Raw genomic sequence first — 72,089 nt, 5'->3', positions numbered from 1 at the left:
ACTATAAATGCATTACTTAAAAAGTGTGAGGTAAATGTATTGTTTGTCTAGTACATGTATCTCGGATCCGTTAAATTACCCTTAAAACAAAAACAAAAAAACATTACCCCTCCCTTTTGCCAAATACTCCTTGGAGAAGAAATACCATTTGAAACAAACAGAAAAAATAGGAATATAGTGATCCCTAATATATCATTCCTTCTTCTCCTTTAATCTCTGTACGGATGTTATGCATTGGCTTTATGAGAATTAAGATATATATTCTTCGCCTGTAAGCACGCCGGTTCAGCCTACGTGTTTCTAATGCTTAATCGAGACATATTTATTATTTTTAAACTACTGCAAATCATCAAAATGGCTTTCATAAAGAAGCAACGACTTAACTTAAAAAAAAAGGGGGGGGGGGTATTTTGTTAATTTATCTGCGCTAGAAATTTTGCCGCGCAAACGTTTTATTCCGTTTTTTTTTTCGATGATTGTAATCAATTTTTTTTTTTTTTTCAACATTTAACACTATAATGTACTGAAACGTATTAGGGACATAGAAAAAATAAAATTGGCAGTGAACTTTTTTTTCAAAGTCGAAATTTTCACATTTCAAATCTTAAAATTTTGACTTTAACTCGAAATTTTAACTTTTCTTATCTTGAAATTTTGACTTTCTAAATTCTTGAAATTTTGACTTTCTAAATTCTTGAAATTTCGACTTTTAAAAAAGTTGAAATTTTGAATTTTTTAGAATTCGAAATTTTGACTTTATAAAAAGATAATGTATGGGGAAACTCTTAATTTAGAATAGTTTTGTATCATCTGTAGGACTTTTTTTTATCCATTTGGGGTTCGGAATATTTCCATCGATCCCCCCCTCCCCCCCCCCCATTTTAAATCAGATGGTCGTTCCCTTACTGCTAGAAAAGTTGTCCGAAAACTTTGCGTTCGGTTCTACGTAATGAACATTTAAATGACATAGAGTTTACAAGTGTGAACAAATCTTATGTACAGGTAATTAAACAAGGTGTATAGATTTGAACAAACTTAAAATTAATGTTAAACCAGTGTCCATTACATTAAACTAATTGTAAACATGTTTACTGTACACGGCGTTTGGTGTGAACACGGCCTTATACACGTACATTCACATGTTTAAATCAATTTAAGTAGTATGCAATCTATAAATAAAGAATTGACATATAATGTTTCTTTATGTTTATGCTCACACGATAGAATCTTCTAAAAGTATTTGATGATTCATAAATAGGCAATCAAATTCAGATCTCACGATATTAAATTAACTTCGTTAATAAAAATGTACAGAAACACAAGACCAATCGTATTTAGAAATTGCTACTTCACAGGTTAATATTTATATCACGATTTCATTTTTTTCAAAGATATTAGCTTTCACAGTATTTGAATGTATTATTATCCTTGTCAAAGATATGTTTTCATCAAAAAATGTAATTGAAATAAACAGCTGTTTTGCAAAAAAAAAAATATAACATGGATGTATAATTACTTATAATGAATGATAGAAGTTATAATGCGTAGTTTATATTAATGAAGGGAGATAGATTTTTAAATGCATCTAAGAGTGACCTTTGACCTCACGTTTTAATGTATTTCTACTCTGTTGTTTATTTCTACATTGTATATGTAACTTAGTACCGCATAATCAGCCATAAAAGGCACCAAAAATGGCACTTTTTATGCAAATTTTGTTCGTAATTTGCATATCAACAGTTTTTTTATGAATCAAAAAAAAATCTTTTGACGAACCAGATTCCGTTCAGAATGTTAACTAGTCTAATTACCATAAAAAAGTATTTAGATTGAATGTTTAAAGCTGTCTTGAGTAATTGGAAATGGTAATTGAAAATAACAAAATCATATGTTATTCAGACTTAAATGGGCTTGTGTATATGACAAGTGAATATATATGTAAATTATTCCACAACAGAGATTTTATATTGTATGTTTATGACTGGGGAAAAGACACGCAGCATCATTACTTGCATAGAAAGAAGTAATTTGTTGTTGTTTGATTTGAAAAAAAATAATATTAAAAATCGTCAATTCGTTAGTTATTAAACAGATATATCATGTTAAGGAGGGGTATTTGCGCAAAATACCAGTCGAGAGAATGTAAAATTTCACGAGCCGTAAGGCGAGGGAAATTCATTCTCAAGACTGGTATTTTTCGCAAATACCCCTCAAGAACATGCTATATCTGTTTAATTACACCGAATGTTAACGTTAAAAACGCATAGATGATCGTGACGCTACAAGCGTCCAGTCGGATAGAGTATTTTTTTGGCAAATACCACGGTAGAGAGGGTAAAAAAGGCATATCCTTTTAACAAATAACCCGGCGACGTTAAAAAATGAACGATATTCATTTGATAACAGAAAATTGGTGAAAAATAAACCGGCTACCAACCAATCAAACCTAGGATTCTTACATGAGGTGTAATTATTTCCTCAAGTCAACGATTAATAGTCTTAGAAAGACAAACATAACAGATAAATTACATATAACAACTTGAACTGTCTGAGAGTTGCAAAGAATTTTTTTTTTTAATTGTAAATCAACAAGTTTTAAATTGTAACTCAATTGTGCACTAGGCAAAAAAGACACATTTAGGATTGGCTGTACAACCGTTTTAAAGCTTTTTAGAAGTATGCATAATTGAGGATTGGCCTGATTTTATCAAAGTCCGTAATTCGAACGTTAATTTAATCTCTAGGACACTTATTACCGATGTTTCGTGTATGCCATTATAACTCTAAAGGTGCCTTTAATGAATCCGGAACCTGTTGTTTTTTCTATAGTGTTCTGTATGCCAGGGTATTTTCAGGTTTTCTACCATTTGTGGTAATCAATTGTTTTTCGTTGGTATCGTTTCTATGTGTTTTGTTATGTTGATCTTAAACCAAAAAAAAAAAAAACTGAAAAAAATCAATGGTATTTTTAAACGCGAAGTACATGTACGTAAATGAAAATCTTGTATAATGCACAGACACTATGTAAAAATAATACCATTTTGGAAAATATTTTCCTTTTTAATAGACACATTCTTCAATTTAATATAAATTTTATTCTTGTTTAACTGTACATGTATGTAATCGGATAACGATTTACGCATTTAATCTTTTGTGACTTATTTAAGAACGATCTAAGTGACTGGACGTTAATCATCCAACAATCAATCAATCTCTGACAGTTCAATATTCTGACAGTTTAAAGAGAGATTAGAACTGACTTGTTTTAACGATAGTTTATACAACCAAAAGCTCGAGATAAGTATAGTTTTTTCTCTTCCTTTCTTTTGCGAGGCAATTCTTTATCGTGTTTATGCATTGGTTTTTATATAGATATAGGAAGATGTGGTACGAGTTAAAAGTAAACCAGTATAGGTCAAGGTACGGCCTTCAACACAAAGCCTTGACTCACACCAAACAGCAAGCTATAAAAGGTCCCAAATATTACTAGTGAAAAAACATTAAACGGGAAAGGCAACGGTCTAATCTATATAAAAACGAGAAACGAGAAATATGTATGAACTACATAAACAGACGACAATGAATGCGGTGCATTACGTTTGCGCGCATTACCATTACATTTGCGCGTAAAAATCATTACGTTTGTGCATTACGTTTGCGCGCATTACCATTACATTTGCGCGTAAAAATCATTACGTTTGCGCGCAGCTTTTGCTTACATTTGCGCGCATTTTTTGACAGGTAAACTCAGGTAAAATACAGGTCATAATACTTTATTATTTATAAATTTGTTCAATTATTTAAAAGTATCAGTACCCCTTCCGTTAGTCTAAGTCTCTTCTTAGGCAGGGAAAAAAGGAGATAAAGCCGCATATTTTTCTCCATTTTCAGATACAATTCAACAAGTCAAAGGTGAAGGCAAAAGTTTAAGAAATCTGTGACATAGCCCATTTATCATAACTTGAACTTAAGATATAAAGCGGTTTTAAATTGATTTTAGAATTCAATATGAACAATATATAATTTGAATTAACAAACTATTTTCAAAATTAATAATTGATAGTCATATCTATTTTGAAAATACCATTAAAGTATAGTCATTTATAATTTAATATATATGAATTATTATTTTTACCTGAGATTACCTGTAAAATGAATGCGCGCAAATGTAATCAAAAGCTGCGCGCAAACGTAAAATATTTTAATCCCCAAATGCGCGCAAACGTAGTGCGCCCAATGAATGTACATCAGATGCATTGTTGTATATATTCCCATGCTATTTCATCTGTCTACATGTAGTTTATTGGAAATGAGTTTCATATATCTAACAGCTTGTATATCAAACGTTGAGACATTTTATGAAAATGATGCGACTGTTATAGAAGTAAGAAGCTTAGTAAGCTATAAAACCAGGCTTAATCCACCAATTTCTACATAAGAAAATTTCTATGTGACGTATAAAGTTTTCTGACGTCAGACACACAAATCAATGAATGTGTTTGTAGATAGATGTTTTTGTGTTCTATTAAATTGTTCCTTTTAAAATTGTTATACGATGATGACTGATGTACCTATATTTTGACTATTTTAGTTAGTTTGTCTGTTTAGTTAACGCATCAATGTAAATATAACGGAATTTGATGTGACCGTCATCAAAGTAAGAGGGTTAGCGCTATAAAACCAGGTTTAATCCACCATTTTCTACATTTGAAAATTCCTGTACCAAGTCAGGAATATGACAGTTCTTGTCCATTCGTTTTTTATGCGTTTTGTTATTTGATTTTGCCATGTGATTATGGACTTCCGAATTGATTTTCCTCTAAGTTCAGTATTTTTGTGATTTTACTTTTTTCTGTACGAAGTCAGGAGTATGACAGTCGTTGTCCATTCTTTTGACGTATTTGAGCTTTTGATTTGCTAAAAGACTTTTCGTTTAGAATATTTATCGGAGTTCGGAATTTTTGTTATGTTATTTTTTACTTGTTCAACATAAAGTCGATATTTTGATATATGAGATAACACCTTATATTTCATAAGGCTGGTGGTCAGCCATTCATTTTCTACTAAGGGTTTTTTCGACGCCTTTTTTCATCCTATGTTTGGATTAAGGTAATTTTTGTTATCTTTTCGACTTGAACTTTTGTTCATATGAGTACGGGGCTAACAGTTCATCTCTGGTTTGTTGTGGGTTCGTGTTCATTCTTTAGCTATTTCTGTATGGTAATACAAACAAGATAAGGCCGTTAGATTTCTCGTTTAAATTGTTTCACATTGCCATTTTGGGCCCGGTTATAGCTGACTATGCGGTATGGGCTTTGCTCATTGTTGAAGGCCGTACTGTGACTTACCACTGTTAATTACTGTGTCATTTTGGTCTCTTGTGGAGAGTTGTATAATTGGCAATCATACCACATCTTCTTTTTTTTAAAGAACTATTGTCTGTCTTGTTGTAGTCGTGTTAACTTTGCGTTTGAATTAGAAACAAACACGTTGTATATGCATATGGTTCTTTTTTGCATAAGAGTAGTAAATATAAAAAACACTTCAACATCTTTTTCATCATGGTATTGTCTCTTGTTTCTGTTATTGACTTTTGACGAAGAATGAGAAGTCAGTGCACTAGTCCTGATTTAATTATTAATTATTTGTTATTTAGAGACGGATCGAGAAATATATTTTCCTGTTTTTCAACAATATTGCATGTCAGATCTAAACAATGTCTATTTCGTTTAAGCCCTGATATTGATTTACATTTCCTAACCTGTCGTAAAATTAATTCTTACTGCATATCTATCTCCGAATGTGTCAATTTTGAAACAAATTCTATGATAAAGCATGAACTGTATGTCTGGGTACATATCAGTTTCCACGTCAACAGTAAAGACTTCCGTTTAATTTTCACAAAAACAATAACAGTACTGTTTTCTAAGTTTTTCAATGAATAATTACAAGAATAATATCCATGCTGTCTTAAATCTCATAGAGTGCAAATAGGCTGCATGTTAAAAACAGCGGGTTTATGAATTTACTTTAAATATCTTCAAATTTTAGTTTGATTTATGAATGTTAAGCAAGAAAATACACATGTAATGTTTTCTTTCCTTTCTTTCGTTATCAAAATGTCTTTTTACAAGCAGTTGTAAATGAATAGATTTAGCATCTACCATTTGAAAATAGTCAAAACATGTTACTTTCATTTTCAGCCATCAAAAACAGGAGACGATGGCAGGGGAACTAAGTATTTGCTTCCATTTCATTATTTGGAAAAAAAGAAAATTGTTGAAAGCAATAAATAAATAAAAAAAGGAAAGCAATTCATTGGAATTCGGTATTTTTGTTATTTTACTGGTTGACAGAAATGTAAACGTGAAGGTCCTATACATACGGGTCATATTATCACATTCCTTGATTAGCAACTGTAAGTTAAGCAAAAAGTCTCTAAAAATTATGCTCAAATGTCAATGTTCGATACATACAGGTCTTAATATTATAGTCTATGATTAGCAACTGTAAGTTAATCAAAACGTATTCCAAAGATAATATGCACAAACGTCAATGACCAAGACATACGGGTCTTAATATTACATTCTATGATTAGCTACCATTATACCATACCTAATCTAGAGGATAAAATGTTTTGCGTGTAGCTTAAAATAATTAATATAATATTTTAGTTTCTCTTAGGAGTTGATGTAAATGCTGGTAGGTAATTATGTAGGATTTATCTGTTTGTTTTTAATGTGGCATCCGAGAGTTGTGCAGATTATAAAACTAGCAAGGACAAGTTTTTCATGTTTGTTTCGTGACAAAAGGTCGCTAATCTGAGAAAACTTTAAGGTTTAATGTTCATTGCCTGCCAGTATTAGTACATTGGGACCGTATTTGTAGTTTCATAGCCCTGACTGAGTATATACAAAATGCGCAAATAAAGCTAGCAATCTGGTTCAATGGAGAAGGATTGATGCACATGCATATCGAAACATAAGAAAGATATCATAGGTGTAATATAAAAGAACTTCAATATTTGCTTGTATGCTGAGAGCAACTAGAGGATCTTCAGTGTTGACCTGTAGAACAAATAAAAACAAACCTCACTAATGCTGAACAAGTACACTCAGCCTCTCTTTCAGAATTTGAGTGATATCATTATTATTGAGTGAAATAGTAGGGAAAACGGTACTATTTCATTTTCCCAGCATTAAGTTGGCCTTTTGTGTACCCGGCAAAGACAGGTGAAGGAAGTCTACTTAGAAGGGCTGTGATTGGATGTAAGGGTACAATACATTTTTTATTTATCTATGAATAACTGCAGTGTGTAAATTTACAATATAAATTTTAAAACCTATTGAAATATTTTCTAGAGAATTATTCGAAGAGGCTTCCAAAATTTCATAAATTTGGTGTAAAATGACGGTGGCCATGGATAACATAAACAAGCTCCGTTGGAAATTGGTCATGATACTATTTGGCTTCAATTTTTAAAATAAAGTAATAAAGTACTACCACCAAACATAACTGCTGTATCCAGGTTTTTATTATAAAAACTGGTAAATTTAGAAAATGTTAGTATTGTCGCCTATGGCAGAATTAAAATAGTGCCGTTTTCCCTACTAAGGATGACCCCTCAAGTTATTCCGAGTAAATACTTAGATGTTCCTCTTAATATCATACTATTTACTAAATAGACAAAAATTAAATAATAATTTGATTGATTGGTGATCAACGTAACTGGTTTTTTTTTCAGTATTATTGTGTTAGTTCGTTAGTTCAAAGAAAATATGTTCCAGTAACATAAACAAATGTTAAGTTGTTCCATGCTCAGCTGCTTTTTTTTTTTTTTTTTTTTTTTTTTGTGTGTGTAAGGTCCTGCGTTGTCTTGGTCTTTAGGAAACGCTTAAATTTATAGTTGCTTACATCAATAACTAAAGGCTGTTCGTTTTCTCGTTTGAACTGTTTTGTTTTGTCATTTCGAAGTGTTTTACTGCTGACTATATGGTGTATTTTTCTCAATGTAGAATTTATTACAGTAACCTATAATTGAATGTATCTTATTCATTTGAACTCTGGTAAACATTGTCTCGCTTGAAATCAAATCATATCTCCTTATTTTATACTGAATCTGTTTCAGCAGAAGTCTAAAAATAGATGCACCATTAAACTTTTACAAAATGACCTTGCCGTGTGTTATTGATGACACTTTACAGTTACAGCAGATTCCATTGAGTGTGAAGCCGAAGGTAATATCTTTGGTTAGCTTGCTTGTTAGCTGAACCGTGAAGTCATTGTTAGGTTAGGTAAATTACCCTACTTTAAGAATAGACTAGTCCGACAGAAAACCAATCGATCTGTCTGTTGGACTATGCTACTTTGAAAGGAGGGTAGTATACCTTACCTTATAAAGACTTCACGGTTCAGCTAACAAGCAAGCTAACCAAAGATATTACCTTTGGCTACACACTCAATGGAATCCGCTGTAAGAGTTGAACATGCATTACTTGTTATTTAGAGCTGCTGGGAAGTTGATTGTCGTAATATTATCTGATAAGTACATTTGAACAATTAAGCATTAAATCATCTATTGTCTTGAGAGTTTTAAGAGATATTTGTTTTGGGTCGATAGACACATTAATGGGACAAAGTGTCCTTTGACGACGATATGTTTTACAACTAAAACATTAATTGGACAAACAATCTTATGTCAAGAGTACAAAAAATCAGGATGTTAATGAAAACAAAATCTCCTGTGTAATTAATTATGGATTAGTCCATTAAAACTTAACAGTATCTATTCTTTAGGATTTGTAGAGAGAAGACAAGAGATACCAACGGGACAATAAAACAATCATAAGTCAGAAAAACCGACAGCATTACGGCCAGAAAGACAAAAAAATGACAAAAAACAGAACGGTCAATAGAATACTACCCAGAAATGGGTCACTAAAGAACAAGAACTCTAACAAACACGTGGCGTGATTTGGTTTGCTCTGGATAGTTAGAAGGGTCGTGGGATGTCAGTTTATTGATCTTTATTCTTGAGATCCCTATAATTTAGGATGTACTTTCTATTTGATATTTGCTGAAAAGTGAATGCAAATTGTAAATAAAAATCTTTCACTTCAGTGATGCTTTTTTTTTTTTTTTGTCAAATAAGCCCACACTGATACTTATATTTTATATAAATAAAGTATTATAACAGTTGCATATTACATATACAAATAAGAAGTTGTATTATGATTGTCAATAAGACAACCATACATTGTTAAATTGTTATTTGGATGGAGTTGTCTCATTTACACTTATACCACATCTTCCTATATCTATTGTAGGTCACCGTTCTGCCTTCAGCAATGAGTAAAATTCAAAACGTAAAGTATGCTAAAGAAACATGCCCTTCAATGAGAAATGATTCAAACGAAAAATACAACGGTGGTTTAGTGAGGGCCCTCATGGGGTTTTTGATTATGTGATTACTTGGCCGTTTTTTTAATGATTATTTGATTATTAAGCCAAATATTTCATGATTATTTGATTACCTAGGACTGTATTTTTAGTTTATGATTATTTGATTACTAAAGATAAGCAAATATTTAATGATTATGTGATTATATTGGCAAAAAAATGCTGATTATGTGATTACTAGGACCCCCCCCCCCCCATGAGGGGCCTCTTTAGTTACAAAAAAATGATCACTGAAATGCAGAATCCTGACATGAGACAAGCAGATACAGAATGTATATTTTCTGAAACTTTTAACATTGATATCGTGTTGCATTTGCTCATAAACAAGAAATTTCATCAAAAACAGTGTGTACCATCAGTAACAAAAAAAAAAATTAAAGTTAAAAGTAGGTCGTTAGTTTTTCGTTTGAAATATTTTACATTTGGCATTTCGCAGCCTTTTTATAGCTTAGTATGCTGTATGGGTAGCATTACTCATTCTTAAAAGGCCTTACGGTGATCTATACGTAGTTGTTAATTTCCATGTTCTTTTGTGGAGGGTTGTCTCATTGGCAATCGTACATTTTTTTTATTTTCATATACACAAATCATGTCAGAGGCGAAGAATTGCTGAATAAGCGTTTTTGTTTTTTTTAAGTTCACAGACGGTTACGATTTTAGCATTGTCTTAGTACCATCTGATAGTTTCTTCTGGGTAAATTCAGATTTTTACTTTTCCATTATATTCCGGTATGATTTATTTCTCCTGTACGTGATACAATTTCTTTAAATGATTTACATTTTGTTAAGTTTAAAGAAGATGTACAGCACCAGCAAAGTCTCTGAAAATATCATTCGCATCAGAGAGAAAATAAAACTAGTTATTATATAAATAACAATAAGTTTGTTTTGAAACAAATTGTATTTCTGTATTTTATTGAAAAAAAAGTGTTATGTACTTTTGTTTTTTAAAAATTCTTTATAACTGCTTGCATCAAATATGATTAATAAATTGTAAATAACATAGCAGGTTCAGTGGCACATATTTCATACAATTTTATACAAGAAAAGCTGCAAAGAGGGCTAACGGAGATTAAGGATAAAAAAATAAAGACTGTTGGATAAGATAAGAAATTTTGGTCTTCAACAGCTTTTTTATGGAACCCTCAGATATTTTGAATCGCGCGAATAGCATGGCAAAGTTTCTACACTGAGTTTGGAAGCGAACAATATTTTTTGAGGAAAAATTCTTTTTAAAGGCTTACATCTAATATGATTAATAAATTGTAAATAGCATAGCGGGTTCAGTGGCACATATTTCATAAAGTTTTATACAAGAGAAGCTGCAGAGAGGGCTAACTGAGATTACGGATGGGAAATGTAGACTGTTGGTTTGGATAAGAAATTTTGGTCTGCAACAGTGTTTCTATGGAACCTTCAAATATTTTGAATCGCGCGAAGAGCTTGGCAAAGTTTCTACACGGAGTTTGGAAGCGAACAATTTACTTTGAGGAAAAATAAAGGAAATATCGTAAATGCATGCACTCCAATATGTTACTTCACAACTAATCCTTGCAGTGAATGTTTTGTATCTAACTAGTATAACCCTAAACATATAGAAAGTCTAAACTACAAACAACAAAAAATATAATTTATGATTCTTTTCACATTTAATAATATGGCTTTCACTTCACTACGACCAAAACATCTGTCGATGTTTTCGATTTTATCTATTTACATCTGTTTTATCCATTATGCAGGGGCGGATCAATCCATTTTTGAAAATGGTCCAAACATAGGATATGGGGGTCCAACGATATGTCCACATTCGAATGCATTGATCATTCCAAAATCGATCACAACACTTTAAGGGGATTCCAACCCCCGCATTTGGATCCGCCACTGATATAGTATTACATGTATGTATTATACATTAATATAATCTGTTGATTACATGTACTTATGCACTTGAATATTTCAACTAATCCGTAAAATTACAACACTGTCTGTAACTTACGAAAATTCTAATCTACCGAAAAGCGTACGATTTTGTATTAAATGTACATCTAATTGCTTTTATCTCACCCTATTATTTGAAAATCTGTCGATGTTTACCACATTATTTTCTTCTATCTTTGAAGTAAATGGCACTGTTTATAAACTTATTGAGTCGTGAAATGATAACGAGGTTTTAATCATCCAACCACCCCCATAACGTATTGGGTTCTGGATGCGGCGTTCTCTATTTCTTTAATTGTTAAATTCTCTATTCTTAATTTATTTTGCCCATTTTTCTCTATTTCTTTATATTTCAGCACCCCATTATTCTCTTTTCTTTATATATTCTTTACATTCCAGCACCCCATGTTCCTTCATTTGATTTATATTTTATATATAGCACCCAAGTATTCTCTTATCTTTTTATTTTGGTTTATTTTCTCTCTATTCTCTACTATTTCAACACTTTTTGCCATTATTCTCTATGCTGTAAACCCCATTTACACCCTCACTTATGCAGGCATGAAGAACTTAATGACTGTACCAAGCAAGCTGATTGACATTCGGTGCTTAGTAGAATACGTTTATATGATTGCTTTTTATCAAATGAAGATAAATGTTCTGCAGTACAAATTGTGAATGTTTACATTGCTGTCATTGCAAAACGGTAATGCGTTAATAACCAAACACCATTGATATTTGATTAAGAAATCAGGAAAACGCTAACCAGGAGGTTGTGCAAACAGAGGAAATGCTATAACAAACACTTAGTGAAACCATGATTTCCTAAATAATGTGATTTCATCTTTGAAATTCAAGCTGCTGTATAATTTGTTTACTTCAATGTTATATCAACAAATAGTTCCTTATGATAGAAATTACATGAACGCAGGTGTATAATATAATGTTATATAATTATAAGTACATTATCTGGAAATATCATGTGGTTAACGTATTAAAACAGAAAATAAAAAAGTTAAGCTGCTGTTTTATAACCCGACAACGCGTTGGTACAATTGCACGTGCTGTAACATTTGCAAACACAAATCGTTTAATTCAATCTTGTCTAATTGCGTGTTAATGTTAGAGATAAGGAATATTCTTACGTTGTTATGCACATTACTTGTACCTGTGTAGCAATATCAGAATGAAGGTTACTTATAGTCGGAAATGAATAGATGTTTTTACTTAAATGTCTGTTCCACAAGAAGAACAGGAACTGACTGTTTATCCCTTTCGAATTAGCCGAGTCCTTCCTAGTATTTTTTGCGGAATTTGTGTTGCTCGTCCGGCTAGTCTGTGCACATTTTTGAGTTTGCATGACTTCAAATCTGTTTGAATGTTCTCCTTTTTTCATTGATGTTTTGTTTTCTATTACTCCCTTTTTGTCTGACGTGATTTCTCTAATTTTTACTCTAAAACACAGTCATTTCTTTTGGGGAATATCTAAATTATTCAACTTCACAATCAAAGACAAATACAAAATGAAGAAAACCGTCAATGATTTGAGGATTGTTACATCTTCGAATTTAAATTGCATGCTTAATGTTCTTTCTTGTCGTTATTGTATATTAGTGTGTTGTTGAGTATGTGTGTGTGTGTGTGTGTGTGTGTGTGTATAGGGGGGGGGGGGGATTGTTAGGGGTGAAAATAAATATATAATGATAACAATATCTGAAAATAGTTGATTTTGTTCACTATATGGATGAAAATGACGATGTTAGTCTAAACAAAATTGAAAATTATAATTTCAAGCACAAAACACAATCATGGATAGCAACAGGTGACCATTATTAAGACATCGGAACAATTTAATTTAAAAATTTTATTTACATGTCATGAAGTGTTTCTGCATACAGTTAAGATGACAGACTTAACAATACACATTACAGCTTCTGGCCGTCTTATGTCTACTTCATTTGTGCATATGACGTAGGCCATCGAAAAACAATTGGTACTACGCTTATTTATTAATTTTCAATAACATTTTTGAAAAATCTTGCATTGGTGGAAATGAGTACAAAACTAATTAAGATATATATATCCATCTATATAACCCCCAGATTTGTTTGTGCCATAGTTATCGTGGTCCGACAAAAAAGCCGATGACGAAGAGACGTTCATATGTCAGATATGAATTTATGCGTAAAATCCGATGTCTCGTGTTTAGATAATTTGATAAAATGTTTGCCACTGAGACTCAACGTTACAATTACATATATCGATCTAAACTTTAAAGATTTGCATCTTAAAAACCAATTTTGTGGTGAAGCTTCAAATCGAGTTAACAGTGAGGATGTCTTCAAGTGAAATTCGTCAGATTACACATCAATGTTGCACACGTGCACCAGCTGGTGACAACGATATCAGGTTAAATGAAGGAAGTTCTTCGATATAAAGATATAACATGCGACGAGATGAAACAAAATAAATGTTATAAATGTTCTGAGAACATTGGATAAACACAGGTGTGTTGTCTGAGTTGTAATACGTTCACCTGTCGATAATATCAGGAATAATGACGGAAGAGGATAAGATATTAAGTTGCACTGATAGGAAATGTTTAAAAAGCAACAATATCCAAGGAACAGTAGCTTTAAGACAAATTTAATCTGTTTGCCAATGGAATCGGTAAACGGAAGTACATGGGAAAAACCCATTTAGCAGATTATCTATTAACTCAGACAGACATTATCGGGAGTAATCAAACATAAGAAGGACTAATAACCTAAGGGCCAGGATGGGGTCCTCATTTCTGTATTCTTTGATTTTCTAGACAATTTTTCTCTATTCTTTATACTATTTACCCATAATTCTCTTGTCTTTATATTTTAGTGCTCAATATTCACTTTTCTTATTTTTTCCCTATTTTTCTCTTTTCTTAGTATTTCTATGCCCCATTTATAAGCATTATGTTTTCTGGTCTGTGTGTCCGTTCGTCTGTTCGTCCGTCCGTTTGTCTGTCCAGATTCAGATTGAAGTTTTTGGTCAAGGTAGTTTTTGGAGAAGTTGAAGTCGTATCAACTTGAAACTTAGTACACATGTTACTTATGATATGACGTTTTTAATTTGAATGCCAAATTAGAGTTTTGATCCCAATTGCACAGTTCACTGAACATAGAAAACGATAGTGCGATTTGGGTATCCGTGTCATATGAATACATACTTGTTTTATCATTGTTCTCTATTTTGTAAAGCCCCATCTACACCCTCATAATCTCCAATATATAATAAAACATTACAAACAAGTCGTAAAAGGATTTTAAATAACTAAACCATATCGCTATTAATGGGTATGGTTTTCGTAGTTGATTGGCTGAATACTGATTTCCATTTACCTGAAAAGGTTGAATTTTAATAGAAAAAAAAAACAAAGTACCAACATCAAATAGAATATAAATTAGTTGTCTTTATTATGATCCATTATCAGGCAAAAAATGAACTTAAATGAATTACATTATTTTAGGTCCCCATGGTAATATATGTCATCACGTTTTTTATGTCTCAAACATCCTTGGCTTTCAAATGTTTGGGTTCTCACGTTCCTATAAAAAGTCTAAATTTAGAAAAGCACTTCAGATGCAATAAAATTCCATTTACGACTTAGTTTTTTTATGGTTAAATCATGTCCATAGATTTATCAAACAAGAAGATGGTTGTCTGTAGGTTATAGATAATATATGGCTTTAAATTGGCGGACCCAAAAGGATGCCATTAGGGCCAATCAAGTGATCGTGACCCCCCTTTTTTTCGCGGTATTCCGAAGTTAGACCATCCTTTTATATCTTTCAAAACGATATATCTCAATTTTCGATATTTAAATATGCTAATGACTCGTTTATGAAATTACAAATTTAAGTGTCCTGAGAGGGAAAATATTGCATCACCTGATGAAGTAGTAGAATCTACAATAAATTATAATTATACCAAATAGTGTTATGTATTGTATTTATAATACAATTGAAGAATCTTTGAAAATATTGTAAGTTTAAAAGTAGGGGCCGTCTGACAATTGGAGTGGGATGAGAAGGCCTCACTATGTCCATCAGATATTATATATATATATATATATATATATGGTGAAGTTGAAATCGTTCCTTCGTAAATTTTACGGACGCCATCACGAGTTGGTTGACCGTTATGGAATAACCGTTTCACAAATGATATCGGATATGTTCCTTACGTCGTAACTACAATCCCCTTCCCTTTTATGAATGTGACCTACCGAATTAGACTATTTACCGGATTTGTTATCACATAAGCAACATGACGGGTGCCACATGTGGAGCAGGATCTGCATACCCTTCTGGAGCACCTGAGATCACCCCTAGTTTTTGGTGGGGTTCGTGTTGTTTATTCTTTAGTTTTCTATGTTATGTCATGTGTGCTGTTTTTTTGTTTTGTCTTTTTCATTTTTAGCCATGGCGTTGTCAGTTTGTTTTAAATTTATGAGTTTGACTGTCCCTTTGGTATCTTTCGTCCCTCTTTTATAAAGAACAACAATTAAAGCGCGTTTCCTTTGCTTTTCTTTGTGTGTGAATATACTGAATTATTATCATAGATTGATAACCTGCATATGTATTTTCTTTGGTTTTTCTATTTTATATGAACTAGATTGTACTAATGTGTAAGTGAAAACCTCGATATTGGTAAGACGTAATTTCTCTAATCCTCAGCCGATCTTAAAGCTTCTCAGTCACACGGTCACGTTTCAAGTGCCACGTTTTACTTCTGTTTGAAAGCGTAGCGAAACGGGAATATACGTAACGAAGCGTATCGAAACGTAGTGATCCTTTCTTCAAAACGGGATATGCCCCGTAAGATTAAAAATTCATCAACGAACGTACTAAAAATTGAATTGAAGAAGAAACCTAGAAAATACGTATCAAAGTTTAGCGGAATGTACTACAATGTACGTATCGGAACGTATCAATGCGTGATGGAAACGTGGATCTACTCGTACTTTTACGTAGCAAAACGTGATAAAAATGTAACACAAATCTAGTAAAGCCTAATTAATAAAATAACGGGACATTTTATTTTTTTTTTTTATTAAAAACGTAGTTGAAACGTAGCATTTTAAGGACAAACGATACAGTTGTGATCCCGTATTTAAAGTTGGATGAAAATTTCCATACAGGCTATTTTTTGCCTGATTAAATCAAATATGTAATAAAAAATATACCTTCATGTGCTTCTTTTTGAGTTAAATGAGGTCGAAATTTTGTATATTTGCTCAAAATTCGGATTTGTGGCCGTGTTTTCCCTTTCGAAAGAAAGACATAACTTTTTTTTGTTTTAAAAGAGAAACACAAATTGTTTTTTGTTAAATAATGTTTAATTTCTGATTTTTATAAGTATCCTAAAAATTTATGCATTTTTTATTCAGAAATAACTCGTATTTATCAAATGGTCATGAATTGAGATAAAAACGTCATTTTTTGCTGTATATTTATCAAAATTAAAAAAAAAATACACTATTTACTGTTTTATAAAATTTGGTCCACATAATCTCCCTGAAAAATGAAACAAAATGTCGTTTTAAAAATTAGGGGTCCATGAACTCGTTTTCAAATTCAATCAGTTTGAATGATAAAAATAAGTCGAAAAATGCATCTCAGTTCTATATTGTTAAAACCAAATCTGATATAGCCACTATGTCTTAGATATCTATGACAAGCATAGCTTTTACTACTAAAATAGCATCGATGGTACCATCAACAATCCGATGACATCTTGGAGTCTATAGATGACATGAGGCCCGAGAACAGTTATTTCGTAGAGCATTATTTTAGACAAGTAAAATTAAAAAAAATCGCACCTGCTATATCTCAAAAAGATTTTTACAGTGTAGCGTACTGCTACTGGGACAAATGATATGAAAATTATAGAAACTTCTACCAGCTCTAACTCAAAATATTGACAATTCTGTGTTAAGGGGTGTAAAATTCAGTTTGACAGCTTCAGACGTACTGATTTTTGACTTTTTTTTAACTGGACCAATTCACTACTTTTATATCACAAAGATTCAGCACCCAAATTCTGTTAACATATAATTTTATCCCCTTACTTTATATGTCATGCATTAAATATCAAGAAATAAATTAGTAAAGAGTATAAAAAAAGTTATTAACTGTTCACACTAGGGACTATATTTATAGACAACGAAATGGCGATAAATGTGTCCTTGGTCATGACCATGAGTCGACATTTTTAAAGTTATATAGGCTAAAGTTATGTTTGGAGTTTGGGTTTCCAATGCGTCGTAAGTATCAACATCGATATTGAACGTTTTTTTTGGGGGGGATATTCAGGAAGAAAATAACCATGCACTTCGTTTCGGTCGCATAAAAAACACGATAGTTTTGCAAATCCTTTAAACAAATCTTTTAAAGCTAATATGTAACCTATACACATCGTGAAAACAAAATCATAAAAATAGATTCCACCAGAAAAATTCGAACGAGACGGTATTTCGCTATGTCATTGCACTCTCGACAGTTGTTGTTTTTCCCAAAGATCTTAACAACATATAAGACAATATGTATTCAGTTAACTTATTAATATTGACCCAACTTTCATGGCCATCAATTTATTAACAATAATGATCTTCTAGATACATTCACATATTTAAATTTGATGAGAGAAATTTATTTGATGTCAATTTGATTAATTTTGTATCCGTCAGAGCTTCCTAGCAATAGAGTTATTGGCTTCAAAGTCCACTTCGCGAACGAGGGTCTAGGATAGTTAGAGATAAATAATCTCTTTTTTTAACCACGAAACTGTTAAATTTATTAACTATAAAGATGTGTTATCATTTTTCTTCTTATCAATGAACATTATTAGACTGAAGAGAGCGTGTCTTGAAACGAGGGTCTAGAATGTGGAAAAACGTATTATTTTGCTCTTTAGACCACAAATTGGTAAATTTATCAAAACTTTATGTATTTCTCCGCTTCCTTGCAATGAATTTTCTTGGACTACAGAGATTATGTCACAAATGAGCGTCTAAGGTATGGAATAATAAACGTTCTGCTATTTAACCATGCAAAAATCAACAAAATTATTAATAATTCCTATCACTTCGCTTCAAAGCAAAAAATAGTATTGGTCTCAAGGGAGCATGTCGTGAAAAGAGTCTTAGAATTTGGATAAATAAATTATTCTGCTTTTTAAACCACAAATCGGTAAAATTATTTAAAAAAAAATGACTAAAGAGATAACAATATATGTCACAAAAGAGGGTCTAGGGCACGGAAAAGTAAACTTTCTGCTCTTGAACCAAGAATCGACAAAATTATTAATAAACCTTATGACCTCGATTTCTAGCAATGACTAATATTCGACTGGAGTGATCATGAACATTTCACAAAAGAGGATCTGGAATTAAAAAAAAAGTGCACTGTTTTGGTTTTTGAACCACGAATCGGTAAAATAATAATAAAAAAAATATTTATCGCTTCGTTTCTTGGCAATGAAAACTATTGGATGCAAGAGATCATGTCACGAAAAAGGATCCAGAAATATGATTGAAGAAGCCAAAACAATAAATGAGGTAAGTATAGAGGAGGAATTGATTATTCTCAACAGAATATGAATAAAACATATTATAACTTGATATGAATATATTGCTATACAGTTATGACTACTTATGATCCTACATCTTAACGATACTGTTTACCAATATATTTGTATTTCAAAAGTTCACCAACCTGTATCGTTTTTTATAATGATGTACATGTACTGTAACAGCACTTTACAAGGTTACCGGAGGTTGGACGTTAACAAGCATGTTGAATCCCGTTCTATTCTTTAAATGCCTGTCCCGAGCTAGGAACCGGTAATGCAGGGATTGTCATTTCGTTACAGCCGATTTCATTGAGTGTGTAGGAAAAGGTAGAATCCTTGGTTAGCTTGCTAGTAAGCTGAACCGTGAAGTCATTATTCTCATTATTATACTCCTTTAAGAGTAGACTAGTCCGACAAATAACCAATATATCTGTATATAAGACTAGACTTCTTCGAAAGGAGGGAAGTATACCTTACATAATAATGATTTCAAGGTTCAGCTAACAAGCAATCTAACCAAGGATTCTACCTTACCCTACACACTCAATGAAAGCGGCTGTAATTATTTTGTTATGAATTATATCTAAAGTTTTGATAAAACGTTTTCTTTTCATATGTATACATGTATTTCACACCGACATGTTTAATTCATGTTCATTGGTAGTTAATACATTTTTGAGTGACATCTGCTTCCACATTTTTTTCTACACTGACTTTCGTAATAACATATTTATGTATTATAATCCTTTTAAACTTATTAGTATCATTATTAATATTAACATATGTTTGAATTGTAGTTTCTTGTCAACTGTAATCTATAATCTATTTTCATGATTATAGTCCAATAAGTCTGCTATAAAAAAAATCATTTTTTCCCATTGAAATATTGCATATTAACGCTAGTTTCGAGTTATATACTCATGTAGTAATATTTAGTCAACTGGACAATTATAAACCGTCTTTACATATTGTAGCAAATTTCTTATACATTTACAAACATCTTCTCGTTTGACATAAAAATCGGCTTTTACACTGAAATGCTACATAAAATTGAGAATGGAAATGGGGAATGTGTCAAAGAGAAAACTACCCGACCATAGAACAGACAACAGTAGAATGTCACCAATAGGTCTTCAATGCAGCGGTTAACTCCCGCACCCGGAGGCATCCTTCAGCTGGCCAATTAACAAATTTATGTATCTATCGACATTATTTTCAAATTTTATATTCCTGTAGCATTTAGTCAACAGGAAAAACTAGCATTTTTTTCACATAAATAGAGGACCGATAACTCTGCATTGGAGATTGTAGAAATACAGTACTTCTTGTTTGAACCTATCTATAATTTCAAAAACGTTAACCTTATACTACTACAGTTAAACGGTATTGTTACACTATATATAAAAATGAAAATGTGGTATTATTACCAATGAGACAACTCTTCACAAGAGATCAACATGACACAAAAATTAACAACTATAGGTAACCGCACGGTCTTCAACAATGAGCAAAGCCCATACCGCATAGTCAGTTTGATTTACTATAGACATATCTTTCATTCATACCTTCACTATTATTCAACTTTAACGGAATTGCTTTAAGTTCATGTAGCTGCACAATACCATTATAGGTTAAGCGGTGTTGTCATCAATTTCTACAACTCTCTGTACATTTTTTGTAATTGATATATTTTGTTTGTATTTAAACCGTGCGCTATAGAAATACTTCTCATACAAACCCTCCCTTTTATTAAACTTTAACCTGAAGTTATCAGATATGGAATTGCTTAACGTCGCTGCACAATACAATAGCAGGTTAAACGATATTGGTATTTATTTCCACAACTTTCTTTTCTGACATGAATTGATTCTTTATTATTTTCTTTAAACCGTCTACTATACATATATATATACCCATATACACCCTCCCTATAATTTAACTTTAACCTAATCAGATATGAAATTTCTTAAAGTAACTGCACAGTATTTCAACAGGTTTATTATTACCGATTTCCATAAATTTCTGTACATGAATTTATATTTTTTATATTCTTTAACCCGGCCGCTATAGAAATATGTCCCATCCAAACCCTCCCTATAATTAAACTTTAACTTTATCAGATATGAATTTCTTTTAAGTAGCTGTACAATATAATAACAGGTTAAGCGGCATTTTTGCCAATTTTCACTACTTTGTGTGCACAAAATGTTACATATTTCTTTAAACCAGTCGCTATAGAAATATGTCCCATCCAAACCCTTCCTATACTTAAACTTTAACCTTATCAGATATGAATTGCTTTAAGTAGCTGCACAATATAATAACAGGTTTAGCGGTATTGTTATTAATCGTTACACCAGATGCATAAATTATTAAAAAAAAATCTTTAACCCGTCAAATCGATCGAAAACTTCTTCCGTATTATACAATTACAGTATAGTGACGTTTGACTTCTCGCGGTATTTTATTTGTCGTTGATTTCTTCGTAATAGTTAAATGGTTTGTCTTTGAGGATAAAAATTGTTTGTTCAATAAAACTCTGATCAGGAAACTTTGGAAAAGTTTTAATTTTGTATTTTTATTGGATATTTTACAAACATTTCTAGAAGGTAAGTGTAAACATTTTTAATGAATGGTGCAGTTATTATTCTTTTTTATCTAATGTATCAAAGAGAATATAATATTAACATTGTTCGCAACAAATACTTTATGTCAATTTATTTATACGCAATCAGCATATCAGTTAGTACTTCGGTACCGAGATGATTTATAGCAAAACTTTCTTTAATTATCCATTAATAAATACAGAAATTATGTAGAAGTAAAGGTTTCTTCTCTGTCAGTCAACGTTTACTGTAGATGGATTTTTGCTAAGTTCCACTCTTCGGTTTTCAAATATTCTACTTCGAGCGTTCCCGATGAATATAAATCTAGAAAAGCGCTTCAGGTGCAAGACATTCATTAAGTGTTGTATTCTTTTTTGTTTTCAATTTCTTTGTCATTTCTCATTATTTGTAAATTATGTTTCTAATTGCAAAATCAGAACAAATTACATTAAGCTAAAATCTGGAACGAAAAACGGGAGTGAAAAGCAACGAGGCATGAGCACGGTTAAAATGGAAAAGAAAAACCTATAGAAAAACTGATAGCTTTAGGCTTTTACCAGTTTGAGTTAGTCAAGCTGCTTCATACAAATAAGCAGAACTAGCTACACATGCAACACCTGTTTTATACTTCGAAATTCGTTCATGAATACATTCATTGTGGAGTTCTTAAGATAAGTGTTCCCATAGTACATCATTTAAAAACCGTAACTTTCAATAAACATACAAATGTAATTATGATTTTCTGTTTTAAAATACTATTATCGTTCCTTAATTAAAGTTAAATATATCTTAAACGACAAACATCAAATGATTATGATGTTTAGATAAAATATATCCAAAAATATTATATGATATATTATAGTATATTACTGTTTAGCATTACAAATACAAAAAATGTTTATTGTATGTTATACAGCGACCATTCACCTTTTTTTATTTTTACCTTTTTTTATTTTTTGCAAAGGTAGCATTTTGTTCTGGGACAATATAGTTTTCTTATTCATTTATCAAAGTAAATATTTAATCACACACTTATGAAACTGAAATCATCAATACTATAATAAGTCCCGGTATGACAAAATGAGAATAATTCAAAAGAGAAAAAAAATATGGCCGTATTTAAAACAGTTAATTTTTCACAACTGTTTGAATCAGGTATTTAATCGTTGGACATATGTTACACGTGTATATGTAGCGACAATTGTTGTACTTATCATGTTAACAAGGTTCATAATATCATATAACCTATCAACAGTACAGAATACAAGCTGTTCCAACTATTTTATTGTTTTCTATATAAACATTCTGGGTCACAAAGTCGTTGATAAAATACAATGGCGGGAATCTATAAGAGAATATAAACATCCCACTTGGTGACAAATATTGAATATAATTATGCACATGTATCGATGAAAATGCATTTATCCTGCAATTGACCTTTCTTTTATACAAATACAGGTTGGCAGACAAAATGAAGCGATAAACGTATAGTACATGTATCATATGAATTACACATAGCTGACAGGATGACAGAGCAGATTGTTACCCCGAGAAAACGTTGTCAACCGAGGCGAAGCCAAGATTGGCAATGACTTTTTCGAGGGGTATGCATCTGCTGTATCAAAATCTAAGATACATGTACGTTTATTACATTTATTATACTGAATGTTCTATCATTAGTATATTTTCACCATGACGGCACGTAGATAACAACGTTACAGATATTACTCGTATAATATATAGAAGAATTCACAAAATTTATTGTTACTGTGTAGTGACATTCTATGAACGTAGATCTTGAGCATAGCAATTAGTTATTTGATGTAAATTCAATTCTCTCCCCGTTTAATTCTCGAATTTTGCTTGGTCTGAACAAGAGGGTGACATTCAAAAAATGGGATAGTGTAAATTGTCTCCCTCGTATTAGCAAATCAAAATCTGTCTTTTTAACGTGAAATATAATAAACATAGTCTTCTCGTATCCCCGCTTTTTTATATTCAAATTACTAAGTCACAATTGAAATTGTAGTCCTCATTTCGGTTAACGTTTGAGTCGGGTTGATTTCATTAAATAAGAAACAGTGTAAATGTTAAATTACAGGTCAAAAAGAACATTTATGCATTATAGGAAGATATAAAAATCAATGTGCACTCGCTACAAAATAGGCATGTAAGCCTCGCTTTTCATTCTTGTGCGTTAGCTTCAACATATGAATTTCCTTTTCTCATAGAAAATGTACACACACTTTCCATATAAACTTATTAATAATCTACCTGCTACTGTTAGGGTATTGGTCCCTTTGTCTGCCTTTTAGTAATGCGCAGGTCTATAAATGTTTTGTTACCAGAAAGTATTCGGCCTGCAAGCAACTAAAAAATCAAATCCTGTAAGTACTTAGAACTTTCCTTATTGTATAACCTCCTATCAGTAGGTATTACTGACATCTAGATGTTTTTATTATCATTTGTGTTGTTGGGTACTGTGTTATTGACGTAAATCATTCACATCTGTATGTACTGTAATTTGAATTTCAACAAGATTTACCAAATTTAGGTTCTGTGTGGGTTTCTATACCAACAAAAATAGCACAACAAAGTAATTTCGCTACCAAAATAGATTAAAAAAGAAATATTTCTTTTGATCAATTGCAAGTTAACTATATAGTGACTAACACCCTTCTGTGTACATGATTTATTATAAATATGCCAACATATCCATACGCCCTAGTGTGTAAAATATTTGGCTTGCAATAATTAATTCAAAATCTAATTGCTATATTTGATATGTAGTTTTTTAACGTTAATTGACAATACCTTCCATCTAAATACAATTTATTCAAGATTGATTGAATGGTTGTTGGTGTTTTATGCCACTTCAAGAACTTTTGGCAATATCAGTTATAATTTGTGTAGAAAACCACTGACATTTAGAAGGAAAACTATCAGATTGTAGTCAAACGCACCTGACTTATGCGGAGTTCGAACTCTCAAACTGCGTGATGATAAGCGAGTGATTACGGTACATGCATATGCTAATCATAATCATCCAAACAGCTACCGATGACCCTCCATATTCAGAAAGCTGATGCTAGGAATGATATCATGACATTTGAAATACACCCGAAACGGCAAGTTATAGCAAAAATGTTGTTTCGCATCAGGCTTACTATTGAAACTGTATAAAAGTGTTGGCTTGGTTCTATAGCTACAGAAAGCGGCGTGTCACTCTCTTTGCATTGATCAAGTATCGAATATCACGTCTCAGTTCTTATTGGATGTGGCTGTTGTTTCGCATCAGGCTTACTATTGAAACTGTATAAAAGTGTTAGCTTGGTTCTATAGCTACAGAAAGCGTGTCACTTCTCTTTGCATTGATCGAGTATCGAATATCACGTCTCTGGTTCTATAGCTACAGAAAGCGTGTCACTCTCTTTGCATTGATCGAGTATCGAATATCACGTCTCTGGTTCTATAGCTACAGAAAGCGTGTCACTCTCTTTGCATTGATCGAGTATCGAATATCACGTCTCTGGTTCTATAGCTACAGAAAGCGTGTCACTCTCTTTGCATTGATCGAGTATCGAATATCACGTCTCTGGTTCTATAGCTACAGAAAGCGTGTCACTCTCTTTGCGAGTATCGAATATCACGTCTCTGGTTCTATAGCTACAGAAAGCGTGTCACTCTCTTTGCATTGATCGAGTATCGAATATCACGTCTCTGGTTCTATAGCTACAGAAAGCGTGTCACTCTCTTTGCATTGATCGAGTATCGAATATCACGTCTCTGGTTCTATAGCTACAGAAAGCGTGTCACTCTCTTTGCATTGATCGAGTATCGAATATCACGTCTCTGGTTCTATAGCTACAGAAAGCGTGTCACTCTCTTTGCATTGATCGAGTATCGAATATCACGTCTCTGGTTCTATAGCTACAGAAAGCGTGTCACACTCTTTGCATTGATCGAGTATCGAACATCACGTCTCGGTTCTTATTGAATGTGGCTGCGTATTTATATATCCTTCGAAACGTTAGGATCGCGACATAAAAGGTAAACAGAAGGAGACAATATGTGGGGATTGAAGTCATTTCTTCGATTTTGAAGAAAAAAAAATATTCTTTATATTTTAGCATATACTTTATAATTTGGTTTTTTTCTTTATATTTTACTCTTTTTTTTTGTTGTTGTCCTTTACTTTGGCATTTCCCCCATTATTCTGTATTTGATAAACCTATCTAGACCCTGATAACAACATAACATAAAAGACACACTTAAAAATCTTACACTTTTTTTTATAAAGCAAAGCCTTTAGGTGATCTGATCTTTGAATGATATTCAATTTACAGAATTGTTAGTGTTGAGAATGTCTAAGTTAAACGTAGATATTAAGTATATTTCTTGATTACAAAGTATGCATAGATGTTAAACAGAACATGTTTATAAAAGTCGATACTATACTTCAATAAAAAGCTATAATTATTGCTTACTTTACAACGCCTGTTTGTTTACACATTAACTTTTATCCAGTAACTTTGATCGATGCCAATTAAAATATATTTTTATGATATATCTTTTAGTTCAAAGCAGAAATTAAACATCAATTGCAATCTTTGATTAAGGTTATTTATATCCCTTTTGATATGTTTACAAAAAAAAAAATGGAAATTACATTTACGTGCACATGGTAGTTTTGATTTAAATGAAACAAAACAATTGATTATGACACTGCGAAAGATGACATCTTTTCTGTTTTGTTCAAACGTTCTTGAACAAGCGTCATTTAATTCCTATCACACTATGCATTTGAATATAACATTACTTTATCATTTGATTTGAAATGATATCGATTGATTAATTGAACATTACAATACATAATCCAGTATAAAATATAAGTTTAGGAACGCGTGAATGTTACTAATTTCCATCTTTGGTAACTGGTTGGTATTCTTTAATTACCGTTAGTTTTTAAAACAAAAAATAATACATTAGCTAAATGCCCTTATGATTGAGGGTATATGGATTGGGTTTGCAGACTAGAGAATAACGGGTAGAAATTCAGAATAAAGGACTAAAATATCAAGGATAGAGACATAGGCAGGACGATAAGGAAAAGAGAGTTCTGGGTAAACATAGAATAATGACGGACTAAAATATAAAGTATAGAAAAAGATAAGCAAAAAAGAAAAATAGAAAAAAGATATTTATAAAGTGCTGAAACACAGAATTGAGGACATTAAAGTAGAATACGAATAAAGGTAAACTATTGAAGGATCTCTATCCAGATACTCATGGATTAACATGTTGCTTTAATGCTTTGCAATTAATGTCTGACGTTGAAGTCTGCGATACAAACATAATAAGATGTGGTATGAGTACCAACTGTCCTTTAATTGCAAATGACAAAGATGTTTGTTTTGACAGGTAATCGTATGACCTTCAATAGTTAACACCCCCTTTTCTAACCTGGAAAAGTGATGTGACAACAAACCAATCTGATAACAAAATGCTGAAATAACAAAAATGTGTCCATAGTACACGGATGCCCCAATAGCACTATCATTTGCTATGTTCAGTAGACTGTGAAACTGGGGTCAAAACTCTGTTTTAGTATTAGAATTAGAAAGATCATATCAAAAGGAACATGTGTACTAAGTTTTAAGTTAATTGGACTTCATCAAAAACTACCTTGACCAAACACTTTAGCGGGACGGACGAATGAACACACAGACCAGAAAACATGATGCCAATAAATGGGGCATACAAATTGGTGTTTGTTCAGATAACGTAAAACACGATAATTTTGAATATTTGGTTTACAGAATGTCATATTGATTATTGATTGACTGATTGATGTTTACTCAACGTCGAGTTGCAGTTTAGACTGTGAAAAATCAATACAGAAGTCGAAATGATAAACCGTACAATTACCTTTCCGGTCGATCTTGAAACATTGTGTGATTACATGGTACAAATGCTACTGTCAAGCTTAACTCGTTTCATGTTTCTCTTTAACTTATGGAGCTACCATTTGATTTTTATGGGGGGGCTAGGATGAAAAATTTTGTCCTGCATTTTTTTTAGCTGTAATCTCTGTCCTGCCTTTTTATTTTTCACTTTATCGGTCCTGCCTTTTTTTTTTTTTTTTAGTTTATCGTGACTTTTTTTTACCTAAATTGTCGTCCTGAATTTTTTTTTTTTTGCAAGTGTCACATCCTGCCTTTTTTTTACTCAAAACTCCTGTCCTGCCTATTTTTTTTCAAATTTCATCCTAGCCCCCCCCCCTCCCCCGCCCCCCGCCCACCCCCTCCCCTCATAAAAATCAAATGGTAGCTCCCTTATGCATATAACATAAACACATATCAGTATCAAAAACTTTTATACTTTGTTGTTCATGTAAATGTCAAACGGGTTATAATAATGACTTGACTGAACAACCGGTTAAGGAGTCAAAAGGAAACAGTTTGTTTTCATATTGATTTTGCAAGGACAAATGTAGGCAGACCATAGCCTGCACGCGCACCTCCCCAAAAAACAATTGATATTTGTTTTGGCTAAAACACGTCAATTTTTTTTATACAGGTTTCGAACACCACTGCTATATCACATCCTGGATCCCACACTGAATAGGATAAGATGGCAATTATCTTTACAGTTAATTGTAAAAGTTGATCAATTTCAATATCATTTTACAGTAAATGCATGTGCAAAAACACAAATAATCATACAAATTAATGAAGGCGGAGTATAATTATAAAAATCAGTAGTCTTTATTACAACAGTGACATGTCACAAAATTGCAGAATTATAACGATATCCTTAATATAGCTACAAGCCTTTCTTGTTGTTAGAGTTCACCAATTTGACTTTAAAACGTACCACAGATCGTATTGTCATTTACACTTATCAAATAATGAGAAAATTATTTTTAGCACTTATATTGGTTTTAGTACAGATTAAAGTGACAAAAGTCTTTGAAATATTGAATCTGTATATCTATAATTTGACAAACGTTTTCCATGAACGTTTAGATAAAACCTAGTCTAAATGAATTGCTTTTATCACGTTAAATTAGATTCGTTTGACATATTCTATGCACAAACGTTGGTGTTAATTATTTGATAAACATTTTAACTTTAGACTAATCGGGCTTTTTTACACTTAGTACAATTTAGAATGAAAATGTGAATTTGTTAAAGAGACAACAACCCGACCAATGATCCGAAAACATAACAAGGCTAACAATTAATCTTCAACACAGCGAAAATCCGTAACAAAGAAGCGGGCTTTAGCTGGCCCCTTAACAAAATGTGTACCAGTTAAATAAAAATGAATGTCATATTAAACACCAAAAACAGAACATAGTATCCATACCTGATTAAAAAGATTTGGCAACATTTACCCTATAACTAACATCTCTTATCACACTCAGACTTCTATCCATAAGACAAAAATATTATTTGAATTTTGATAAGAAATATGAATGAGCTTACAAAAGACCCTCGTAATATTATAAGAGTTCTAAGTAGGTAAATCCATTTTAACACGTTGTACATGATATATATTGCTTTGTGGTTTAAAACCACTAATTCATGTCCCAACTGATTCTGCAATGGCAACATTTATAGTAATTGAATTTCGTCTTCAGTTAAAGGATAATGACATTTCATATTAAAACAATACATCATCCTGACTTAAGCTGAATCAAGTAATTGTATAAAAAGCCAACTTGTTGCTGGATGTGTAAAATAGATACTTCTGATCTGAGATACAAGCAACACATGCTCTTATTAATATTTTATTTTATCATATATCATTCAAAACAAAAGGGTTCAACAGGTACCTCAAGTTCTTAACTTTCCTTTCAAACTAAAATCCATCATATAATAAAAATATTTTGTATATTTTGAGACTTACAGCTTTATGTTTGAAGAAATTTTTCAAAATATGGACTAATTGTTTTACATTGTCTTATCGGGACCTTTTATAGCTGACTATGCGGTTTTGGATTTGCTCATTTTTGAAGGCCGTACGGTGACCTATAGTTGTTAATGTCTGTTTCATTTTGGTCTTTTGTGGTTAGTTGTCTCATTGGCAATCATACCACATCTTCTTTTTTATAGTTTATTGATCTTTGTCTTATCCACAACATTAGAAGTGTTATATATTAAAGTTTTATAAGTGTGCGGCTTGTTTTTTGAGTTAATCTTACAAAGCAGCTTGACTGACGAACAGGTGGACAAACGGACAGGGTTCGCATACAATATATAAAAAAAACAAACTAAAATCACAAAAATACTGAACTTAGAGGAAAATCAATTCGGAAAGTCCATAATTACATGGCAAAATCAAATAACAAAACGCATCAAAAACGAATGGACAAGAACTTTCATATTCCTAACTTTTCAAATGTAGAAAATGGAGGATTAAACCTGGTTTCAGAGCGCTAACCCTCTCACTTATAATTGTTTGAGTAGGGTTTCAATAGATCTTTGTGTTATTGCTTGAAGAAAAGAATTATAAGTAGTGATTTAATCAGGGTAAATGATTTGCAAATGAGATTATGATCTTATATACTAGTAGATCAACGATGATAGAATACTTTCTTATCGACTTCTAAGTCATACTGATGGTTAATAATCACTCATAGCCAACTCTTTTCCCTTGGATTTCATAGCCATAATTATTGCGAATTTTAGTTCATTTTATACAGACTCGTATCCGGAATTCGTCAAAATGGACGAATCAACACTACATGTAAGTGTTTATAAAAATGTATTGTTTAGTACACCTGGCCACAAAACCAGAAGAAAATCTATAAATAGAAATGATATGTTAAGGAGTTATTGCCCTTGCACGATAACTATCCGTTCAAGCTCATTGCATTCTGTATTTTTCTGAAACAACAAAAACATGTACTCAGGAAAGTAAATGAAATATTATTTTCATTGTTTGTTTGCATATTATGTCTCATTAACGTTTTTGTTTACCAAATAATGGTAAAAAAAATCAAGATTTCTTAAGACTTGAAAGAGCAATTCCATGAATTTTAAATAACTGACATACTTACTTCAGATATACAGTACTGTGGATTCATATATTGTTTTTGGTATCAGTTGGTGTGGATTGATGTGGACTTGTATTTTCGTGGGTATTTCATTTCATTATTTTTCAAAAGTTTGCACATAATCTTATCAGAAATTTGTAATTCGTTGAACATTTAAAATTGTGGTTAACCTGTACCCAGAAAGTCCACGAAATTTGTATACAATAAAAAATTGAGAATCCACAGTTTTACATTCTAAAAGGGCAGGATGTTATATGGTTTTAAAAATAAACGACCTTACTGCTTCAAAATCTAAAGGATTGTACAGTTATGTAATGTTAATGTATATACACCAAATAAAATAAATATTAAACCATTTGTTGAATATCTATTGTTTAAAACCCCTCACACTTAAAGATACTCTCACCTGAAAAACACGATACTCTCATATATATATATTTGCTCTTTGCTTGAAATACACGTTATCTTCATAATTTATCTTTAAAATCTTTAAAAAATATCATTGAAAAGGTTAAAAGTTGGACGATATTAAGATCAATTTGTCCTACTTGTTATGTGATTTTATGTGGATTATGGGTTTAATGAGAATGTTCACAATATCCCTTATTTGAGTTGAATAATACATAAACGATAGATACAGGTACAGAATTCTGAATTTTGATGGAAATTTGTACGTCTTAAAGAGGCCTACAGATGACAGATAAACATGATAAAAGGCAGATTCTATTAAAGTTACGACTGAACTTACTCTTTTGAACTCTACTCACACACGGATTTTCTTTTAACAACAGAAATAAGAAAAAAATGTTACATTTGAGAGCACTTCACTTTATAATTGCAGTATAGTAGTTTAATGCTGATGTCATGCTAAACAAATTATGCCCCATTAAATGATGTTGATGGTACCTAGGGAGCACTCAAAATCCCGTATCTGTCTTGAGCAATGATGCACTATGTACGTATGACTTCTTTACTTTAGTGTACATAAAATGTAGGTTTTAGTACTGTAATGTTATAAACAGTTGAAAGAGAAACAACCTAGTTCAACATAAATTTTATTCTATTAAATTTCTATGCAGGGTAAATTGTCAAGAATCATTGAATGCTTCTTTATGTAAATGCATTTGGAGTGTGAAAGCGTTTACTGTTACATTATGTATGAAGCGCTCGAAAGCACATTCAACCATTTTACAACCATATGAAATTACTAAAAGAAGCGTTTAATACTTATGATTGCCTTTTTTGTCGCTATGATCATGAAAACACGATTTGTCTTTAATTTACCCTTGCAAGCAGAAGTTCATGTTAACATGAATATTACAATATTATTCATTTTGAAATGACGGTTGGTGTCAGAATAACGGGAAATTGCTGTTAGCCAAAGTTTTAAACACTAGCTGCAGCTATGAAATACAATACAAATTTCTTAAATAAAACAGGAACATCATTATATATGCAGTATTTATAAGTGACAACTTTCGTTTCAAACATTGATAAAACGAGATTTACTAGTATACGTAAGTGTACGTACACGAGACAACCTACATCTTGATATTAACCATAACTTTAATTACTCTGAAATATGATTGTTACCTTGAAAGAGGGACAAAAGATACAATATGGACATTCAAACTCGTAGATCGAAAGTAAACTGACAATGCCATGGCTAAAAAAAGAAAAAGGCAAGAAGACAAATAATAGTACACAAGACACAACATAAAAAACTAAAGACTAAGCAACACGAACCCCACCAAAACTGGAGGTGATCCAAGGTGCTCCGGTAGGGTAAGCAGATTCTGCTCCACATGAAACATCCGTTGTGTTGCTCATATTCTTATAACCCGGTTTATGGTATAATTCTGTAGGTCTTATTCGTGAAAAGGGAACGGGATTATAGTTACGACATACGAACATACCATTTGTGAAACATAGGTGAAACTTTGTAGCAGATTTTGATATGGAGTATTTCCTAATGCACACTTGCATATCTTGATGTTCAATATGAAACAAATGTGAAATTAATCAGAAAGTATCCATCTGATATGAAAGAATTAGCACATTCTTGAAATAAATCGACTGCTGCACATTGAACATACTAAACTGTACTCGCTCCAAGTTAAAAATTAAATTTATAAATATATTTAAACAGAAGCCTAATAATAATCAAGATTCCCAAAAGCATAAATTTCAAATGAAGTAACGACTTATATAGTTCATTCGCACTCAACATTATTCTATTTATCTCTAACAGAGGAATAAAAAAAGTGTTACGAGCACTTCAATTTATAATTCCTGTAAAGAAGTCAACGCTAGGGCAATTAAATCATGATTAATACCGTTTAAATAAATGTTAGCTGCTACCGAGAGAGCACTCAAGGTACTTAACATGCTTTATGAAATTATGTTATATTACAGTCACGACTACTGTACTTTGAAGTATATAAAATATAGATTGTCATGTAACAAACTCATAAGTAATGTAGACAGAAACGACTATGTTAAATCATTAAATTTTATAGCAAAAGCTAAACATTAAGTAACGACTTAGATAGTTCTTCAAAACTCGACCATTTATCTATTAATCTCAACCAGAGAAATAAAAAAAGTGTTACCTAGGAGAGCACTTTATATATTTATAATTCTTGTAAAGTAGACAACGCTGGAGTAATTTAATAATAAATAATACCGTATCAATAAATGTTAGCTGTAACCGAGAGGGCACTCAAAGTACTTAACTTGCTTTCTGAAATTATGTTGTATTATACTCCTAGTTATTCTACTTAAAAAAGGTCATTAAATATAAGTTTTCATATAGAATCATATTCAAAACAGTATGGCTGTGGCCATTGATTGACGACCTGAATTATCCCATTGACTGGGACAGATTAGGTGAACGTTTGTCTGCAACGACCACTGCTCACTACTTACTTATTATAGAATTTAAACTGTGGAGTAACCAAAGGTTCTTAACGCCTTCAATAATAAAATAATTCGAAAAATTAATCAGGAATAACCTTTGTGTTTTGATTTAGATTATTGATATTAATCATAACATCGTGTTATTCCTGATTAATTTTTCGAATTACTTCATTTAGGTGTTGAGAACCTTTGGTGACCCCGAAGTTTAAGTGTCTTTAACAAGTACATAGTGAGCAGTGGTCGTTACAGACAAACGTTCAAATAATCTGTCCCAGTCAATCAATGGCCACAGCCACACTGTTTTGAATATGATTCTATCAATAACATAAAATGTGGAGAGAAAGTTGCTATTAAAAACCTTTTTTTAATGAAAAACCGCCTACGGAATATTTAAAAACTGACTGCCTTTATCATATTCCAAACTGTACTTGCTCTGATTTAAGAAACTTTTTAGATACATATATATGTAACCGAAACTATTTCAGGCCTAACATGAATCGAGATTTCCAAAAACCACAAATTTCACTAAGATAGTTTTTCGCACTCAACATTCTAACTATTTATTTCTAACAGAGGAATACATTTTTTCGAGTACTTCATTTTATAATACCTGTAAAGTAGACAACGCTGGAACAATTTAATGATAAATAATACCGCATCAATAAATGTTAACTATAACCGAGAGTTCACTCAACGTACTTAACTTGTTTTATGAAATTAGGTCGTATTATTCTATTGGTTGTTCTACTTTAAGGAAGTACACCACTAGTTCATGGTCCAATTGCTTTCTGTGTTAAATTCGTCCGTTTCAAGCAGGCACACCTCTTTTGTTCTAAGTTCAAATAAAGTGGCAATCATTGCATTGCAAAGCAACACTTCATAGTGTCTTGTACTGAAAAAATCAACATACCTTTAATGGCATATAAGAACGAACTGGTTCACAGAACTTCGGATGTACCCAAACAGGTACTTCAAATATGAAAAACAGACAAAATGTACCCTCTTTTTAAAATTTGATGCAGTTTTTTTAATATTCAAAATTAAAAGTCCAAAAGTGATCTACAATATTCACCAGTCCTTCAGCTTTCATTTGATACCAAAAATACCAAAATATTCTACATATTTTGAAGTTACACTCATGCGTAGGAACTGTTTTGTGTTAAATATGTACTACGTTCTGGTATGTGCTTTCTGGCCAGGCCCGAATTAGTGGTGTTACACCTATAAAGTACATTAAATGTAGGTTTTAATATATTAATAACATTGAAGAGAGAAACGACCAGATTCAAAGCCAATGTTTAACTGAATTTCAATACAGAATAAATAGTATCAACCATCTATGTTTATTTTCATTAATGCCATGAAACTATGTGTTACGGATATAACTAATAAGATACACTTGGGTTGCATTTCCGCAAACAGAAGTTTAAAGACGAAATAATACATATAGCCTCTATACATTAATTCTAGAAATATCAATTAAATCGATAATAGCAATAACATTGAGAATGAAAATGGAGAATGTGTCAAATAAACTCATCATAGATACAAGGACAAAATTGTGTACATACGCCAGACGCACGTTTCGTCTACAAAAAGATTCACCAGTGACGCTCGAATCCTAAAAACAATAAAAAGGTGAAAGAGACAACAACCCGACCATAGAACAGACAACAGCAAAAGGTCACCAATAAGTCTTCAATGCAGCGAGATATTCCCGTACCCGGAAGAGTCCTATAAATGACCCTAAACAAATATATATATATACACGTTCAGTGATAATGAACGCCACAATAAACTCAAAATATACACAAGAAAATAAAATTAACAATAATGCAAGACTAACAAAAGTCAGAGACTCCTGACTTGGGACAGGCCCAAACATGCGGCGGAGTTAAACATGTTTATGAGATCACAACCCTCCCCTTATACTTCTATTCAATGTAGAAAAGTAAACGCATTACAATACACACATTAACATTCAGTTCAAGAGAAGTCCGATTCTGATGTCAGAAGATGTAACAAAAGAACATAAACAAAATGACAATAATACATAAATAACAACAGACTATTGGCAGTTAACTGACATACCAGCTCTAGTCCTCAATTAAACTCATTGAAAGATTATGTCTTCATCATATGAATATCAGGCACAATCCCTCTCGTTAGGGGTTTAGTATCATATCATCATAACATACATGAGAAGACAATAACCCGTATCATGCTAACAACTGTTGTTTTTTTTTTTTAATAAACGTGCTTAGTTCCGATGCAAAGACCCTATAAGTGAATCAATATTAAAGACAAAATATGCAATCTTTAATGACCTTTCAACAGTTTCGTGACTATATTCTATATTTCCGATGAAATTGCCTATGCATGCTGTTTTAAGTGACATTTCACATTTTACTTTGGTATAATATTAGTTTGAAAAAAAGAACAGTATTTTAAGGCATTCATTTTGATCTTTTAATGAAAAAGCAATCAAATGTCTACTGCCAAGGGAAAAATAAAAGCCATACGTGTAAACCGTGTAAACCTTTATTGCATTGTCAGCTATAAATGGCCCTGCAATTACAAATGTAAAAAATTAAAACGACAAAAGTAACGGTAAATTTAATGTACAAAAAATGAACGAAAAACACATACGTTTCACAGCAACAAACGACATTCACTGAATTACTGGCTCATGACTTGTTACGATTTTTAAGCTCAGTAGACATGCAAACTTAAACTGAAAATCTTAGGAACCAAAGAGCAGTACCATACCAATACATTAATTTACTTCCTGTTCTTACTTTTTATTTGGCGTTTGAAAGCTTATCTTATGTAAATCATTTAGTTATTATGACTGATAATGCAACAAGGAAGTACACATATATATTTCGTCATGTACATATAATTGCATTTCAATTTTTCTTTTTTACAATCAGTCTTTTCTTTTATATATTTGGGGGAATTTCCGTTTTGAATATTCTTTGGGGTTCAGAATTTTTGTTATTATACTTTTTACCTCATTTTCTATACACATATATTTGTGATATCGGAAGCTCTACTATTACTTCCTTTATATCTTTACTTAAAAAAAGAATAGACCTATGATAACTTATTTTATTTTCTTACTTTCGAACTTACAACGTAACTTGGTGAGTATCAAAAGTAATTGAAACTAACATAGTTGTGTCGTACAAGTCAGAAGTTTAGCTAGCTATAAATTCAGATTCAATCCAACATTTTCTAACTCATGTGCCAAATCAGTAATAGTCAAAATGGTTACCCATTCCTTTCGTTGTGTGTCGGTCTTTGTTTTGCGATTTCATTAGGTTCTACATACCGTTTTGTATTTTCCTCGAAGGTTGCTTTTTAAAAAAAATATTTTACTTTCTACAGATGAAAAGAAAGACGGAAGTGACAGTCTAGACTAAAGTATTCATATTTTGAAAGTGTTAATTTATATAAATCAGGATATAACAGAAAAGAGACAAACAGCCAGTTTTAGATATTTCAAAACATTGTGTCGATTTAAAGATTCGTTATTAACATTTTATTGAGATGGGATGATATCTTGTGTCATTGAGTTGCTGTTTAATTGACGTAAACATAACACGCGAACAGTAACGAGCCGGAAAAAAATTTTTAATTTCTCACAAAGTCATAAATAATATATAAGCAATTGATGAAATAACATATTCCAAAATGAACAAAATAAACAGAAATGAGTAGAATATGATTAACTTCGTATCAATGACATTCAAAAATCCAATAACGTAATAGTAAAAACAAAAACAGAATTGATGAACATTTGCATAATTACAATATATATTTAGAACCCTGTATAAAAATCTGTCCAGGCATCACAATATTTTAAGATTTGTCAGTGAAATCCGATAGATCTGTTCATAGTGCGATAAAATATTGAGCGTTCAGTATTAAAAGAGAATTATGTATAGTCGTTTATTAAATCAAAAAGTGATATCTAAGAGGATTTTTTTTCTAATTAGAATCGTAAGTATATACGTTAAAGTGTATCTAATTTTTATTGTAATTAATTGAAATTAAATTGTATATAGTTTTAATTTGAATTTTACTTACCTGTAAATGATATACCGTTTGAACATAATTATATTTTTGTTTTTCATTTTTTATTTAAGGGAGATAGTTGATATATAGAGGATGCTATCTTGTTTTACATTTGACCAGCAAGTCCTTAATTTCTATTGATTTGTATTTAATTTCTGTCTTCGATCTCGATATTTTGTGGAATTCTTAATTTATTTCTGTTGGCAAAAAAAAGCCTGATAGCCTCGATTCCATATATTTTGGTAACCACAAATGGGAATGAAAAGGTTTGTAATAAAATCTCAAAATTTCCAAAAGTTATGTTAGTCAAGTATGTGTTAAGGGAACATGTTGGTACATTGAAATGAAATATATACACATATTCGTGTTTCATTGAGAACTGCACTTATTGATAATAAAAACAACGTGAAAATATGTTTCTATACATACATTTTGTATTGAAACGATTAAAAAATAAATGTAAGTTAAGTTTCGGAGTCCTTATGCCAATTGGTCTGAAAAGATGTTACACAAACTTATCTTCATTAGCAAATTGATTATACTGCTAGTTTGCCAGCAACATTCAAATTTAAAAGATGTCAACTAGACATTTTCTTTATATTTTCTTCAACATTGCTTAAAATAGTGTATTTACCATTAAATAGCCTCGTTTCATATTGCTTTTTGTGTGTTGTACTTCAATTTCTAAAGATGGAAAATCACCTTTTATGAAACCGTATAAATATCTATTTTATTGAGTCAACTCACGCATTGACTAGTTAACCGTCCTGTTTTTCTTGATACATATATTTGTTTTGTTTTGTTTCGTGAGTACCATACAATTAATAGTCCAATAAAAATCGACTGCGGATAGAAAAATTTCAATAAAATATATGAAAATATACTTAAAAATAAATTCGCATAGTTTGAAATTTGATTACATGTTATATGCAAACATTTAATGCTGGTTGTTCTATACCATGGCCAATAATTAGCAAACATTGTGTGAAGCAATTACTTATGATTTTATGTTATGGCATTTTGTTTAATCAACCACATGCTTCATATATGTTTTGGTTTTGTTTCATGAGAATCATACAATAAATAAGGAAATTAAAATCAACTGAGTATATGTAAGTTAGTAGAAAGCCTAAAGCGTTAAAGATGTTTAATAAACATTTTCTTGAAATTTTCTTCAACATTGTTAAAACAAATGTCTTCACCATTGAATATACACGTTTCATATTGCTTTTTGTTTGTTGAACTTTCATTTCTTACAATGGAGAAACACCATTTGTGAAACCTTATAAATATCTATTTTATCGAGTAACATGTACACGCATTGACTAGTAAACCGTTCTGTTTTCTTTACATAAATTGTATTTTGTTTTGTTTCACGAGTACCATACAATTAATAGTCAAATGAAAATCGACAGCGGATAGAAAAGGTCAATAACATATTTGAATAGATGCATTTGTAAATATACTTAAAAATAAATTCGTAGTTTGAAATTTGAATAACATGTTATTTGCTAAAATTTTAATGTTGGTTGTTTCATACTAATAATTATAAAACATTGTGTGAGGCAATTACTTATATGTTTTTATTATGGGATTTTGTTTACTCAACAACATAGTTCATATATGTTTTTGTTTTGTTTCATTAGTACCATACAATTAATAAGGAAATTAAAATCGACTGCGGATAGAAAATGTCAATAGCATATTTGAATAGATGCATGCGTCAAAATTCTTAGAATCAATTTCGTAGTTTGAAAATCTTAATGTTGGTTGATTCGTGAAGTTTTTTTGGGTCATTTGAAGTTTGATTAGTTCATAAAGATTACAATCATATTCATGATTATCTGTTCATTATTGTCTGCCTTAGAGTTATAATCAGGCCTAGAATTATTATCAGGCTCTTTTGGTTATGACTAGGCTTTATGATTATTATCATGCCTATATAATTACCAAAAAGGCCTGATTATTTTTAAAGGCCCTTACCATTATCATTAACGTACTGATTTTGGAAATGAATATGCGATAGGATCATTATCAGCTATGCAGGATTCCTAAGAAGTAACGTTCCCATGATTGTTGTGTTAGTTCTGATAAGATTATAATGATTTCGCAACAGACTCAGCATTGACATACGAATCAGGGAAGTAGAAATTGAAATGCATTAATGACCCCAAAAATCCTAAATGAAATGATTTTTACGATGAATCTATTTTCGTGACTAGAAAATTGACGCAAGCATTTAAGTCGCGAAAATCTCGAAACTGAAAAAAAACAAAAAAAACAGTGGAAATTGCAAAAATAGACTAAACGTTCTATATGCGAAAAAAATACATAAAGATAGGTTGATATACAGTATGTATCTTCAGACAACTCCAGTATCATTGATTTGCCGTACAATATGTCAGTTAATAATATATTCATAACACGTGACTACAAATCTTGCTACTATGGTATATGTGGTACTAAACAACGAAAATGTGAATTGTATAATACACAAAAGAACATTAGGAAATAGTAATATTAATGAATAAATAAATTGTCGTATTATTCTACATAAGAACGGACATCGTGACTCCAATTTCAGTTTTCATATTAAATAAGGAGAGATTTGTATAAAATTAGGGAATTCAATTAGTTTCTGTCGTTACTGGTACGTGATCTTTAATGACGTTACAATTTTATATTCAAAAGCATTTTATTAGAAAGATATGAACGCATTTTATGACATAATTCCAATATAAGATTTTTACAAAAAGATAAATAACTGTCTGTTAACCTGCCTTAGTTCGTTTGATTTGCAATGCATCACGTATTCAAGTTGATACATTTTTGCGATGTGAGCTTTCCTATTGATGATAAATCCAGGAAAGCTTTTCGGATGCACATATTTTTACGGTGTTATTTTTAGGATAAAACGATAAGTCTATACCACTGGTTTGGCCTGTAATTCCCCAATGTTTCATCAGTTCAGTAGGCAGTGCTTCTTTTTTTTTTTTTTTTTGGTTCCGTTGATTAAAAGCGTTTGATTTTGAGAGTTTTGATGGACTTCCTTTTTTAAATTTGTTTATAAGTTCGATGTTTTTTTTTCAAAATGTTTCCGCTACCAGCGTGGTAACATACCTTCTGTAAATTTGCGTATATAAATTTTGTAATCATTAGGAAATTAAGGTTAACTTCATAAGTAAGGTCGATCTTAAAACGCTTTAGCTATTATTTTTAGGTCCGTTTTAGGCACTTTCCTCGCATTTTCATATAGAAATACATCCTCTGCTTGAAAGATTTTTGGTAAGTGTGAGCTCGCACAATAAAGGTTAGTTCAGTACAGCGATTCAGTCGCACCACTTTGTGATATTTTAATTTTGTATTTTGTCTTCAAGATTCCGCAAATTAACTTTTCTACGAATTTAATAGGTGATTTCTACGATGTTCTTTACATAATTTTAACGACAAATGGCGTATCACAATTGAAATAAATCTGCAGATGGCTCCTGAAAGGGTCTAGAAGGAAGTGTAATATTTTTGGATTCATTTGTCTCTATTCTTTCACTTTTTTCCATCATTTTATAGTCTCTTTATTCGTCCTTCTTTTATAGCACCTCAACATTTATTATGTTTTATTATTTGATCATTTCTATTATTTTTTTTCTATTTTTGTCTATTATTCTCTATTCGGTAAATTTTCATCCACACTCTTATCTTAGATGACTATTGATATTTACTTCGTTTGTTATTAGTATGATTTATCATTTTACGTGGATGTTATTGAATATTAATCAAGTGTATTTAAGGTGGTACCTAACACTATACGGAGATAAGTCTGTAAAATCAGCTAAACGTTTTAACTACGTTGCGTTGTTAAAAGAATATTAAGCTTCTCAATGATCAAAATAAGTGTTTGTCAAACTGCTATATAACCAGTGTAATTTTTCTGATAAAACGGTTGGTTCAAATTATTTGAAATTTTTATATTTTCGTCAAAGGGTCAAAGTAAATACTTTGTCAAAATTTAAAAAAGAATTAAACGAGCCAAATTAATTTTAGTTAAAGTGTTGGGTACCACCTTAACTTCCCAATAATTTTCTAATATTTGACTAATGCCTTCCTTCTTTCTTGAGTGATACAGTGTTCTTACAAGTAGCTATTTTGTAGCAACGTATAACAAACAGTGAAAAACAACGTCTTTTGCAGCGCACCAGGTAGATTTATGAACTGATTTGGAAATGCATATTCATTAAGGGAATTAAATCATAGAAAGAATACAAGCTGCTGTTATTAAAGAGAGACGACATATATCAAAGCAACATTCAAAAGTAGAAAATAGAACGACACCGCAATGGCTAAAAAAGAGAAAAAGTCAAACAGACAAACAACGGTACACAAAACATAACATAGATATCTACAGAATGAGCAACCCGAACCCCGTCAAAAGCTTAGGGTAGTCTCAGTTGCACTGTAAGGGTTGTAAGATCCGTTCCTTCATTGGGCACCCGTGGTGGTGCTCAATTACTCCTATAAATGTTATACAAATATAAAAAAAGCTTCGATACATGTATAACTTATTTGTTCTGGTGGGAAACAAGTTTGTTATAATTAAAATATATTTCATTCATTCCGCATATGACATGTACATGTATAAAATTTTCTGTAATACAATCGAAATAATTATATTGAAAGTTGGATTAACTGCATTTCACACAATAAACAAGGACCATTGCAACACTGGCATCAGAATGCCATATACATGTAAGTCATGTAAAATATATATCGGAATATAATACTATTCATTAATTCTCAGGCTACTAGAAATAGATTGTACATAACATGAGAAGGTGATGGATAGATCATATATACATATGTCACTGATCATAGAAGACTATTATTACATCTTATATGCCCTGCTTTACATAAGAAATCGGATTTATTCGCCATACGAAACACATTCAGGCTCGAAAGATTGGCAAAAGAAACTTTCACACGTCTAATGTTTGTGTTGGCCACACCTATCAGTCATGTTGATAGCTGCACACGTGTTTTAAACACGCATACTTTTTCTTTCATAACCTTAGCATATTTTGTCTAAAACGTCAAACAATCGTATATCTAAACAACGTGTTCTGAACCTTTAAGATAAATATTTACGGTATATATAAAAACTGATTCCAAATTTATTTTATGATTGATATGACACACAACACATGTTGACCTTTCAGAAAAAAGGTCAATACATCAATAATGCTCTGTTATTGCTAATAATTATTAAAATCGTGCATCACAGTGAAATGAAATGTATCTCAAATATCTGTTTGTATTCTTTTTAAAGCTACAATCAGTTTGGGTTTAAAATGAAGACATGAATTAAAAACAATACTCGTATGTTAGGGTTTTTATACAATGAGACATACATGCTATATATGATACGATAGTTAAAGAGACCATTATCCATGAAAGTTCAAATAAAGTTGATGAAAGGAATTATAAGCAATGGCTGTCAACAGTGAGAACAATCATTTACTGTATCTTCAGCTTGTTACTTGTTGTAACATATTATAGGTATATGCCAGAAAATAAGACCTTGTTTGTTAGGGGCGACATTGGAAAATCAATGACGGATCAACAAAAACTCCATTCAAATAATTTGGGGGTGGGGTCAAAACTGCTGCAAGTTTTGTTGAATTAACATTGATTTTATATACATTGCATATTCTTATTGGCCAATCAACTTTTTTCAAAATTTAGGTAAGAGGGGGTAGGGGGTCAGTGAAAAAACTATATGAATTAAGTTTGTTATCTTACATTGAACTTTTGATGTCGAATTTGAAATAACTGAAATTGAATATATATACCTTTAACCATTACAAATATATTCTATCATGCTGGCAGATTTCAATTATTTACAAAAATAAGTGGTAGACCTTTGGGATATTTCTTATCTTGATATGAATGTAGGAAGAAGCAGTATGAATTCCAGTTGCACAACTCTTCACCGGAGACCAATTGACATCGAAGTTAACAACTAGTCACAGTACGGTCTCCAACCATTTTCAAAATCTATATTGCATTTTAAGCTATTACAGGATACAAAATGAGTTATTTTCTTCTTTTGAAGTGGTTATTAAATTGAAAAAACAATCACCAAATGACATAGAAATATATTTTACTCTATCTTTTGTTTTTACAGATATCTTAGGATCTGCAGTATGACAACAGTGTCTTCAAACTTAACGTTCACAACACCTTTATTTAACGAGACTTTACGAGAACAACCATTGCCAACGGAAGTTGTCGTATTATTGAGTTTCGTATGGAGTTTAATAATAGTGATAGGAGCCATAGGGAATGGCCTTGTGATTTATATAATGTTACGTTATGGCGAACGTTCTGTGACAAATGTATACATAGTTAACCTAGCATTCGCTGATTTAATGTTTATTTTATTTGTTGTGCCCGCTACATTGATACATATAGTGATTCCTACCTGGATTTTGGGAAATATCATCTGCAAGTTTTCTAACTATATGATATATGTAAGTATTTTTATGTTAACTACCTATAAGATATCTGTAACTATTATTATGTTAAATTCATTCCTTCAACCCCTATCAAACTGCCTTTACATGGTCGTCTGATGTAGTGCTGGAAGAGCGCTGTATCGGATTGGTAGATAGGTTGAACGCTTACGTTCGTTTTAGACCATTGACAATTCTTTACGTCTCCATTCAAGATTTTGTAATTCAGTGGTTTAACTATAGTTGTTTATATCCTCGTACTTTGGTGTTTGAGGGTAGATGTATCATTGGCAATTGTACAACATCTCATTGTTGTTATAACAGATTATAAATTCCTTTCTGTCCATAGTGACATTCATGTCTTTATAAAAATAAAAAGTATTGTCACTGACAAATCATACGATCTGTAAATGTTTGTGTTACACTTTCTGATTTGTTTAACTGATAAAGGAAACGTGTTTCTTGATTTATATTTCAAGGAAATATAACATCTGCATTATATGTTTTTCTTTACAATTCATAACTCAATGTATATACAAAACGTGATCGACGCCATCAGTTTTTTACAATCTTCCACTTTTTTCTTAAATAACCTATAATTTCTCGCCAACTGTTATTATTAATATAGTAATCATCTCTATCAATGTAAAACCTAGAATATCTAAATATATGAACGAATAAATAAATGTGAAATTTGATTATTAACATATAGATAAAAAAAATCTCAATTACAATGTCAAATCAACAAAGCCCTGCTGTCGCTATATCAGATTGTGGGATTTTCTTGTTAGGATTTAGACCTAAATATCAAATATATTCAATTACTGATCATAAGTTCAATTGGTTTGACACTTTATAGTAAGTTTACATTACTTTATCCAACCACTGTAATGCTCTATTATCATAATTATTCATAAAGACTATTAAATAATCTCATTATAGATACCAGGATTAACATTTTATATTTACCCCAAACGGACGTTTCGTCTACAAAAGTCTCAATTTAAAAAGATATGTTTAAGAGGCCAAATGAAGTACGAAGTTCAAGAGCATTGAGGACCAAAAATTCCTAACTATTTTGCCACATACAGCTAATGTAACCTTTTCCTGGAGTATAAAAGCCATAGTATTTCAAAAATTTAAAGAACGACAATAGTATTTTAACTATAGTAACTCAAGTCAACACAAACGTGCTGACTACTAGGCTGGTGATACCCTCTGGGAAATAAGTCTCTACCAGCAGTAGCATCGACACAGTGCATGGGTGTCAATAAACTCATCAAAGATACCAGGATTCACATTTTATATTTACGCCAGATGCGCCTTTAGTCTACAAAAGACTCATCAGTGGCGCTCGACTGACAATCAAAGTAAAAGGTCAAAGTTATAGAAATAAATGTCTTTAAAAAATATGTAACACTACGTTTTACAATTCAGTTTTACCGCTCGTCTTCCTTGTGTATAGCCTAATAGTTGAAGTTGTTGTAATGTGTATCTCAACTATAACTGAAAAAAACCTTTATGAATGCTCTTCTACATTGTTCCACTTTGTAATTTATTTGACCATTTTTTGAATATGTAAAATGTAACTGTCTCCAGTGTATAAATACCGTATTACACGAGATTTGGTGGTTGACTATAATGATAATTAAATAATATGAAGGCATACTTATTCCTTCTTTTCACATGAGTTGCAAAAAAAGATGTGTTCTTACTATGTGACTTTGTAAGGTTTCAGAGGAGATGCGGCACTATGAAATGAGTCCTCCTTTAGTAGTATAAATACAAGCTACACTATTTATCCTGTAATCAGCTTACTATTGCACAAATAACAGGTACACAAATAAAAACATGCTTAATTTTCTACGAAACATGAGAAACGCTTCATATTTACCGACTATGTACATATATTGTATATACATAGATACAAACACATATCGTAAAAAAGTGAGACACTAATTCTTACGAGTCTGTTAACACTCCAGAGATCTCGCTATTTTTTATATGTTTGTATTGATGTTAGTATTTCTCTGTAAATGTTTCTATATTTCTGATGTATTCAGGATGTTCTTATTGTTAGCGTTGCGTACAAAATTGTATTTGAAACACCAATGAGCTCGTTAGTCTGATTTGATGTATCTTACGTACACCAAGGTACTAGGACTAATGTAAAGGATAGATTTCAATAGTTAAGATGAGAGGCTTCAAGGAATGTGTGCTTAATATCTTATGGTAAAGTACGATGAACAGGATAAATACAGGATATTAAATTACGTTTAATGACATCTTGGTGTAAATTCCAGTGACAATCTCCTCCTTAAATAAAACATGTGTCAATATTAAATAATCGCTCTGATTATAAAGGTGATTTCACATTGATGCTTAGAATAAAAACAACTGTCAATATTTTGATTTACTATGCATTTGTGTGAAACCAAAACGAGACAAAATCCCCATAGACTTTTTTAATACAGCATTGTTTTCAATTAGATGAATGATATTCATTTGATAAATGATATCTTTAATGTCATCAATTAGATCTGACATTAAAAAAATGTGGTTTATTTACATGATGAAAAAATACCTTGATTATCATCATCTGGAATTGTGTAATTGTTGAAAATAAATGGGTTAACATGAATAGTAGTCGAATTTCAAATGTAGTCATGGTCATTTGGGATTTGTCGACTTTTATTATACGTCATAGCATATCTCTTTGCAGTCATTGTTATTATTAATGAAATGGACAAAAGATAAAAAAAATTAAACCTGTATCAGTTCGAAACATTGCGAAATTGTAGTAAGAAAAAAACATTAAATAAATAATTGAAGCTTTTGATTTATTAGTATATGCAATTTTATACGCAACATTGATATTAAAAAATGATTTTTTTCTTTTCTTCAAAGTATTGTATTGCTTGCGCTAGTACGTCCACTACTTTCGATATAACATGTACATGCATAACAGAATTACAACATTAAAACACCATTAAGTACATAAGGAAGATTGACAATGTGAAAACTCTTCACAAGAAACAACATGACGTAGCAGTTAGCATCTACATGTATGTGTCAACGTACGGCCTTCAACGAGCATATCGGCAATATCGCATAGCAACTTTGAAGGCTCTGAAATCACACATGTGAACAAAGTCGCTCTTAATAAACCATAACGACTTAATTTGTTTACAGGATATATTTTCTGTAAGTGTATATTTGTAAATATATAATAAATAATAGTTGCGATAATTTGTCAACATATAAGATAACTTTTATAAAGATTACTATACAAGCTCCTACTAACGTGATCTAAGTCTGCATCACAAAAGAATGGCAATTGCAAATTTTAACATTTTTATATCTTGTTTATGACCCGAAGTACGGAAATATACAATTTTATACATTTTGATGTTTTAATATGAAATTTTAATCTGTAATATTAAATTCAATATAAAAAATAGTAACATCACGTTTTCGCATTCATAATAAATGGCTGAAGCTTATGAAATGCATTATGCATGATTATGTTAAAACATAATAATTTTTGCTCTGATTATTGAATAAACTAATGATCTTAATCTTTCATGATAGATATACAGCGTTTAAAATTAGCATTGATTGCATTTCTTATAATTTAATTCTAAATTCCATTTTAAACCGTAGAAAACCATTAAAAAACGTTGATGACGTCATGGTCACATGACTAAATTATGTCTATGGGCTGATAACAAAATAACGTCAGCCAATCAGAAGACGCGTTACGTCCAAAATTAAATTATTAAAGCATAACATATTGGATGTTGTTTTTTTTTAAAGATTGTTAAAAGGCAGCTTTCTGAAATCACTACAAATTGCTTGCTGAATGTTTTTGTTTGGTATATTTGCTATTTGTCGTCGCCATCAATACGTCTCGAGGAATACATCTCAATAGGTCTGCATTTGCCAGTCATCACCATTTATAAGTGAATTTAATCATCCAAGCTTCAAAACAGTAGCAACATAATGTATAACCTTTAATTTATGCAAAATAGAAGACAAATAACATCATTCTAAATTTAAAGATTTGAAATTTAAATATACAAATTTTGAAGGGTGGAGATATAAGTATGCAAAATGTTTTATACAGACTTTATACATAATTTTAATCATGAACTGAATTTGAACACAAACATAGAAAATACAACTTCCTATTTAATTATCAATTAAGAATGTGAGTTAAAAACGTAGAATAAACGTCAATAAAGAAGCTACACATCAGCAGGTACATACTTGAAACGAGGATTTAAAAGATAATTTCAAGCATTGTGTATGCTTGACAAATACCATTCTTATAAAAGTATCGTTTAAAATTGATTTTTGTTAATACAATGTACTCTTGTGCTCATTTCATTGTACCAGCCCAGGCAGTCATTGGGTGCTCGTTTTATTTGACATAAAATAAGTACTATTCCCCAGCGTAAGGATTTCACATGAATTATTTAATGTCACGACTAAATGATTAATGCGCATAGTTATATATAGCTTTCAATAGCTGTCTTTCATTTTATTTCATTGGCAGATTTGACATAGATTATGAAATGTTAGTTTATACTTGAGTTAGGTTATATCATATCCTGGATTTAATTGTTTATGCAAATGATTTCGACAGAAGTTCTAATTTACCAAGATTTCTCTTTGACTCTTATCTGCTATCATGAGCATGATGAGATGACGTCTAAGTTAGGAACTCGTGCATATCTAATGATGAAACCTGTTCCTGGAATGCTTGCATATACATGTACATGTATATAATACCGGGAGATATTATAGAGAAAAACATGTATTTAGGTATATGCTGTTTAATTAGATTACAACTTCTGAAATATAACTATGGGAATATATATTTATGTGGTATGATTGCCTTTGAGACAAATATCTACTTGAGACCAATTGTTGAGGATGTACGCAACAATAAGACACATGTACGACAATACACAAAACCCAAGCATGCTTAACTCTTACACCATTTAAATGAGATAACCAACGAAACCAATTGTTTTATTGTAGGAAAAACAAAAACTAACGACTTATCGAAGAATAATAGCAAGATTATTTCAAAATGCACGTGATCATTAACATCTTTCCAATATCTGTTTATCCTTCTGGAGTACATAAGATCTCCTCCGGGTATGGTCGGGTGCGTGTTGCGTAATGTCTATGCTGTGTTAAGCATATTTTCGTTTTTCGTTTTGAAAACTGACACTATCAGTTTGTTTTCGATTGATAAATTCAATTATTCCTTTTTTATTCTTTCGCCTCTTTTTCACTCCAAATTGCTTGGGAGAACATGTAACAGCATCACTACTCTAACTCTACACAGGATTTCGTCACCACAGATAGTCTAGTTAAGATAGGATTGCTGGCGCCAAATTCCATACGTCAGTGAACATGTATTTACCCTGAATGCAATTGCATAAAATTGTATAACATTGTATCAAATTAACATTTGTGGAATTTCATTTCAAACAAAGTGATATTGATGGTTAATCAACACAGCGAAATGGAACATATTAAACCTACTGAAAGCATAGTGAAAAAAATGTAATTACTTTAAAGTAGATAATTGTTATTGATATAAAGTGGTTACAATTGATAAGTCTCAATAACAGTCTATAGTACACAGAAATAGTTAGATTCATTGATGATTAAGTGTGCGTGGGGAGTTATACAATAACGGTTTTGTTGATTTTCTTATCTTTTGTCTTCAAAACCAATTATTATGGAGACGACAAATAGCATCACGTCGTTTTAGTTGATAACTTATCTTTCGTTTTTGACGCCAATGATTTTAGTATTAACGATGAGTAGTTCGTGCAAAGTAAAACATCAGTATTTATGTTGACTTCTTATTGACCTTCATTACCAAAGTTTGTCTAACCTGAATTATTATACACTTGCTATTTGGTTATCAACTAATTTAATTACAGAATAAAACTAAGAGTTTAAAGAATATTTTGTGCTGAATTTTAATCTAAATTTTGACACGTCCTGTCAGAGAGCTAAAACAAGATATTACTTATTTAATCAAATATCAAAATTCCCTTTCTTTCTTTTTTATCCAGTTACACCCTTTGTGAAAGATAGGTTAGGTTGTGCAATATATGATTCTGTTTTATTGCGTAACTGCAATTTCTTGAATATGATGTAAGATCATTTCATGTTAGTTTAATCTCCAGTGGAAAATATTGCATGCATCTTCAAAACACCACAATAGATATGTTAATTTGGTTTGTCAAAACTGGTTTAACGGAATAAAAATTGGATATGAGGGCATTTTTGATTTGGTAAAGAAAAAGTGTTTCTGCAAAAGGTCATATATAATATGTCAAAGAAATGTCACACTTGTAAAAATAACGGAAGATGTGGCATTGTTACAAATGGGACAACTTTTAACAAAATGACACAGTTAATTGAAACAGCCATCAACAATTAGTAAAATCCACAATGCATAGGTATAAAAGGACCCGAAATGACAAATGTACAATTATTCAAACAAAAACACTTACAACCTGATTTGTGTCCAAAATAATGAACGAAAAACCAAATATGATATACAATAACAACCGACAACCACTGAATAACAAGCTCTTGACCTTCCACAGGCACACAAAGAATGTCAGGGGTTAAACTGATTTTAAAGCGCCAATCCTCCACTTTAACCTGTAACAGTAGTGGTACAGTACAACATAAAAACAAACTATTAAAATCAAGGAAAATTGCCTAACTTCAAATCAAATGGATAAATAGCAGATATATATCTTAAAACAAATACAGAGTGGACGTTGCAGGGTACTAACATTTCCACAACAAAAAGACACGAAGTACAGAAAGCAAGTTCAAAGCCAATAACAACCAATAAAAACAGATCATGCATCATAGACTGAACCACTGTTCATAGTGCAGAGAGAACGGTAATATCCCTACAAGAAGAATCGTATATAAGTTACCTACCCCTTTCGATCAAAAAAAAAGCCTCGTGTGCAAACACCAAACAATGCCAAGAGCACCACAACCCTTCCTTTGCTATTATGATAGATCTGAACCACACCAAACTCTTCGGATATATACACACTACATAACCCTATCGATAACGATATGTATGTATTTGATATCAATAAATTCTAAATGCGGGGTTAACCGAAAATTGTAAAAATATACTAATTTTAAGACGGAGAGGGTAAATATATTGTACTAAACAGGGTTGCCCATTTTAAATCTGGTGGATAGTTTTCTAATTGGCAATCATTCCAGTTATTTTTTATTGAAGGGGCATACGCTATCAAATTCATGTTTTCTAATTCTCATATTTGATTTTTGGCATACCAAAACGTATACATGTATCCAAGTTATGAAAAGTCTAAAATAAACATAGGCAATGAAATAAATATGTTTCAGCATTTTATGTGCAGTATATTTTAGTGTAGAAGCCATCTAATTAACAATCGAGGGTACCTCTGAAGACCGCCGATGGTCATCATGGTCATATAACATAATATAAACATAAATATATAGAGCTAATGAATTCGTGCAATTAAATTTGTCTAGGTCTGATTGATTTCATATTATAGATTTTAGAGATATGCTAATCATTGGTTTTAACATGTATAAGAACGAGTTTTTGTGGATCAAATCAGTCAATCCGTTCACTTTCAATGTCTACATTCGTTTCCATTTAATAATTGAACACGACTCATTCATGCATAACACATCTTAAGTTAAGGGGTTAAATTGAAGATGACTTTTAAATACGGATTCAATCAGGTCAAATTTTTAAGTTGCAAGTGAATAATTCATCCCTAATATTTTAGCTTATTTTGACAAAAATAACCATACTTGCCTGTAAAAGCGAATTTTTATTTCATTACTGCACATTTTTTGGAATAATTAAACATAAAAAATCAGACTAGCGCTAAATTGATTTTTATATCTTGCAGCTTTAAGTGATAGAATATGGTTTATAATGATTTGTCGGACGATGCCAATGAAAATGTCTCGAAATGCTTTAGCGAGAAATTATATGATATAAACTTAATATACTTGGTAAATTAAACTGGTCAGAACCGGTATAAATGCCCACATTTAATTAGAGAAAGTATCATATCTTAGTGAAATACGTCATTTTTGAAGATCTTACACTGGTTAACATACACACGCAACCATTACGTTCGTGCTTATACTCGTTAATATCAGCTGTTGAAAATACTTATTTTATCATCTCTTTTTCCTGTGAATTTTAAATTTCAATGGCTTTTAATGTTTCCTGTTCAAATTTTTAATACTGAAATTTTATTTGAAGTCACTAATTTTATGGATGAAAATGTTTTAGAACTTGGATAATAAATATCAATCAATCATAAAAAAACGCTATTGAAAGAATTGAAAGGCTTTTAAAATAACGAAATTTGTACTTTTCAACAATTATTACATCTAGTTATGCATTATAAAAGCAGCATGAGGTTTTATCAACAACTGTTTAAATCAAAGCTATAATAATTTACTTGATTTAACGTGTTTAAACTCGCTATTTTCATTTTATCTATTTCACCTTTTAATCAAATTTCTCATTGATACGTTGATAACGTGTTCATAAATGCTAAGCAGACAAAATATAAAGTAAGCGATCACCAATCATAGTCTTGCTATTGCTTCAACTTTTCAGAAGCAGTACTGTATCCTGTTCTGTGTGTGCGATATGACAATGTTCGTAATATAATTTGTAGAAAAATCAAATGTTAAATTTTCTTATTCCTTTGAATAAAGGCGTAAATGCAATTTATAAAATGTTCTTTTACAGGTACTCTCCACGTGTTTAACTTTGTCAGCCATGACAGTGGACCGAACACATTAACTCAACTGTTTTTGCTTTTCCTTTCAGGTGACTCTTCATGCCACGTGTTTAACTTTGTCAGCCATGACAGTGGACCGATATCATGCCATTGTTAATCCCATAGATTCCATGAACTGGCGGTCAACAAAGACGGCTTCGGCGATCAGTCTAGCAGTATGGGCAGGTGACTTGACAATCTAGCAAATGTATTATAATTAATTTAACAGATATATTTTCAAAATTGGTTTCTCAAGTATCGAACATGCTTCTGTTTCGTGGCTTTTTCTCTCTCACGACACATTTTTTCGACGCTGATAAAAATGAAAACAAATATACCTTTGAAATGCATGCAAGAACGAAAATTTTTTTTACTTTTTTTTTTTGGAAATTTATCCTTTTCCTCATTTACAATAGTAATAAACAAAAGTTTTCAATTTCTTTCTCAACCCACATCCAAATTTGGAATGCAAAAAAAGGTCGACAACCCTTAAAAGGACAAATAAAATCTTTGAATCACAAATATTATAACCCTGTAGAAAAAAATACAGTCACATTTACTAAAAACTTTCATAACTGTCAGTAATAAATATATTTAAATATGGGGGACATTGAAGACTAGAATTACTACATATTCGAAAAATGTAAGAAAATTGGAAGACGTAAAAAAGTCAAATTAATATCAAGATATTCAATATGATTATTCCACAGTAGTAACAACAGTTAAGTTATTTAAAATATGTGGACATTTAATTCATAGTGTTATTGGCTCGCTCGTGATGATTTCGTTAGAATGCTTTAAAGTCTTCACACATCGGAACACATTCCAGAGAAATGGGCAAATGTCGAAGTCATTAAACGTGTTTATTTTGTCGTTGGTATCAACTTACAAATATAATAGTTAGCGCATACAGCTGTTTAACTTATACTTACATATTAAGTTAGCTATAAAACCATGTTCATTCCACCTTTTTCTACACCAGAAAATGCCTGTGACAAGTCAGGAATATGTAAAAACAAAAACCATAAGCATCAGTATATACATAAGCATAAACATAAGCAAAAGCAAAATTCATTCTTAAACATGGATAAAATTCCAAGTTTTATGATTCAACAAAAAAATGCTAAACCTTATAATATGTCTTAATGAGTGTGTGATTTTCTGATGACAAAGTGCATTTAATATAGACGACTTTAAACTTCTTGCATTTTCCTGTACATTTCTAGAACCACAAAGTTCTTGTTATAGCCTCACCAGTAGAACATGTAGAAGTCGATTGTTTCATGTCGTTATTTATGCAGCCGGCGTAACTCTTTAATAAAAAGCAAGCATTTGTCAATGCAGAGAGACCATTGTCGCATTCAACAAAAACACACTTAAAAATGATATATTGCTAAACATTACATTCAAACATGTGTATAATTATTTTTTAGTATCGCTATCAATTTGCTGTCCATATTTGATCTACACTAAAGTAACTGAAGTTGGAAAATTTGATGACATAGATTGCATTCCACAATGGCCGTCATTAGAATTTGATAAAGCCGTAACATTAGTTGTTGTCTTGACAACATTTGTGTTGCCGCTTACAGCCATAATAATCTGTTATGCCTGTATTTTGTTTCATTTATGGAGTGGAGCAAACAGGAAAAACAACCGACTTGAGGTATGGTATACAAATATGTATGTACAGCGATTTTTTTTAACAAAAAGATGCTGTCTACAATATGCAAAGCAAAAAAGAAATCAATTTAGATAATAGCGAAACATAAGATGAAACAAGAACGGGATGCAATTTACACTTTATTAACTTGAAAGGTAATTAGTGCTTGACTACTCGTACATGTAGTATCGTGTCGACTTCCAACCAACATTAATCATCAGTCAAAATTTATACACGAAGAGGTTAATCTTATATATTTCGTCTGAAGTCCAAAAAAGTAATACATTTTGAATGTATACTACTGCTATAAAATAAAATTGAGAATAGAAATGGGGAATGTGTCAAGGGGCAACAATCCGACCATAGAACAGACAACAGCAGAATGTCACCAACAGTATAAAAGTGTCTATAGAATAAAAGAATACTTAGTCTACCGTCTTCATGATGAAACTTTAAGGTTATAGTACTGTTGATTCGGTAACCTTTAACGTGAGCATAACTATTCATGGAAATTTAGTAATTTTAATTACAACTATGTGCTAATAAAATATCGTATATGTTATTGAATAAGGTATTCCAATCGAACGCAATTGATTGTTGTCTGTTTAACGTCCAGTGGCTAATATGTCATGCATATGTAAAACGCGAATACATAATAAACTTAAATGGTAGGTTCTGTGTAGTAGCGGGATGAAGATAAATGTTAGATTGTTAGATACATCTCCGAACAAAGAGTAAATGGAAAGGGACAACATTAATTAGATCTTAAAACAGGCCATTAATGAAAACCTTTCAAGATGGAAGCAATATTGACCCTTTGACATATAGCATGAATCAAAATTCATTGCGGTCGGGCCACGCTTTGCATTTTTACATTCTCCACAGGCAACGGAAGTGACTTTTGGGAGTCTTACCTCTCAACGTAGAAACAGAACAATACATATTCGCGTTTTAATTATGTAACCAAAGCAAAGAGTAGATTAATGCATATAATTTTAACACGCTGAAATATCTAGTACTCATCACGGATCGAGTCCGACTGCTTGAGTATTAAAAATATTAAATACTATAATACATGTAAATAATTATGTTCAAACCTTTTATAAAAAATATGACCGTACGAATAGGATAAACATTATTAGGAAAATCTTCTTTCGGACTTAAATAATAGTTTCTCAAACTCCGAACTCAATATTGTAAAATCGTACGTAACAATTTACGTATCACCAGCTCAGTAGTCAACACTTCGGTGTTGACATGAATATCAATTATGTGATCATTTTTATAAATTTCCTGATACAAAACTTTGAGTTTTTCGAAAAACTAAGGATTTTCTTGTCCCAGGAATAGATTACCTTAGCCGTATTTGGCACAACTTTTTGAAATTTTGGATCCTCTATGCTCTTCAACTTTGTATTGTTGGCTTTATAACTATTTTTATATGAGCGACACTGATGAGTCTTATGTTGACGAAACGCGCGTCTGGCGTACTAAATTAAAATCCTGGTACTTTTGATAACTATTTTTTCTTGTTTGATCTTTTATTACATTCTTATACTTTAACCCGACTTGAATCTTTGTTTGATACCCAAAAATATTCTGGCTGCATATACCACTGATTGAAATAAGTCTAACTTAAATTTTATTTTTCAGAGAGAAAACAGTGCTCTTTCAGTTAAAAATGACAAGGCAGAAAGGCAAGTTCGGAGAAAAAGACGAGTTACCCGGATGGTAGCAATTGTTGTCTTTCTGTTTGCTATATGTTGGTTACCTATTCATATACTTGCCATTTGTATAAAGTTTGACCCGAAATTTCCGAAAACAGACTCAATGCACTATTTTAAACTATTTGCTCACACACTATCTTACGCCAACTCTTGTGTAAACCCATTTGTGTATGCTTTTATAAATGAAGGATTTAGAAAAGCTATTATACGACGATCACCTAAATTATATCAATTGTGTAGTTGTTTATTGCGATCACCGATTGCGCAAGAAACGGATACAAGTATGGTAGATAAAGCCGTAGAAGCCAAACCCGGAATGGACGTGCATTCCGAATGTAGTACAGCTACACAGACTACGGCGTGTATATTTCATTAATCAAATATTAGTTTGGACATTTAAAAGGATGAAGAGGAATTATGTGAACCTAAAATAACATTCATAACTCATATTTCTCTCTTTTACATGACGTCTGAAAGGAATAATGATGATTTAATGAATGTTTATATAAGACGATGTCAGAATTGTTTACGTCACGTTCTGATTTCAGATTTATTCAACCAAGACTCCGTGAGAAAAATGACAATATATATGTAACTATGACAACAGCATATAACATTCTAGAAAGGCTCTAAGATTGAATAAATATTAACTGTGATTTGCCTCAAAATTTTACAAAAAAACCAAAATCAGACAATTGTGTCTATTCTTATATTTTCATAAACAAATTCTGCAACAAATCTGCCAATAATTATACCTTCTTCTGTTACTTCAAAATTATTCGAATGAAATTGTGCAAAATCCTTTTCGAGTGATAAATATTTAAACAGTTTATTTGTTTTCGCAAAAAGTTTCCTGAACGGTAGTATATAATTCAATGAGGTACCATCTACTCAAATAAGATTTTATCCGTTATGAATAAACTAAAAATAAACACACATAGATGTACTGTCAAACTTCTGTAAGATTGTCGTTTACTGCAGCAGCAGTGTAATGAATATGTTAAGTGATATTTGGAATGGAAAAAAAGAGTAGGAAGAACTATGTTTTCACAAAGGAGGCAGTGTCAGTAAAGGTTCATGATTGTATTGCATCGCTACTCGGAGCAAATACGTTCGAGCCATATAACAGAGAAACTTAACTATTGTATCGATATATATATTATATACCTCTTATTTTTTTCATATTTGAGTTACTGCCTCATTGACGTTCACCAGATACCTTAAATTATTGAAATTAAATGTTTTGTTTCAATTGCGTTTGTAATGTTTAGTTACGCATATGGTCTTGCAATACTCAGGAAAAAGCTTGATATTCATGGCCAATCCATACAGTGTTTTAGCTGTTTCATATAATTATATTCACATGTGATGGCTACTAAACTAGTCAATATTTCTTTTAGATGTTTATTATAATTTTTTTTAAATGTGGTTTAACTTTCAATGCTTCTGTATAAAGGTGAATAAAAAAAGAGAACATTATTACAACGACATCCTGGTTTCGAAGCCATCTTGATTGAACTATATATAATGCTAATGACCCATAGAACACTTGTCTTTTGACTAAATGATGATGGTGATGTTTAATAACTTTAACTGACTAAACACCCCTCGAATGGTCTTTTGACAGAAATTACCAATTTGTTATTCGTATACTTAAGTTGGCTTGTTGTAGAAAAATGAAACTTGTAAAAAGTACATAAACAGTTCTTTAAATATAAGTCAGATCTTTTTTTATCAAGATTTAACAAAAAGAAAGAAAGCTTTACATATTAACTTAAATGATGATGGAACTGACGATGAGTCGGACATTACATATCTTAAAGACACGTACGAAGTCCAGAAATACTGTAATAGCAGTCCGAATCGTATTAGATAACCAAAATAGAAACGTTAGATGTTAGACATAGATATTTCTCTTTATATTTGTATTTTATTTCAAAGCTAATAAAATCAAATTTCAATTCAACTGTGTCACTTTATTGGTATATATATGTATCCATTGTTCTAAATGTAGTCAATGATTGATACATTTTAGGATTATGTAAACAAGTAAAATCACAAAAAAACTTAACTCCGAGGAAAATTCAAAGCGGAAAGTCTCTAATGAAATGGCAACATCAAAAAATCAAACACATGAAACGAATGGATAACAGCTGACATATTCCTGACTTCTTACAGGCATGCAAGAATAAGAAGATGTGGTAGGAATTCCAAACAGACACCTCTCCATAAGAAACCAAGTGACATAGATTTAGATTACTCTACGGTATTCAACAATGAGCAAAACCAATAACGCATAGTCAGTTATAAAAGGTACACCTTACGTACAAATGCTAACCAATTCAAACGAGAAAATGTAACAGCCGGATGATTGCACGAAATAATTAACAAAAACCAATATGGATATTCAGCAAAAAACTGAATTGCATGCGCCTGGATTGGGACAGACACATACATAACGTCAATTATGAATCACTTCATAGCTATGGGAACATGTTGTTTGAGTGCTATCTAAGTCACAATTTCCAAAAGTAAACCATCATAGGTCAAAGTACTGTCTTGAATACGGAGCCTTGGCATTCATATATCGGGAGAGATAATGTCAATACTCATTCTTGATTAGTGGTAAATGCCATTTAGGGAATATTTCCCACGACCTCTTTTATTAACACTCCTTAGGTAGTTTGACCTATGATGGTTTACTTTTTCCTCTGAGTTCAGTATTTTTGTGATTTTACTTTGTTCGATCACGCAACTACAAAACCATAGAAGACATATAGACAGAAAAAAGATACAATGATACTTAGCCCAAATGCCATTTTTAGATAAGTTCAACTATACAAGGAAAGAAAACAGTGATCGCAGTTGCTACGAAGTCCCTAGGTCTACCCCTCAAATAACAAAGAGCTTTAAATGATCGGTGGAGAGGTTGGTAGTTTATGAAGCTGACAACCAAATAATAACTACCAATACAGAATAGCAACACCATGAGTTTTAATTCGACGTGTACACATAACACGACCTCTTTATATCATGTCTTTATTGATAAGTTTTCCACATTAATTTTGTTCAACTTTTGCGAAACTGCAATCCCGGTGTCTTATCTTTGCGTCCGACATACCATTTGTGTACTTACATGAACAACAAATGAGATAACACATGTAAAGCATGATCTTATTCTATACTATTCCTTCATCCCCTGGATTCACCGGGTTTGATAATATTCGTCTTGCTAAGTGATTATTTTCGATGTTGTGTTCCGTAAACTGTTGTTTATCTTAAAGTCGTTGTTTTTGTTTTGTTTTGTCGTTGTACTATGGTCTTGTCATTCGTTTTAGAACACTGAGTTTCATTTTCTCTGGTACATTTTGTCTCCCCATAGTTCATATCAGAAAAGGAAGCACTTCAGGGCTGACGTAGGTCCAAATGTTGCATTTATAAATCCAAAACAGTATTGATCCTCTATTTACATCTATATTATGCTAGAAAATCGCATTACTACGATGTCTTGACGAGATATTAAATAATAAACCGTACACTTGGAAACCTTATACGCCATTATCATGTTATAATCTCTAATTATAGCAATAACTAGCGATGTATTTACTTATGTTTTCTTTTAACTTGATTCCTAATTTAAACATATTATGTTAAAGTTATCTGTACTAAACAGTTGAAAGATGTCAGACAGATAATGCAACATTTCGCCAAACTTATTTATATTTTTTTCTTGAAATTATCTTCAGGTTTTTTTAAAGATGCTAGTCTAGGTAACATAGTTATAAAACTAGTACTTTTGATTAGTATATTTTAAGAGAGATCAACAATCAATATTGAGGGCACAATATACAAAATACACAAACAGATTATGTAATAAGACATTCAATGCAATAAGATTAGGTAAAAACCACGAGTATTATCTTTCAAATCCCAAAATGATATAAAATTTACCAGTAAGGCTAGTATGATGTGCATTTCTTGATCATGTGTTGTTCAAAGATGTTTGTATTGATTGTACATCAACTTTTTATGAGATTTAGGGTGTTGCGTTTTGGAGTGGTATGTTGTAAAAGTTTCTATTTTCAAATTTAACCTCTGTTTACCTTTTTTTTTGTAATTGTTTCATTTGCGTATCTGAAATGCCCACTTGTTTTCATTACATGAGAAGGATGTTGGAGCTTCTGTCTATAATAAATGACAAAAGGTTATCGTATCAATTTCAAAATATATATATATTGCGTAAGCATGCGGTCCTACATTATTGCCACATAGAAATGAAGTTCACAATCAGGAAACTGCAATTATCTCCAATGTCTTAGAAGTTTTTCTTTTTACAGACCCATGGTAAATTTATAAATGTGAGTCAGACTTTATCTGGTTCGATAGGATAGATGATTTCAACATGGTCGCCAAATTTGAATCATTTATTGAAAGAACATCACATATATTGCGGAAAGTAAAGTTAACTTCTTTTCTTTCTAACTAAGAAGTTTTTGAATAGAGTCAACATGCATTTATCAGATGACCAACTTTTTCAAAATATATATTAAGCGAATCAAATCGTCATTCGAACAAATTATTCTTTATCAAACTGTAGATGTTAGAACGATTAACCTCCTACATATTGTATAGAATTATAGAATTAAGAAAGTATGAAACAACAGTAGTATACCGATATGCAAAACTCATAAACTCCTTTTCAATACACCTTATCGCTATTTGTCCACCATTACTGGATATCACACAGGTTCCCGTATAAAAAATTGAAAAAAAACAAACAAACTCTAATTTTTGTTAAGGATATGGTCAGTGTTACACTCGGCATTTCACTATATCTTGCGTTATTTTTAATCCAAAACCCGTTTTGAAATTCTATAAAGCATATCTATCGATCCATATACAGTGGCAGGCGTTAATTGAAAAAGAATTTGACGTCATAAAACAAAATATCTGACTCCACAATGGAAAAGTGATTGTTGTATGCGTCAACAGTTCAAGCGGCCGGGTCAGCCGGGATTAGCTATAAGGTGTATGTACAATGAAGATTTTAAAATTGAGAGAAACACAAGATGGTGTGCGTCAATATAACATAGTAATTAGTTATTCATTTACATTCATCAAAAAGAAAAACCACGTCTTAACAACAACATATGAAGATAATATAAAATATCTTTTTTTCAATTTCACATCCGTTTCAACCCGAGACCCCAGTATAATCACAAAAGTCTTGCCCGAGGATTATATAAAGCCTTTGTAATCGTCAGTGATATAGATGACATGACAGATATGAACCTTGATAAAACTGTTGCTGATAAAGCACACTTGCTATAAATTGTGGAACACAAAACATTCATTTAATTATCATATACTACCGAAATGAAGTATGTAATAGAGAAATATAAACGCTAACTAGTGTTAAACATAACAGTTTTTGACGTCTTATATCATACTATATATCCACCGAGTTTACAAATGTCATAAAAGACTCTACTTCAAATAAAGACCTATAACCCTTGAAATGCATCCACCATAAAGGCAATTAATGGTCAGTTCGAGTCATTTTGCAGATTTGATAAATGACCTTGACATAATGTGTTATGTGTTATACCCAATACTGACGGAGAAAAAAAACAAAGATACCATACTTACCATTTTGTACCATGACGGGGCTTTTTTGTCTACAAAATACTCATGAAATATCGTATTGTACCTGAAACAGTTATGGAGTCTGCACATTTAAAGATTTGGAGAGGATATGTTTTGGAATGTTGTCTTAACCTTTTGATCATTGAAAAAAAAATCGATTTCTTAACTGTGACCTTTTCTCAACAAGGTAATTTGTTTATGATCGTCAAAATAATAAAATTAATGGAAAACAAGAAAATTTGAAGTGAAAATTCAATTTTTACCAATTAATATGCGATAAGTGTCATTTGCTTATAGGAAATTTAACAGTGTTGTTGTTTCAAACACGGAACATCTATTATGAATTCAATTTGAAAGCTTTAGAATGTAGACATTTAATCGATTAACACATGTATTACAGTATATTTTGACATTTACAATAAAAGATAGTAATAAATGTTTTCACGGAAATCATGTAAACTCTCAGCTTCTATCACAAATATATGTCTTCTCTTTCCGAACACTGTAATCTAATTTCCGCAAAGAATGGTGACAATGTTTATAATTAACGATATAATTCAATAACAACCACACTATTGGAGTCTCTTGACGGTTTGACATTTGACCAAATTACTTTTTATATAATCAGTTTCAAACAGGTTCAGTCAAGATCTATTAACTTAATTGATCTCGCTCAGATGGTCATTTATTATTTTCAATCCTCACAAATCTGTACAGTGAAGGCCTCTAGAGAATTTAGATAAATGATTCGTCATCGTTTGGCCATTCGGACTATGTCGTTTTATAATTTTTCTTTTCATATCTGAGGGTCTTGGTGGAAGGGGTTCCTTCATTCCTTAATTACTAACTATGTGGCTTGTTTGTCTCTATTCTTCCTATTTGTAGCCATGTATTCTGCATTTGTTTTTATTATTTTATATTCCGCATACCTCATCCCGACTGTCATATCTTTCACACACTGAAATTTGGAGTGATTTACATGAGATGGTTCTTGTATTGTTAAAAAGAAGGAAACTCTAATAATTGCATCGTTTGCCTTTTATGACCTTAATATATTTCACGGATTGTACTCCTTGTTGAAGGCCGTATAGTGTTCTTTTGTTGTTTTAATCTTCGGTAGGTGATTCCTTGTAAAAAAAATGATTTAGGGATCAAATATCATACAGACGGGTGCAGTCCTAACCTGTACAACAAGTTAACTTGATAACCAGTCATTTGGACTGGTCAAAGTTAACCTATGACCGGATTTAGGACTGCTCTGACCAGTCCTAGGACCAAAGTCTAGTTAACTTGAAATGCAGACTTGGTCCTAGGACTGTTTTTATGTCTGCCAAAAAGTTAACTTCGAAACAGGCCCGCTATTGATATAAGTTAACTTCGAACCAGTCCTGCCGTAAAGTTAACATAAGTTAACTTCGAAACCAGTCCAGCCGTAAGTTAACATAAGTTAATTTCAAAACCAGTCCTGCCACAAAGTTAACATAAATTAACTTTTGCTTTGACAAATCCAATCGAAACTAGACCTGTTCCCAAGTTAACTTTTAACTGGTCTGCTCAACACTAAGTTAACTTGTAATCAGGACCGCTCTCCAACGAGTTTTTAAAAATATTATTTAATATACAGCCCTTGGAGGGTGTAAACTTCCCATGGTGTAATGGTGTATGGCATATGGTGTAACGGTGTAAGGTGTATGGTGCTATGGTGTGTGGTGTAAGGGGAATGGTGTAATGGTGTTTAAGGAATGGTGTGATTGTGTAACGTGCGATCGGGAACGGTGTGAATGATGGTTTACGATATTTCATTGGTTGAAAATGAAATTCTTTCTATTTTAGTTTTTTGAATTGTATACATAAACAATAATAATAATCTTAATATTTGAAATTAAATTGCATTATGGGTAATTTCGGATCGTGAAGATAGAATGGGGAATGGTGCATGGTGTAATGTGTAACGTGTATGGTGCAAAGGTGTAACGTGTATGGTGTAATGGTACAAGGTGTATGGTGTAATGGTGTATGGTGTATGGTGTAATAGTGTATGGTGTAATGGTGTATGGTGTTAGTGGGAAGTTTACATCATCCAAGGACTGTATTTGTTTCGTAGTATAAACATCGAAAATAAAGTAAAATTAATACTTCCGTCATATACACAGGATTTAATACTTCATTTGAAAATAAAGTATGCATAAAACGTTGCTTGTAACACAAATTTATCTGTGATCTGCCAATCTATCAATTAAAAAACGATATGGGTTACAATGATAACGGGCACTGAATATATATTCCAATACCTATCAAATTCAACCATATTTGCACTTTATTTATATGTATATATATAAAAGGACGTATTTTAGATGCTAGTTATACGTAGTTGTTAGTTATATGTCCTTGATTTATGTAGTCACAATCAGCAATATTTTGATTTTAGGATAGAATTTACTATACAAAACGAAAGCATAATTTTAACACATGACTACAAATTTTTGTTCGCATAAATTTAGGGTGCCAGCATGTCATTCTTTTATTCAAAATATTGATACGTAACAATGTTTCAGTAGTTTTTATACCTCATGCTGACTTGTACAACAAAATTATTAGGCCGCATTGAACAAAACTGACCATATGTCATTATGTGCACTTTAATTTGTAAATTTATATACCAGCATAGTAAATCAGTCATATTTTTTCAAATTTTTGTTCGCATAAATTAAGTGTGCCAGCATGTCCTCCTTTTATTCAAAATTTTGATACGTAACAAAATCTCAGTAGTTTTGATACCTCATGCTGACTTTGCGACAAAATTATGTGATAGCGTGACCAAAACTGACCATATGTGCACTTTTATTTGTAAATCTATATACCCGCAAAGTATTAATCAGCCATATTTTTTATGTCAAGATTCAATGTATAATATAATCATGATAATGGACAGCAATATTGCAATACAATAACAACAAATTTTTGTTCGCATAAATTAAAGGTACCAGCATGTCCTCCTTTTATTCAAAATATTGATACATAACAAAATTTCAGTAGTTTTGATAGCTCATGCTGACTTGTACAACAACATTATTTGAATGGATCAACTAAATATTTGCTAAAACTGACCATATGTGCACTTTAATTTGTAAATCTTTATACCCTCATAGTAAATCAGCCATATTTTTTATGTCAGGATTCAATGTATATTACAATGGACAGCAATATTGCAATACATTAACAACAAATTTTTGTTTACATAAATTAAGGGTGCCAGCCTGTCCTCCTTTTATTCAAAATATTGATACGTAAGTAAAATTCAGTAGTTTTGATACCTCATAGTCATGCTGACTTGTACAAAAAAATAATTTGACCGCCTCCACCAAAACTGACCACATGTGTACCTCCATTTATATAGTTCGCATAAATTTGGGGTGCCAGAATGTCCTCCTTTAATCCAAAGTATTAATACGTAACTGGCGCCTTTATGTCTTTTCCTGGCGCTCCTGTTCACTTTTTAGTAAGACTGAAGATGAATAAGCAATAATATTGGAAATTAATTAGTGCAATTTTTTTCTGCATAAATTTAGAGTGTCAGCATTTCATCTTTGTATTCATAATATTGACCAGTAATTAGATATAGTAGTTCAGGATGGTCTGTAAAACAAAACTATAAGGTGGCATCATTCAAGTACCAACACTGACATGATCATCTGACATGTATGAATTCATTTGTACTTTTTAATATAAAAAAATATATAAAGTTATCTTCTTGGAATAGTACACTGTTAATCTATACACATGGAAAAAAGTATTGCAACACCAAATTGAAATTGAAATTAAAAAAACACTCTTTATTTTTTTGTGATATAATTTGGTAAAATAGAACTAGTTAAACATTATTTAAGTATCACCTGAGTTTAATCAATAAATATCTACTCGATAAGTTTTTATCTGCACATGCAGCTACTGTACACGTTAATAGCAAAACAGATGTTTTTATCCTCATTGTTTTCAACACTTTAAATAACCAAGTTTTTAAAGTTATGTGATTGACACCTTGTAATGGGTCCATGACAACTCTTAACTGCAGCAAGATGGCAGATTATCAGCATGAGAGAAGCAGGTATGTCGCGGTAACAACTGCACGTATTGTTGGTCATCACCATTCCACTATAAGTCGTTTTGAGAATAAAAAACAGGCAATAAACGATGTTAAAGACTTTCCGAGATAATGAAGACCCCCTATACCATTTGCTAGAGAAAATCAAGCATAATGAAGGTTGGTCAGAAGGAAACCCATTGCATACAAGACAATCCTAAAAAGAGAGTGGTGGGCATACAGGAGCCTTTTAACAAGAACTGGTCGAGATCGACTCATCGCTACTGGTTATCGTGCGATAAGAACATTTCGGAGACATTTGCTTACGAACAGACACACAGTTTTCCGTATCCAATATAGTGCAGAGCTCGCCAAAGTTGGAAATTAGCATCGTGGAGGAAGATCCATTGTTCCAATAGAATTCGGTTCATCTTCCTTTGCCCGATTGTAGCCCGGATTTGAACCATATCGAGCATATATGGAACACTATTGGGTGGAAAGTGCGCGAAATGACAACCCAGTTCAAACACATCATGAAATAAACAATGCCTTTCATCAGAAATGGTTGCTGCTACCTTAGCAACAAATTAGTCGATTTATGGCAGGAATCAGAAGACGTTTAGATGAGGTTATCCGTTTGAATGGAGGCTGCGCACAAAGTACTAATTCTTTGCCGTAAAGCGATCAACAATGATGTCAACAGTCATCTGAAGATTAATTTTGAAATGTCTGACATTGTAGAGTTCGACTACAGTAAAAGTTGTAAAATGCATTTTTTTGTACAAAAAACACTTCATTTTGTTATTAAAATTGTGGTAATATAAATCATTTTTTTTCAATTATTTTTTGTTCATTTCAATGCCAATGTTATCATAAACTATGTTTCAATAATATTATACAAATATTTTATTAATGTTTCATCCAAAAAAAGGGTGATTTTTCAATTTTTTGAAAAATCAAGGTGTTGCAATACTTTTTTCCATGTACATATTTTGTCGGTTGATTGATTTTGTTTGTAATTAAAGATCAAGTGGCAACTATTTCATTCAAGTGCACATGTGCATTGACTCAATTTGAGTATAATTTTGGGACGTCCTATACATCAATTTATCGGCAAAGACAAATCTCTCGACAAATCTGACGAGTTTTACCACACACCGTATGTATCCGGACAATGTACAATTTTCAATAGAATATTCTGCTGTTAATAGAATAGTAAATCCAATGCAAACAAGTTGAATGACAATGAAATATCCATGCATGTATAAATGCATACAGTAAAATTTAGGAAGAGACAGGTAAAATCCGGGGAACGAAGCAACCGTTACGTCGAAAATAATGTTGATATCCTACGGTACCACGATTATAATAATATTCTTCCGATGCGTTGGATAACCTTTCTATCCGCTTTCATTTCCTTTATGATAGCTCTATGTGATTGTATAGCCATTGTTTTGTGTATATAAAATACATAAAATAAAAAAAAGGAATGTTGTTGACATATTTTAATTAAGCTCAAGTCTGATATGAAATTTCTAAAACACGATAATCTGTCATTAGCAGACATGTCCTCAGGTCTGTTCAATAGCAAACTTGTCCACAGGTCTGGTCAGAAGCAGACCTGTCCCCAGGACTGTAGTCAAAAGCAGACTTGTCCACAAGTCTGGTCTGGGGCAGACTTGTTCTCAGGACTGGTCAAAAGCAGACTTGTCCACAGGTCTTGTTGGAGCAGACCTGTCAATAGGTCTGCAGTGGTCCTAAAAAAGCAGACCATAGGTCTGGTCTACCAACGACGAAGTTAACTTGCTTGTCTGGTTAAAAATTGTCAAGTTAACTTAGAAAGCAGTCAAAAAGTCTGCTCTAAGTTAACTTTTGTCAAGGTTAGGACCGAACCCATCTGTATCAAAATTTCTATTATGAAATAAAAAAAAATTCAATAAATCAGTTGAATCCACACTAATTTCTACTATCTTTATTATTCAAAGTCAATGCGTGACAGTAGAAGATAAAGCTAAACGTCACTTTTTGAAAAATTTCCAAATGCTTTAAAAGTAAAATAACGAAAATATCGAACTCTGAGGGAATTCCATAACAAAAAGTTCTTTATCAAATCGCAAAATCCACTACTCCAAAACATCAAACGAATGGATAGCAACTGTCATAGTCCTGACCTTGTACAGATTTTTTTGTAGAAACTATTGAAGTAACTTAACAGAACAATATAAAATACTATAACTGCACAGTTATGGTCCTTTGAGAGTTAAAGTTGTCAGTAATAACTTTCACTTCGTCGGGTAATGAAAATTCTTTTCGTCCATTTATAAACCTCGAAACTTGATGTGTTTCACTTAAATCATAATCAAAGTAATTAATGACTTCACAGCAAACCATTAAAACGGAGAACGCCAGGCAAGATAAGGAGCTTCATGCAAGGAAAATTGTATGTTTTGTGTACAAAGAAATTTTAGAATACTAGTATAGTAATTGACAAATTTACAAAACGCCGTTGAAATGGACTATTAGGGGTCGAATAAAGTTCTCATTCTATATTGTTGTCCAATGAAAATTGAGTGTTAGACCTTGACAAAAAAATCCACTTAAACTATTTATTCTTACCATTGAATATAACAAATGAATTATCAATGAAAAGTAAGTAAAAATTGAGTGTTACCTTGATTTATTTTTTTCTAACTAAAATTACAACTTATCAAGATTGTATTAAAAATAGACATAAGGATTGCAAAAATTATGAAATAAAAACTCAGATATAGGAAAAACGAACAAACACAATCAAGAGGACCTTCTGAAATTATCGTATGTACTTATACAAAAGCGTCCAGTTTCATTATACCATATTCTAAAACAAGAGGGTTAAATGTACTATATGATTAGATGATCTAAATTGTATCACATCTTATCATATGTAAAGTAACTGAAAATATTCAATAGTGATTGTAAAATAAATTGCCATCGCAATACCGAAACCCGAAAAACAAGACGTATAGGGGTTTTCTGATAAATTGCAAGATATATGATTTCTCACTTGATTTTGAAAAAAGATACCTAAAACCCTAAAGACAAGAAGTAAAAGTTCAAACATAGGACCATTAATACTAGACAAATGTCACTGCAATATTTGTTCAGATGACAAAAAAACTCATATTGAACAAGGTATAGCATTTGTGTGGCAGAAACTTATTTTTACTGTAGAAAGACGAATTAAAGCACATTTTGAACATTATCAAAAACTAAGTACAGAAAAAGTTCGGTACCAGGATTTAAATATTTCACGGTACACGTACATGTACAACCATTTTATATAACTCTTACGCATGCAACCAGTAATTAACTTTATTTTGTTCGGATATAGCGTTTTCATTGTCCTTTCGTATATAATATTTTACTAAGTTCCTTACAACTGAAAAATTGTTATTGACATTTTGATTGACTGTGTCGCCAACTTCTATAACCATCATTTTTAATAACAATAGTAGCTTATCACAATTAATTGTGAGGAGGACGGAGTTATTAGATGATGCAGACATTGAAATGCCAAGTATAATTTGTAGCCTTTCAATGGCAGTCTGGTGTTTATTCACTTCGTTATGGTGCAATTTATATGATTTCATATATATTTATTGTGTTAATATAACGTTTGCCAATAAAACAGTAATCAGTGACCTCGTCGTAATATTTACCAAAAGCTAGCAAGTTATCGTAATATTACTAGTACTTCATCTGGAGTTGAATATTAAGTGAACATAGTCACGTTTTCTTATGTGGTGGGATCTTAATGTGAACGTTTGGATTAAGAGTAATGTACTTGTTTGAGTTAAAGTTTACTGTGTAGCAAAATAGAACAAACATCAAAACACTGCTATAAAATGTACCACTTTTCCTAAATTGAATTCGTGGTTTTCCAAAGACAGATAAGTTGTACTCTATTGGAAATTTATTCGCATGTTTTACGTTATTAACCTTTACGTAATGTGCTCTTTGCTGGAGAGTTGTCTCAATAGCAATTATACTTTATTTGTATTTCAACTGATAAACATATACCACGAATTATATTGAATAAAGGATACAATGAAAGAGAAACTAAAACGTTACCCAGAACAATCGTACAAGGAATAAATGAAAAACGTAAACAAGAAAATTACAAAACCCATAAAAAGCACTTAAAAAGATTATAACAAGTCATAATTCGTTTCTGTGTGTGTGACATTTTTACGTTGTGTTTCCGTTGTGTTGTTTGTTTTCTCTTATATTTTAGTGTGAATTCACATTACTATAAGACGTGTCACGGTACTTTTCTATCCCAAATTCATGTATTTGCTTTTGATGTTTTTTCTATCCCAAATTCATGTATTTGCTTTTGATGTTATATTTGTTATTCTCATCGGATTTTGTCTAATTCTTAGTCTGTGTATGTGTGTGTGACATTTTAATGTTGTGTCGTTGTTCTCCTTTTATATTTAATGCGTTTCTCTCAGTTTTGGTTTTTTACTTATCGATTTTGTTTTTTGTCCAAAGAATTACGAGTTTTGAACAGCGGTATACTACTGTTGACTTTATTAAGCACATCTAAAAAGAAAAAAAAGACCCAAAGCGTACACTAAACTAAATGATAAAGGTAAATATCTTTTGAAAAGTATATGGTTAACATTTTTGTCTTTATCATTTGATATCCTTTACTTTTAAATAACGTATATGCTGTTTACTAAAGTGTCCGTATAGTACTAAGACTCTAGCCTGTGGTTCAGTAGTTTTCAGTTCAGGCTGTGTCTTGTTTGCCCCCTTTGTTGTCATGTGTATAAACCAGGCTTTTTTTCTCTCATTAAAAGGTACGACTATGTCTACATTTTGAACCTTGCTGTTAGATATGTGTTTTGCTCATAGTTGAACGAAATGTGATAAACAGTTGTTGTCCTTATGTCATTGTGTTCTATGATGGATATATTTTTCATTGACAATCATACCAAATATCCGTATTCATTTAAAAAAAAAATCTTTCTGATTTATGAAATCATTGGATTGTTTTCATTAAAATTTATATATACATCTTCTTGTGTTTACATTTCAGACCCCTTCATAAAACATCCTTATGACTTCTTAATTAAAGTAAAAAAAGTCGATGTCACATTGACAATACTTTTAATTATACAATCTTTTTTGGACTTGTTCAGACGTACGTAAAAATGAATACATATATCTGTCTTTAAGTTATATTATCTAAGCGCTGTTGTATATATCTGTACTTGTCATTTTTTAATTGAAATAATAAAATGAACATAACATGACCCTAATTGCTTGTCAATTACATACATTCATTCTATACGGAAATACAGTAAGGAGTGTATATATACCAGAGGCTTTTTTGGCACTAAAACATCTAATCTTTTATAGGTACTATATTATTTTGATCTAGATGCACCACTGAGATATAATTTGTCTCGTATTATTTCTTATCTTGGCTGACTTCTCAAGTTTGTCGATGTGATGAATTTGTGTAAGTTATGGTTAGACATGAAATTAAGCTCGATGTTTGTGTATTTCTAAGGTTTGTTTATTAATTTAATTACGAAGCGTAACTACAATCATCAATTTATGTTTATTAATAATCGAAATACATTCATATATATCAGGTATTTTATTAAAGAGGAAATATTTTTAAAATACTGTCATTTTCACATACAAATTAGTGTATTATATAAGAATATAATGTCACCTCTTTATAGTGAGACTGATAAATGTCCTTCTTTGAAGCTTTTATGCTTGAATGTTTTTGTTAGTTATCTTTCAGAAATATTGGTGATTGTGTGAAAACTGTAGATAAAAGTGCAATAGGGACAAACCCTACTACATGTGAAATAAGGAAAATGGCCTGACGTACAATAAACTAGAAAATAAAAGATTAAGAAACTC

At 31.5% G+C, this 72,089-nt stretch overlaps 1 protein-coding gene across 2 annotated transcripts; it reads left to right on the top strand.

Moving 5' to 3' along the window:
• Window positions 1-21,478: 21,478 nt before the first annotated feature.
• Window positions 21,479-58,403, top strand: LOC143052281 (galanin receptor type 2-like). Of its 2 annotated transcripts, none has more exons than XM_076225285.1 (5): window positions 21,479-21,617; window positions 43,856-44,201; window positions 53,098-53,233; window positions 54,481-54,713; window positions 56,364-58,403. In XM_076225285.1, exons 2-5 carry the CDS (start codon window positions 43,875-43,877, stop codon window positions 56,811-56,813), a joined length of 1,146 nt encoding a protein of 381 aa, XP_076081400.1. In that variant the 5' UTR covers window positions 21,479-21,617; window positions 43,856-43,874; the 3' UTR covers window positions 56,814-58,403. The 2 variants fall into 2 exon arrangements, with proteins under 2 accessions (XP_076081400.1, XP_076081401.1); XM_076225286.1 differs by lacking the exon at window positions 21,479-21,617 and adding an exon at window positions 37,490-37,602.
• Window positions 58,404-72,089: the final 13,686 nt, after the last annotated feature.

Source organism: Mytilus galloprovincialis, chromosome 11, assembly GCF_965363235.1.
Source record: "Mytilus galloprovincialis chromosome 11, xbMytGall1.hap1.1, whole genome shotgun sequence".
NCBI lineage: Eukaryota > Metazoa > Mollusca > Bivalvia > Mytilida > Mytilidae > Mytilus > Mytilus galloprovincialis.
The sequence above is the reverse complement of the archived record's forward strand: the minus strand, read 5'-3'. Positions and strand labels throughout refer to the sequence as shown.

Excerpts from the sequence above, each read along its gene's own strand:
- LOC143052281 (XM_076225285.1), top strand. The coding sequence starts at position 43,875 with ATGACAACAGTGTCTTCAAACTTAACGTTCACAACACCTTTATTTAAC. Across the intron at positions 44,202-53,097 it reads TTTCTAACTATATGATATAT|GTGACTCTTCATGCCACGTG; the intron begins GTAAGTATTTTT and ends TTTTCCTTTCAG. Across the intron at positions 54,714-56,363 it reads GGAAAAACAACCGACTTGAG|AGAGAAAACAGTGCTCTTTC; the intron begins GTATGGTATACA and ends TTTATTTTTCAG.